The 71,493-nt window shown below is 27.0% G+C and overlaps 6 protein-coding genes and 1 pseudogene across 10 annotated transcripts; 4 read left to right on the top strand and 3 right to left on the bottom strand.

The window, feature by feature from the left end:
- Positions 1-764: 764 nt before the first annotated feature.
- LOC145745466 (uncharacterized) lies at positions 765-5,476 on the bottom strand. Its single transcript, XM_082563553.1, has 10 exons — positions 5,223-5,476; positions 4,620-4,892; positions 3,403-3,579; positions 3,240-3,330; positions 2,859-3,077; positions 2,465-2,586; positions 2,018-2,109; positions 1,758-1,918; positions 1,296-1,435; positions 765-1,059 (listed from the first exon to the last, which is right to left on the bottom strand). The coding sequence occupies exons 1-10, from the start codon at positions 5,397-5,399 to the stop codon at positions 973-975; spliced, it is 1,539 nt and encodes a 512-aa protein (XP_082419679.1). The 5' UTR covers positions 5,400-5,476; the 3' UTR covers positions 765-972.
- A 1,899-nt stretch (positions 5,477-7,375) lies between these two features.
- On the top strand, positions 7,376-19,563 carry LOC145745803 (cohesin subunit SA-2-like). Its single transcript, XM_082563964.1, has 28 exons — positions 7,376-7,508; positions 7,819-7,941; positions 8,316-8,462; positions 8,725-8,802; positions 8,891-9,017; positions 9,172-9,323; positions 9,451-9,501; positions 9,822-9,968; positions 10,319-10,497; positions 11,035-11,167; positions 11,328-11,420; positions 11,805-12,026; positions 12,393-12,565; positions 12,722-12,791; positions 13,163-13,306; positions 13,604-13,711; positions 14,179-14,232; positions 14,533-14,730; positions 15,384-15,564; positions 15,896-16,025; positions 16,303-16,405; positions 16,606-16,754; positions 16,830-16,961; positions 17,178-17,307; positions 17,647-17,742; positions 17,894-17,997; positions 18,966-19,155; positions 19,373-19,563. Exons 1-28 carry the CDS (start codon positions 7,428-7,430, stop codon positions 19,385-19,387), a joined length of 3,510 nt encoding a protein of 1,169 aa, XP_082420090.1. The 5' UTR covers positions 7,376-7,427; the 3' UTR covers positions 19,388-19,563.
- Positions 19,564-19,756: 193 nt separating this feature from the next.
- On the bottom strand, positions 19,757-22,291 carry LOC145746462 (ras-related protein M-Ras-like). Its single transcript, XM_082564751.1, has 6 exons — positions 21,897-22,291; positions 21,557-21,616; positions 21,381-21,474; positions 21,139-21,238; positions 20,909-20,988; positions 19,757-20,689 (listed from the first exon to the last, which is right to left on the bottom strand). The coding sequence occupies exons 1-6, from the start codon at positions 22,087-22,089 to the stop codon at positions 20,617-20,619; spliced, it is 600 nt and encodes a 199-aa protein (XP_082420877.1). The 5' UTR covers positions 22,090-22,291; the 3' UTR covers positions 19,757-20,616.
- A 1,931-nt stretch (positions 22,292-24,222) lies between these two features.
- On the top strand, positions 24,223-30,393 carry LOC145745561 (carbohydrate sulfotransferase 1-like). The gene is made up of 9 exons (XM_082563674.1): positions 24,223-24,544; positions 25,097-25,247; positions 25,715-25,888; positions 26,137-26,275; positions 26,687-26,843; positions 27,139-27,303; positions 28,032-28,171; positions 28,306-28,394; positions 28,888-30,393. The coding sequence occupies exons 1-9, from the start codon at positions 24,284-24,286 to the stop codon at positions 29,073-29,075; spliced, it is 1,464 nt and encodes a 487-aa protein (XP_082419800.1). The 5' UTR covers positions 24,223-24,283; the 3' UTR covers positions 29,076-30,393.
- Positions 30,394-30,734: 341 nt separating this feature from the next.
- LOC145745608 (sperm microtubule associated protein 2-like) lies at positions 30,735-33,878 on the bottom strand. Of its 2 annotated transcripts, none has more exons than XM_082563730.1 (9): positions 33,744-33,878; positions 33,226-33,268; positions 33,008-33,100; positions 32,756-32,885; positions 32,492-32,637; positions 31,763-31,904; positions 31,532-31,663; positions 31,267-31,442; positions 30,735-31,045 (listed from the first exon to the last, which is right to left on the bottom strand). In XM_082563730.1, the coding sequence occupies exons 1-9, from the start codon at positions 33,757-33,759 to the stop codon at positions 30,931-30,933; spliced, it is 993 nt and encodes a 330-aa protein (XP_082419856.1). In that variant the 5' UTR covers positions 33,760-33,878; the 3' UTR covers positions 30,735-30,930. The 2 variants fall into 2 exon arrangements, with proteins under 2 accessions (XP_082419856.1, XP_082419855.1); XM_082563729.1 differs by having other exon boundaries at positions 32,492-32,631; positions 32,750-32,885.
- A 934-nt stretch (positions 33,879-34,812) lies between these two features.
- LOC145745724 (uncharacterized) lies at positions 34,813-36,401 on the top strand (annotated as a pseudogene). Its single transcript, XR_014281270.1, has 4 exons — positions 34,813-35,120; positions 35,312-35,456; positions 35,654-35,763; positions 35,964-36,401. The product of XR_014281270.1 is annotated as an uncharacterized LOC145745724 (transcript).
- A 508-nt stretch (positions 36,402-36,909) lies between these two features.
- On the top strand, positions 36,910-51,995 carry LOC145744654 (uncharacterized). 3 transcript variants are annotated; one of them, XM_082562559.1, is made up of 21 exons: positions 36,910-37,053; positions 41,527-41,754; positions 42,107-42,331; positions 42,656-42,760; positions 42,878-43,013; positions 43,125-43,302; positions 43,600-43,667; positions 43,848-43,940; positions 44,052-45,358; positions 45,452-46,507; positions 46,865-47,072; positions 47,375-47,465; positions 47,835-47,927; positions 48,146-48,244; positions 48,777-49,037; positions 49,304-49,399; positions 49,661-49,765; positions 50,015-50,099; positions 50,280-50,413; positions 50,841-50,983; positions 51,176-51,995. In XM_082562559.1, the coding sequence occupies exons 2-21, from the start codon at positions 41,560-41,562 to the stop codon at positions 51,271-51,273; spliced, it is 4,776 nt and encodes a 1,591-aa protein (XP_082418685.1). In that variant the 5' UTR covers positions 36,910-37,053; positions 41,527-41,559; the 3' UTR covers positions 51,274-51,995. The 3 variants fall into 3 exon arrangements, with proteins under 3 accessions (XP_082418685.1, XP_082418683.1, XP_082418684.1); XM_082562557.1 differs by lacking the exon at positions 36,910-37,053 and adding an exon at positions 40,865-40,971; XM_082562558.1 differs by lacking the exon at positions 36,910-37,053 and adding an exon at positions 40,865-40,971 and having other exon boundaries at positions 49,664-49,765.
- The last annotated feature ends 19,498 nt before the right edge of the window (positions 51,996-71,493 follow it).

Genomic DNA, 71,493 nt, shown 5'->3' on the forward strand with positions numbered 1-71,493 from the left:
TGCAGCCTATAAGACTAATTTACGGCCAACAGTATCATTTACAATAAGTCAGGATTACGGTTTGTTTTTAAGTAATGTTAAGAAACACTCAGTATAGTCCTGATATATTGTGGTTTGTGTCCTATCTACTAATTAGTTTGTTTAGAGTTGAATGCCAAAATACAGATCCGAAAAAGTAATGTAAAAAAAATAAATGTAAAAAAGTCTTGACTTCGCTTTAACCCAATTGTTTTAAGGCTTCATTGTCCTATATTGATAATTTAGGAAATGTGCTTTATCAATAAGGTAGTATGCGCAAAAACTTTAATTACATTTTTTAGTTTCTTAATAAATGTTAACTTAAACCATACATTGTTTTTTCCCTCTAAGAATTATATTTTTGTAGATGACTATTTTAATAATTGGCAATTAAAAGTTAGTTTTTTAAATATAAAATATGGTTTTTGGCAATAACAATAAAAAACAAAATGTATTCATTTTTGTTTAGGTATTAATATTAAATATTTGTTTGTTTGTTTTAAATTATATTTAAAATTTTTATAGTTTTAATCAATTTATTCTAAAACTATAAATTTGTTATTATTTGTACATAAAAAATAAATTAAAGAATAATTATAAATATATTATTTAAAATTTTTATATGTTTTTTTTTTAATTTAATTAATAAATATTTTAAATTTTAATTTATTGTCATTTGAATAATTCTATTTTTCTTTATAAAATATTATTGTCTATGTCTAAAAAGGACACATAAAAAATATTTTACTATAGTTGCGCATTTATTTAAAAGAGCAATTAACTAACAGATAAATAACAAAACTTTTAAACCTTTTTCGCTAATTTAAAAATTGTAACTAAGATGTCAAAACTAGATATAAAAAATTGACTAGTAATATAATTTGACAAGTTGACTTGCTAGCCTACTAAATTAGCGAGCTGTAATCTTATAAGATAATAAACAATTGTAAAAATTTAAGGACAGATGTCGCCTTTGATGACTCTGTCTTTGCAACAAACAGATATTTTCGGATCGTATACAATTCTATTATCACAACATGCCTACAAAATTCAAAAAATTATATTAATTCATTATTGAGTAAGCAATTTGTTTTTTTTTAATTGTTATAATTTAATTACACTTTCATTTTTTAATTCAAAAATGCATTTAAAAATATATTTTCGTATTGGTGTCATCTTATTTTAAAAATCAAAAAAGAACAAAAACAATTTAGTTGTTTTTAAATAAAGTTTTAATTCATTAAATTTTGAAGTTTTGTTTTAAAGAAATGTCTTACTTTTATAGAAGTTGGGTAAGGTTTTCCCTGACATGGGCCACAACATGCATCGGGTTGAATCAAACCATTTCCTTTTCTACATTGTGAAATGTCGAATCGATTTCTACATAAGCAACTCTGCAGGCAGGGATCCGAATTATCTGTGCGTTTAAAAAAATAAAATTTTAGAAAGTTATTTTGGTCGTATATTATTGTGTAATATCGACTTAGTTAAATAAAGCTTTGTACCAATACAAAATTTTAACAGCAAAGTCATTGTTTTTTTCTTGCAGTCAGGCGACAAGTTTTGGTATTATAAAAAAGATATAGCGCCTCCAATGGTAAAGTAAGACGATCAAACAACATACCCAAGGGCAGAGCGCATTAAAATATTTAATCTCAGTCTAACTTAAATTACTGCCAGTCGAAGTAAACAGTCGTTTTAAGTTGAAATAAACTGTTTTATTGTTTTCTACCACTTACCTCTGACATTAACCGTAGTTTCGTCGTAAACTACTGGCTCACCATCAGTCTTATTGGCAAGATTTTGAGAAATAACATCTTTTAATACTTGGTCTGTTAGTTTTCGGTTCGTCGATGGCGGAATATAGGAAATTATGCCGATATCAACTCGGGTTGTGTTACTAAATTGAAAAAAATTAATAAATGGTAATATATATAAAGATACCAGCTAATAAAAGTGCAGTCGTGTTTATTTGATTTTTAAAAAAATATAATTTTACTTTTCATTTCCATCGGGGTCTGTTCCGTTTATAATGTCGACTATTTCATTGAACACTCCCGTTACATCAATGTTGACGAACAATTTATTGACCTACAAAAAATAGTTTTTAAGATTTTTTTTAATTGATTACATTTTACAATTCTAAAGTTTTATCTTAGTGAATTTCTGTAACATCACAAAAATCCATTTTAACGAATGTGCATGTGACCAAAAACGATATGTCTAAAAACGCCATTTACCCAAGAATAGGTCATTTTTCAATAACCCCATTTTACCCTAACTTGTTCATGTAAAATGTCTTTAATTTAAAAAAAAAATATTAATCTAAAGTTACGATGAATGTTGTTTTTAAAATTTTGGTTTCGAGAAAATAATAACTCAATTGGGTTTCTATAATATTGGCAAATATCATCTTGCTACTATTTTATAGGTAGTTTATCCTCACCGATTCTTTAATTGTTTCTAGAAATTCTTCTGTAGGTTTACCATCATTAAACCAGACAACCATTGGATCATTAAGTCGTAAAACACCGACAGTTGTTACAAACTGACGCGTGGCGTTGAAATCTAAGTAAATTAGACATTCGTTTTAATTTCTCTACTATTAAATTGTTAAACTTATAGAGTAGTTTTTGGTACTTTGATGCAGTCTTAAATTAGCACTTTTGTGAATTTTGACCCTTTTAATATTAACTGGACGTTTTTTGTTGGGCATGTCAGCAGTAAGCATCGTTAGCGCCTCTACTCAAGAACCTTGTAAAGGCAATGTAAATACACACCCAGTGCTTTTAACCCAGGACCAAACGTGTTTTTATTTTTTTAATGCAATAAAAACCTACCCATGCAGGAAAACGTTGATTGATCCCAGTTATATTCGTAATAATCAGAATCATATAGACATTGAATTGTCTGATTTGTTACTCCAGGAGAGATGGAAAATGTAGCCTGACATGTGAACACTGCATAAAAATTCCATCCCAGACTATTGTTTCTTGTGTTTTCGAAGAAAAACTGGTACATTCCTCGTTCATTTTCAGGAAAATCAGGACAAGGTCCCGCTATAAAAACAATATAAATAATATTTGAATGAACCTAAAATATAAGCCAACTTTATAGAAAAGCTATATAAACTTATATGTTCTAAACACTTTGTTTTTTTTAAAGGTATTTTAAATGAACTATAAAGGAAAATACAATTATTGTCTGAAAATTGCACTTACTGAATGTTGTACATTTTAAGGGATCTGTTATATCGATCACATGTCTTCCAGGTCGAACTGAATATTTCGATCTATCCAAGAGTCTGGAAACCTATTCAAATAAAAACCAAAATAAAATAACTGAGTTTTTAAATATCCTAACATGTATACAAATATTTCTTACGTTTTGGTTGGCATCTCCTAGTATATAAAGATCACACGACTCTGTGACGTCACCAGCTACAAATATTCCAGCTTCGGTGGTTTCTGATTTAAAGAATTCCCAGCTAGAGAAGTCGTAATTGTAGATTGCATAACTCCGAACGCCGTCCGAGGTAACCACAATTTGAAATATATTTTGCTATATAACAAAAAGAATTAAATTATTTGAATAATTGTCTATACTGCGGTTTTGCACATATATTTTTACATATAAAAATGGTAGAAAAAAAATTAAAAATGTGTATATTAAATGAATAGGGCTGTTTGATATAGAAATAAAGAGTTATTTACAAATTCGCCACTCCGTTTTTTAAGAAGTTGTATTTTGTTTGTTATAAGCCTTGCATTATATTCAGCTTTTAGGCTTTAAATATGGTTTAATGACGGTTTGTATAAGCTTATTAGGCCCAACCCAGATTGTTTAAAATAGTTGTTAGTCAACTTAGTTTCTATAGAATTTTTTTTAAACACTAAAAGGGTGTTTTTGTATTGTTTATAATTTTGAACTAATCCTCTCGAGTTTTACATTAATAATTTAAAAGTTTTTTGTATTAAAAATGTGTTAAACATATTTTTTCTGGTAGCTATACACCAGTTTTGCGAATATTGAAATATTTTAACGCCTAAGGCAACTTAAGAATACGTCAATGTTGTTTTATAATAGGGAGAATCTAAAAACCTTTCTCAAACCTTTTCCAGGTTTTATCATTTATGGAAGAAATAACAATAACTAAAGGTAGCATCAAACTGATAAATTATTACTCAAAATTATTGTACTAAACTAAACAATATCCAAACATAATTTACTAATTTATAATTCAAAACACATCAAATTGAAAAATATGCTCAGATATCATTAAATAATACCGTGCTTAAAATTTAAAATGTTTAATTTAAAATAGTTTAGTAATTTAAATTTAATGACAATTGGGAGCTCCGCCTTTATAGTTAAGTCAACATATTAGATTTTTATTTCGTTATTAAATACAACGGTTTTTAACAATAGATTATATGTTGTACAAAATTAAAAATAACTTATCTTCAACTAGTAAACTGAAAACATCAAATAAGTAATTTGTAAATACCATGTAAATACCAACACAACATAATTATCCTTCTTTTACTAGTTTTTAGAATTGTCAACTAATTAGATGGTAAATTAAAAAAGTATAAACTTACTGTTGATGTATTTTGCATTGAAACCATTCTTTCCCAAGTTACAACCAAGGCATATGTTGGAACAAAATTAACATTTCGAAACACTCTTGACATTCCTACATCACGTGATATCTTCGTGAAGAGAGTGTCGTCAGATAGTAACTGTCTATAATATATTGAACTGTTTTTTCCAAGTTCTTCGTTAAATAAAGATGCTAACACGATATTTTGGGTTAACAATTGTCGTCGTGGATCCGTTATTTCGTTGTAAGATAAAGCTCCAACGCTGTTGATCTACATATATAAAAAAATTAAAATTGTTTTGTATTTTTAGTATATTACCAGGCCTTACATTTAAGGACTGTGAAATCCTTTGAATGTGTTTTAGAGTATAGCTTAAGGTTAATATATTATGTTTTAAATGTACTTTGGGACGTTTTCAAACCTAGTAGCTCATCTTATTGTGATAATATTTTAAAATCTTCAGATAAAAAAAAATCAGTTTTGATATTGATAAGAGTTTAGCATAATAAGACTTTCTTATTTTTTGTTTAATAATTTTATCTTAAGAAATTTAGTTTGTGGCACCTTCGTATTTATTGCTTATATTAAAAGTTAAGTTACCCAAATTCTTGAAAGATCACCCGACCCAAGAAACGGAATGCTTAATAAAAGGTTAAGTTGGGTTGATGTTCCATTAACTAAAGTATCTCCATTGGATGGTCCATAAGGATAAGTAGAACATTCAGTTGACCAAACAACAAAAGTTAAAACATAAAAAAAGGAGACTCCGAACCGCATATTTTAATTTTTTTTAAATACTTTTATTTCAAGTTTTAGTTTTTTTACATACTTTGTTACAAAAGTTAGGTTATAAACTGCCTAAAAACATTTAATTTATAGACATTTAATTAAAGAAAACAACAGAAAGAAATAGTTCTAATACGTTTATAATCTAACTTAACAATTCTGATAAACAAAATATTTACTTATATATTTAAAAATCAAAATATCTTTACTTTTTAACACAGTCAACTTTAGTTACATTACATTTCAAAGCTATATTTTCCTAAATTGTGACTATGCTTATTGTCACAAGCTTTTTAGAAACCCATTTACTAATGTGCTAATTAAATTAATTGTCCTAAATGAAGTCTATCTCGAATATATAAAATTTGACATAATACGCAATAAAAACTAAGCTAAGGTATTTTATGTTCGGATATTTAGTGCTTGCGCATGTCGACGTCGTATAATAAAAACAGCCTACAGCTATCGATAACTGTAACACAGCACATTGGCTAGTTGCTTAGATTAAAAACCAGTTTGACCAGACAAAAAATACACCTAGCGTTCGAAATAAGAAAAAGATTTCTTAAAATTAGGGCTCTATGCACTTAGGGCTCTTTGTTGAAATTAGGGCTCTTTGTTACTCTCAAATATTATCAAGTTTAAAATCATGTCTTTAAAACTAAAAACCGAGGCCAATAATTAAAAAAAAATTCCGTCTGGACAGCTATGTTTCGTTATTTTATTACCAACCATTCTTTTTGCTAACATTTCTGTTTCACATTTTAATTTGTGAACAGAAAATAACTCATCATAGGCAAAAAAAATCATAGGCAATTTTACATAATTTAAAATATCCCAAGGCAATAAGGATAATTTAACTTTAATGAATAAGTCTATTTTTAGTATATTTCGTGATATTTTTTATTTAAAATATGAAGAAATAAACACATTTTAACCTTTTTACTTGACTGAAAAAAATATTAACTTGTAAAACTATTTTTAATGCGGTTAAGACCCACCTAACTTTCATACACTTAACCAGTCCATTCACCATCTTACACAAATAGCCTAGTTCCTTGTGATACATTCCAAAAACATATTTGATCTAATAAATAATAAAACACAATATATAAATTTAACATTTAACTTAATGTAAAAAATGTAATGACATGCTTCATAAAAGCTTTTTTAAAAACGTGGACTAGGCGTTTATTTTCGACGTGTATAAAATACCTGTGACGTGTGTAAGGCATTAAGTTAACTTCCTTCAAGTAATGTATTAAGTTAATGGGATCTATTGCTTTCCGGCTGGAAACCAATGCAGTTAATTAAATAAAAAATAAATTCAAGTGTTAAGGACCTAAGATATCCATTTTATGTTTTTTAATTAATGTTATGTCTTTAACATCTGTTTTTTTATTTTGTGAGAAACCTTTAAACTTTTAAACTTATTCTAACAAAAAGTTTGTAAATATTAAGATTAACGCTGCTTCCTGAAAGCCAGCGCTAGCAGTTGTCACTTTGATTACTTTTTTAAAATTAAAGCATCATTCAAAATATACTATGTGTAATTCAAAATTACGCATTTTGGTACCATTTATTTAATTCAAAATAGCAATAACCTCCCACAACTATTAGGCTCTTAAGTTGGCCCTGCCGCTCATCAAAATGTTATTTTATTTGTAAAAATTGATAACTATTTAAACATTAGACCTTTAGAATATTTTATTAGTTTATGTTTAGTTTTTAATATTTTTTTTATTGCCAATAATAAATTGAAAAATATTTGTGTAAAAATTGAGGATAAACCTATTTAATATTCGAAAGTATTTTTAAAACGCGCGTAAAAAACTAGTTGGTGGTAAAAAAAGATGGAGTTTATATTTTAGAATTTAAAATGTTAGATCTAGTCATACTTTTACACTATCATACAGCCAAAAATGTTTACGTTTACCTAATTTTTAAATTATATTTTTGTAGACAGTTTTGTTGTTGTATAATGAAATACTCGATGCCTATTTTTTTGTAAAATTGAAAATGTATTCCCATCATGAGGAAGATAGTGATGGGGAGGAACAATTTCGGACCCCTAAAAAACGAAAAAGCGCTCAAAATTCTGTATGTAATGTTAAGTGTAAATCAAAATATTAATATTTTTAAGTTTTTTTTATATAAATTAATAAAACAAAAAATTTTACATAAACCAACAGACCAACAATAACTGATGTGATTACTATGTGTATATGACAAAAATAATTTATGTATTGTTGGTAGTTTCTATATTAAGAATATTTTGCAATTTTATTTAATTTGTTTTAAATAAATGTAAATTATTATGATCAGATGAGTATGAAATATGCTTTAAAATATTTAAATATTAAGGCAAAAACCATATTACTGACGATAAATTACAAAATTATTAATTCAGGCGTCAAAAAGAGCTCGACAGGGTGTCATAAGTGATATGAACGATATTTCATTATATGAGATAGTTCGACATGGAAAAACCGCTATGACTGTCGTTGTGGATGACTGGGTTGAAGCTTATGAGGTATAACTTACTAATTTATTAATATTTTGTTTTTATTTTATTCTCGATATCAGAAGACCAGACTCAACAGTATATCGCAAAGAAACATATTTTAATGGACTTAAGTAGGTTTGGATATTAAATATTAATCATAGTGTTTGGTGATTTTTCGGTCAAATGGTTTTTAGCTCAGCAAAATTTCGGACTGTTTATAGCATTATCCAAGAACTTTAAACCATGCAAGCACTGGGAATTGAACCTTTGACCCTTAAAAAACTACAGAGGTTACACACAAATAAAATTCAAGTCAGAGGGTCAAACATAAAAAGTTTAAGTATCTTTGTTGTTTTAAAAAAATATTTTCTATAAAAACTATAAACAAAGCTTATTATTAGACGGATCGAAATGGAGCTCTTTTAGACCTTATTCAATTCTTTATAAATGCGGCTGGTTGTCGGGGAGTTGTTACGGCCCAAATGGTGCAGGAAGCAACTGAAGGGTTTCAAGATATCATTAAACGAATGACAGAAGAATTTCATGAGGTAGTTTCTTGATATTGTTTAAAGTTTTTTTTTAGATAAAATTTATTCAAATTTTATTAAATAGGCCTACTACTTCAAGCTAGTTAATTAAACAGAAATATCATATTGTTTTTATTCTTTAACCTTTTTTATTTAAAATAAAAATATATACTTTAATTATATATATGTTATGTTTGGTATTGTTTTATTTTCGCCTTTGTGTGTTACTCTTTTTTTTTAATTTTATGATGCAAATGTTTTTCTACTTTGTTATTTTTTAAAGGACAGTGGAGATTATCCTCTAATAGCTTCTGGAGCTCAGTTTAAAAAATTTAAATCCAATTTCTGTGATTTTGTTCAGGTAAAATAAATTTCTAAAAAAATTTTATGAATAAAATCAAAATTATGACATTTTTTTTAATAAAATCTTAAACTTTTTTTTTATCTAGGCCCTAGTTCGACAGTGTCAATACCAAATTATTTACGATCAAGTGATGATGGACAACGTTTTAACTTTACTCACAGAGTTGAGCAACTCCCAAGTTAGAGCTTTCAGACATACATCGACCCTGGCTGGTAAAAACATCAAATTAACAGACTTTTTGACAATTATTTTAAAAAAAAATTGATAAATTGATAAAAAAAATTGATTTTTATTATTAAAATTTGGTTATTATTTCAAAAACGCTACTGATTAAATTAAAGATTAATTTTTTTTTGTTTTTTTCAGCGATGAAACTCATGACTGGTCTGGTGAATGTTGCCTTGCAATTAAATGTAAGCCTAGATAACACACAAAGACAATATGATGCCGAACAAAACAAAAGCATCAGCAAAAGAGCTTCAGAAAAACTCGATATATTATTGCAAAAAAGAAAAGAGGTAACAAGAATGCAATACGGTTAACTATTTAATACATTTAGTATTTGAAATTGTAGGCTATAAGTGCCACACAGAGGCTTACAGACTTTATTAACTTTATTTTTGAATTTTTTAAATATTTTTGTAGCTAGAAGAACAGCAAACTGAAATCGAAGGAATGTTAAATGGAATTTTTAAGGTAATTAAATCCTACCCAATGTTAATTTTTTCTCTTTGTTTGGCAACAAGATCTTTGGAATATAATTTTAAGATTTTTTGTTTACTTTTAAATGTTTTATATAGTATACACTAGTAATTTGCCCGCTCACAGTCTGCTTTTTTTATTGTCCCAATATGATTGCAACTATCAACTAATATTTGCCCAGGAACATTTACATATATACCTGCATACCAAAACATTTTTTTTTTTGCTTTTAAGGGCAGTTTCTATTTCATATTTTTTATGTATATAGATAGCATGGTAAAGATTTTAATAAATTTTACATTTCATTTTGATAGGGAATATTTGTGCATCGATATCGGGATTACATAGCTGAGTTACGAGCTCTGTGCATGGAAGAAATCGGAGTTTGGATGAAATTGTTTCCTAAAGTATTTCTCACCGACAGCTATTTAAAATATGTTGGCTGGACTCTTCACGACAAGGTAATTTGTAATTTAAAAAAAATCGTTACATTTGATTTAGCAAAAATGTTTGTTAATTTAACTTTAACTAAAATGCTAAACCACCTAAAGCAATAACATAAGCTCTTTGGTTTGTTTCCAAATGCTTTCATTTTGTTTCCTTAAGTAAGACATAAACTGTACAGTTCTTATTTCTGCTAACCCCAATCAGAAGGTTAATGACTAGGTAAGTATAATCAAACTGGCAAAAATACAATAAATGATTCTGCAGGGCAAAAAATTAAACAGCTGTAGCCAGCATTTTTAAATCAATAACATTTGGTACTTTTTTTTTTTTTTTTTTTACCATACTGAAAAATCCTTTTTTGTAGCAAAAAGAAGTTCGATCAAAATGCTTGCAAACTTTAGCTGCACTGTACAGTAATAACGAAATGACGCAAGACTTAAAGTTGTTCACGAGTAGATTTAAAAACCGAATTGTGTCGATGTCATTGGACAGAGAATTTGATGTTGCTGTTTTGGCCATCAAACTCCTGACACTTATTCTTTCGTAAGTTTTTATAAAACATTTGTTATATTAAATATGAAATATGTAATTTTGGTTGATCTTTGGATAATTTGAAAGAAGTTAGATATGACCAGGAGTTGTGATCAAAAAGTGTAAACTCTTAGGGTTATTTCAAAACTGGTGAATCTAATTTTGGTCTTAATTTAGTGAATCACATTTTGGTCTTAATTCTTGTTTATGTACAAATCAATTTATCAATTTCTCTTTTTTTTGTTCACTACATTACAATATTTTTTTATGTTTACTGATTAATGTTGTAAAAACTGTAAATTTTAAACATGATGAAGTGTTTAGAGCACTTTAATTTACCATGTGAGGTTCTTGGTGCAATTCCCATTGCTTTTATGCTGTAGCACTCTTGAGTAAGGTGCTAGTTTATTATTATTTAATTATAAATAATAATATTCCAAACCATCATAATTGACTTAAGTCTGGGCTCTGTTTCTAATTGTTTAGGCTGTAAAGTCAGCCTTTTTATATTAAGGATATAAATTAACAGAAAAAAATTAATGTTTGTAGAAATTGTGGATATGACACTCCAGTCCTCTCAGATACAGACAGTGAAAGTATTTATCAACTGGTTTACTCCTGTCATCGTCCTGTTGCAGTGGCTGCTGCAGAATTTCTAAACAAGCAAATCTTCATGAACAAGGTTTTAATTGGTTTATAAATAAAGTTAATATAATAAAATTAAATTTAAAATTTTTTTGTAAAAAATAAACTTGTGACTAAACAAAAATTTTTTGTTTCATATTTTTGTGAATTTTGTGTTTAAATTTAAAATGTCTTATAAAGTTTTTTTATTTTTATAGGACCTAAATGCGGGGTACACTAAACGTGGAAGAAAAAGAAGTCCTAACACTCCAATGATAACCAACCTCGTGTTGTTTTTCATAGAAAGTGAGGTAAAAAGAATTTAAGTAAAACTTGACTTGGAGTGAAAAAGTATATGAACTTTTTATAATTGCAAAAATATTATTTTGTGATATTTTAAAAATTTTTTTATAATACTTTAAGGGGATAAGTTTTTATATTTTTTTTTGTAAGGGTGTTTAGTTGTGACGTGTTTTAGCTATAAGTAAATGTCGGGCTCAGGGCAAATAGTGTGGCATCAGTAAACTCAAACCAGAAACCTCTAGGCTTTTTATCCAAACTACCAGACATATTTTGTGATTTCTAAAAAAGATTTTAAAACATGGTTCCTTTAATGTAAAAGTTACCTGTCACATAAAATAAAAATTGTTACTTTCACATTAAATTAAAATTGATGCAATGCAAATATTTTACAGCTGCACGAACATGCGACCTATTTGGTTGATTCTTTGTGGGATGTAGCATCCGGAATGTTAAAGGATTGGGAGTGTATGTCAGATTTGCTTCTGGAGGAACCTGCAAATGACCAGGATGCGCTAAATGAGAAACAAGAAAGTGCTTTGGTTGATATTATGGTGTGTTCTATTAAACAAGCAGCAGAAGGAATTCCACCAACTGGCAGACAGGGTTATAGCAAAGTAAGTTGTTTTAAATACAGTTGTGTTTTTTGTATATCTTTATGGTCGATGTGAGAAGGCTAACTTTGCAGCATATCATTTATTACCCTGACCAAATCTTGAGTTATCTTTGGCAGTTTTTGATACTATTTAGCATACACCAAATATTTTGACCTGCCAATTGGTTATTAGCTTTGCAGAAGTTCTATTTATTGCACCTTACTTAAGTCACTCTTACATGGAAGCAGTGGGAATCAAACCAATGACCTTACATTGTAAAGCCAAGTGGTCCACTATATCTTTTTTATACAACATAAATTATTTTTTTTTCATCGATTTTTTTTAATTGTTGTATAAACTTTATCTAAACATCACAATTTTATTTAGAAAATTGCTTCAAGGGATCGTAAGATGGCAATTGAAGACACAATTGCTTTGACTGAGCATTTTATTGTAGCACTTCCAAATCTGTTAAGGAAATTTCAAATGGACAAAGAAAAGGTTGCAGGACTTTTACAAATTCCAAGATTTTTTAACTTGGAGTGCTACACATCCAGTAGGTAAGAAAACTGCAATACAGACATTTTTTTCCTTGTCATAAAAAGATGATTGCCTTTCGAGCAAGAATGGTAAATTTAAACAAATTACAAAAAAATGTAGTTAAATCAGCATAAAAAAATAAACTAAATCAATGAATATAAAATGTATTACCTTAGGTTGGAAAAACACTTAGATGATCTTTTGGAGCAAATGGCAATTATTGTTGACAAGCATACAGACACCGAGGTAAATTAGGGTTGACTTCGACATACGACCAGCAGCGCATTGTAGTGGTCAGAACACTTGCTTTCATTGCATCTGTTCCTGTGTTCAACCCCCACTGCTCTAATGCTGTAGCGCACTTAAGTAAGGCGCTATAAATGTATACAATCCTGTTGAGCTGATACTTATTAAGCAGCTTGCCGAAGGCAACACGATACTGGGTCGAAGTAACTGATGATGTTACTCTATGTTTAGGTGATAAAGTTGACCTTTCCACAAGGATAAATAAATATGAAACAAAACAAAAAATACTATAAAACTATTTAAAAATATTTTTATTAGATTAAATTTTTTTTTCTTTTAAATAAATTCTATTTTAAAATTTTATTTATAAGGTACTAGAGCAAGTTTCACATACATACAATCATCTTTCTAATGACGAATATGCGATATACAGTTCTGTGTCTGTTTCAAAAAGAAACATGATTTCGTCGAAATCGGAAAACTTTCAACTTGCACTTGCTATATTTAAAGATGCCGTAAGTTTTTTCTTTTTGATCCATAATATGTGTTGGTATTATTCTTTCGTGTTGGTATTATTCTTTTTGACGTTTTTAATGAACTCTTACCTTAAACCTCTTTTAGAAATCCCTTTTGTTTCTAAAAAAAAAGAATCCCAAATTTAATAAGAAATGTTATTTTTGTTGCTTTAAATGCCAGTTACTAATTTTGTAGTGTAAATCTGCTTGCAATTAAATATTTAAAAAATTAAATACGAAATTATATTTTGTGTATGTTAGTATTTATTGACACCATATTTTATTTTTAAAAAACAGGGCAGTGAAGTTGAAGCCGAAGAAATTTATAATGTGAATCTGAGTTTGAAAAAGTTGACCTACTTGTACAAGTTCAACGATTTATTATTTCTCAACCTCTACACTCAGGTACTAAAATATTTTTTAAAAGTAAAAATACGTTTAAAAGGTTTTTTGTTAAAGTGTTATGTTACAGAGTTTTGCAATTTTGTAAAGGATGTAATAGCACGTTAGTATGGTTGACAATGAATCACAAAATGGCTTTAGAACCTTTAAAAAGATGTCTGTGGCACTCACAATTTAATTTTCAAAAATACTGTAAAATGATTAACATAAAAAAACAGGTTACCATATTTTTTGTGTAACGTAGAAAGTACCAAGTAGCATAGTGAATGTATACAAGCTAGTACTTTCTAGGTCATCACAAACAGGGTTTCCATTTTCTTTTTTTTTAATTAATTTTATTTTCATTTATTCAAAGTTAAAATCATTTTTGTGTTCAGTGACACCATTCTATGAATTTTTGAATATAAAAATAATATATGACTTTAAAATAAAATATTTCTAATTTATATTTGTTGTTTTTTTATTTAAAGGTTTCATCAATTATTGATGCCTATCAAGAAAACCATAATGCTATTCATCAACAGGTAAGCTTTAAAGTTGTTTAAGTTTTTACCAGCAGTTGTTAGAACACTTTACTACTTTATTCCCTCTGTTTGATTTCCACTGCTGCTATAAGTTTCTATAAACAATACTAACTCCTGCTGAACATTTAAATCTAAAATTACTGAAATTTTTTTAAAAGTAACTAAGCAAGTGTTACCCTATGTTTAGGCTGTAAAGTTGGCCTTTTTACATTGGGGATAAAATAAAAATATAAATACGTCCTAAACAATAAAATCTGGTGTAGATTTTAAATCCAAAAACTTTGTTATTTTCTTTTTAAGATGCTAGCCCATGCCGTGAATTACATTTACTACGAGCTCGTTTTTGCGTTTGCAAAAGTTAAAGAACTGAGCGATGCCTCTAACATTACCGAAGGAAACTCAGAAGAAACCAAACAAGCTATTTCAAGCCTTCGTCAACAAATTTCCGAATATATTCAACACTGTCAATATCTGCTCACGAACTGCCCTTACAAATTTGTAAGTAATATTGTATTGCTGAATTTTGTTTGTTATTTTTAATCCTGGATTCTGGATTATATCACTATATGACCAAGCCATTCTATAAAAAAACGAAAAATTTGTAATTCTGTTTTTTTTTTCCGTAAGGAAAGGGTTTAATTCGAAATTACACAAAAGGCAGGTAATAGATATTGAAAGTATACAAAATTTAATCAGAACACTGTTTTGATATAAAAAGATGTAAATGTAAATTGTGCAAACACAAAAGGTAGTAATTTAAAAAAATGCAAATGATATATATAATTCTGTTGGTCTTTGTAAGATTTTATAAGCAAAATTTTGTTAAAGGTTGAATGATGTTATCTTAATAGAAAGAAGGTTATATATATGACCGCTTAATTATTAAGCCTTTAAAATAAAAAAACTACTGTTTGTGGTGCATGCACCCCATAAATTGGTAATCGACCAAGTAAAAGCTAATAGATATATTTTTTGTAAATTCAAAAATATTAAAAAAACTTAAATTTAATTTTGCAATGTAAAAAAATATTTTTATATTCTGTAAAAATTAATTAAAATTATTTTGTATGTTTTTTTAAGGTTTATAAGTGCCTATCATATTAATATTAAATAAATTACTCCTATAAATTATAGCTATTGGTTTTAAACAGGTCCAAGAAGAAAGTTATATGTCCGTCTGTGATTTACTTGTGATATATGCTCCCCAGTTGGTGCACAGTTCACCGATGTTAAAAACTCTCGTTCGCAGGGCACCAGAAAGTTTACAACATTCTCTGATTGATTTTGTTAACGAGAATGTGTTTATTAGTATAGATGATGATAGTGATGAAAGTAAGTATTACATGGAATTATAAGGATAATATTTTATTTTTTAATGGACTTATTATTTTAAAAAACAATTTTTAAATACTTTTTATTGTTTTAAAAATATTTTTTTACATTTAAGTGATGTCATATTTTAAAAATGTTAAAACATTAATTATTTTTTTAAATGTGATTTGTGTATTAAATCAAAATGTTTTCTTTATTAATAAAATTCGCATTTAAATCCTTATCTTTACCAATTTTACACTTGTAGAGCTTATTAAAAAAAACTTAATCCAACTAAATTTAACCTTTTCTAATCATACATTGTAAAAAATCTTATATTTTTGTCATTTAGATGAGGATGACAATCCAAAAATTGATGCTCTTCATCGCCGAAGATCTTTTCTTGCTGCTTCATGCAAACTTATTGTATTTGACATGATTGACATGACGCTTGCTGCAACCATATTTCAACAATATATAAGGTATATTTGGTAATTTTAATTAAAAAAAGAATAAAAAGTCTAACTTTTTTTATTTTATTATTCCCTCATTATAATTTGTCTTGTAAAAAATGGTGTAATTTACATAACACTATTATTCTTCAAGTTGACTTTAAAAGTTAACAATATTAAAGCTTTGCCAGATTATTTTTAACTACATAAATATTTTTTACTAATTGTCTACATAATTATTTTATTTAAACAACTTGGTCATGGTTTTCACTTTATACTTACTACGAAAATTTTTGTATTTCTCCAGATTTTATTCCGACTATGGTGATATCATTAAAGAGACAATAAGTCGATCCCGACATATCAACAAACTTGTTTGTGCACGAACACTTGCTATTAGCTTAATGAAGGTATTAATTGCGACTGTTTTTTTATAGGTTTATGCATAACAGAATATCACTTGTTGATCTGTTCAGACCAAAGTTGCTTTTAACACTGGGATATTAAGACAATTGTTTTTTGGTTTGGCAGGAGTATGAACCATTAATAGCAATTTACCTAAGGGTACTACAACATATAAGCAAGTATAATAAAACATATTTGTTGTTAGTTGTTTGTAGCTACAGTTGCCGAACAAGGTGGTGTTTTAGACCAGAGTTCACAAGAGTATGGACACATGAAAGAACTCGCCCGACGGTTTGCCTTAACTTTTGGTTTGGATCTTGTTAAAACAAGGGAAGCAGTCGGTGAATTGCACAAGTAATATAATAAACCAAAATGCAAAACAAATTCAAAAAAATTTGGGTCCATTTTTTAAAAATATTTTTATTTTAGAAATGGAATCTTGTTTTCTCTGAAGCGGGATGAAGGAGAATATAACGAGTCATCTGCGCCGGTTAATTTGGGTTTTCTCGGAATATTGGTAGAGTTTTCTGCAAAACTGATGAAACAAGATAAAAAAACAATGTAAGTAACACATTTTTTTGTAAGAATACAAATTCATTTTTTTGTAGCAGTTTTTAAATTAAAATTCTAAAAATTGTAAACTTAAATTCTAGATAGTCTAAAGCCTTACTCTTATTTCTACCTTTTTTTTCACTAAAAAGAAGCCAAAAGTTAAATCATTAAAGTCTCAAAAAAGGTTAACTAAATCAATTGTGATGCTTTTTTTCTAAAATGCAGGGTTCAATATTTGGACAAACGAATAAAACCTTTCATGCTCTCAAACCAAGATCCTGCTTGGATTCCCTTGGTTTCATATCGCAGCTCACTAATACAAGGAGTAGATGATGATATCAGGGTACCTTTTAAGGTTAGCCATGTCAGCATGAGTTTTGAAATAAAAATACATAATAAAGCTTAGTGGACAGTATGTGTATGTATGTCCAATTTGAAATAAATTGAAATACTAATTGTTTTTGGTGTAAATTATCATTGGTATAGTCTAGTTGCAAGTGTCCATACTATTACAATTTAAATGCAGTCCATAGGGCGGGCAATTGTTAAGTGTTAATAATTCAAAAATGTAAAAATCATGCTTTACTATAAAATTTTATTAATTAATTTTAACTATAAATTTGGTATCACTAGTTGATTTCTATTTCTATTGGCTGTTTAAACATAAAACAAAATGAAAATATTAATTATACAGGGAAAACGAGGAAGAAAAAAGAAAACTGTTGAAGAAGAATTTGAACCTCCTGCAACTCCAGCATCTCCCGCGCTTTCTTCATCAATGTCTTCACAAGTAATTTAACTGTTATTTTTTATTGATAAATTCGTTATTTTTATTAAAAAAAAAATCATGGCCTAAACAGAACCTTTAAAGTTATTTTAGTTTTTTTTATATATTAAAAAAAAACAAATAATAATAAATTTGCGATGGTATTATATTATAGGCACCCTTAGGTCCTCCTATATTACAATCCACTATGATTAGAAGCGCAGAAGCAAACAATACAATTTCAGGCTCAGTTTCTGGGACTTCTCCAATACATTACCAGTATGTTGATTTTTTTATTTTTCAAATCATATTTATTATGTCAGGGATATTAAAAAAAAATTGTAAATCTTTTCAATTTTTGAATTTTTGATTCGTTGGCGAAAACGTTATTATTTTTAGAAACAGTAAAGTTAAGGGAAAATATTTTTCTAGTAGAAATACAGTTGCAAAGGATAACAGAAAAAAACAACCAAAGAAAAAAACAGGAGACAGTGTAGCTAAAGAATTGTTCAAGATTCCAAAGAAGACATTTATACCAAAAAATGTTGAAAAGTCTTATCAAGTTCTTACAGAATCAAATCAACGACATTTGACAGAATTACCAACAAGTAAAGATAGAGCAAAAAATAGATCAAGTCAGGCTTCAATTGACAAAGAAAATAATGCTGTAAACATACATGACCAAATTGGTATTGAAGTAAACAACAGCGAGAAAAAGAAGGATTCGGATGACCAATCTATTGAAGATTTAAATGAGAAGACTAAAACCAATAAAAAAGCAGCGGAAATTTCAGATACGGGTTTCGGATTTCAGCTAGATGACCCTTTTAAAAATATCGATACAAGCTATTTATCGTGGATTAATAATTCCTCTAGCGAAGGCGAAGATAGTGAAAGTGAGAAAAGTGATTTTGAAAGTCATCTTAACAAATTTGAAACGTTGCGAAGGGTGCAAAATGACAAGTCTATCAGAAAGAAGATAGCTGGTCTTAGAGAAAAGAATATCATGCAGAGTGATACAGATGACATGTGTCTTGATAAGTTAAATGCTAGTATGCACAGGTTAAGAAGTATTTCAGTTGACGAAGAGAGTTCAGATGATCCAGGTCACTTCTATTTTAAGAGGCCCAAAGCAAATTTTCGAACTAAAAAAAGAAAAAGGTACAATGAAGTTTTTGTGTGTTGTAAAGTATTTTCTCATTAATCTGTATTTAAAAAAAAATTTAAAAATTCTTTTTTTTGATGAGGTCACAACATATGCCTGGCTCTTCCCAGGTTGGCAACCAACATGATATGAGTTATCTTCAGTCTCCACAAATGCAGCCTCAACAGCATATGTATATGCAACAAAACATGGGCCAACAACAGCAAGGAGACCAGTATCAAGGAATGTTATCGCCGCAGATGCAGCCCCATAGCATGCCACAGCAATCTCCGGTAATTTAAATTTTATAAAACTTTTAAGTTTGTAATTTTGAAAATTCTACTCTATATTATATATATTCAAAATTAAAATTTTGGCAGTCTACATGTTTATAGAGTTGAATTTTAAAATTCACAAAACTTAAAAATACATATATTTTATATATTTAAAATTATATATTTTTTATTTTAAATAATTTTACTATTTAATGCCCAACTTCATTATTTATAGTACTATGGAACCTAAAGATCCTGTCTAAAGAAAAGAACGAGATTGTTTTACTTAAAAAATTAGGTTAAAACATGTAAATATGTTAGTTTGGTTGTTTGTGTCCTTCAAAAACTTTGTTGTAACAGTTGATAAAGTTTTGGAGTATTTTTGTTTTTTTTTCAGCTGTTTTTATGTTATTGTTAATAAATCATATTAAATAACAATTCTTTGTTAAAGTATGATAATGATATTTCGTGTTAGGATTGCCCCTTACATAAAAAAGGAATTGGTATGTAGTACTATCTAATTGGGTAGATTTTACTGGGTTTAAATTTATAGAATTTGATAACATATCTATGTTCTAAATTTGAAACACTTAATTTTATTTTTAGTAGTATAAAAAAATTCTATGTTATTTATTTTTAGTAGCAACAAAAGACAAAATTAACAAATTGAAATTGAACAGCATTTTTTTATAAGTAGAATTCATTTTTAGAAATGATAAAAGCAGCAATTTCGTCTAATACACTATTTGAGCATTAAACAAGCAAATTTTATTACTAGAACATTTAATTATTGGTGAAAAAAGTAATTTGTAATGCAAACATAAAAAAAGGCCGGTTTCGAACTTTTAAGTTTCAGTAACCAAAATATTTTTCCTGGACATAAATGAATAATGTAATAAATACATAATTAGAACATAAATATAAATACTAATATTTATACATCATTTGGGGGCGAAAAATCCTAATCTCATTACACTACTAGAAATTTGTATGCACCGTCATCAACAAAATATAAAGTTAATTCCAGTTTAATGCTTCTATTGAATTGGCACTGCAAGATTTAATCACATACTAAGAGTACACACCATTTGTTGTATTATTTTATGCTAACATCTTAAGTTAGATAATGTAACATATTTAGCATTTTGCTTTGGATTGATATTAATTTTGAAATGGTCAAGGCATCTTAAATACCCCTGTTTAAATAAAACATTTTAACACCAAATTTTATCCTGCTAATTTACCCAAGAAACATTATTATTAGTACATAAATGATTAAAATTTTTATGGCCATACTACTTTAATACTTGTGATATTAACAATACCAAAATTGAACAATTATTATTTTAATATGTATCTTAGCAAGATTGTTTTAAAGGCCAATTCCTTAAATGTTCGACAAAATTGTGCTTTTTTAGGGATAGCAAAGACCATGAAAAAAACCTTTGAAGATAATCGCAAAGGTCAACTAAAATGGAGTTACAAGATATTACAACATCTCTTTTTTTCATCAGTGTTTCCGTTAGTTGAGGCAGGTTGATTGCCTTGCAGTCTAAATTGGAAACAAATTAAAGTCAAACAAAATTTTTGTATTTCTTATACGGGTTAAACAGTTATTTTTCCAAAATACAATATACTCAAAAATTGAAAACATTTTAAAATATTACCTTTTAATAATAACAAGTTACAAAAAAAATATCAAAATAATTGCTAAACAATTTTTTATTAATCTTTCATTGAATAAATATGAGAATTTTGGGAAGATATTTACCTGATAATTCTAACTACATCTTGGAATGCCTTGTCAACATTTCGTGGAGGATCTTTTGCACTTGTTTCAATATAAGGAATCTGCAAAATAATCAAGAAAAAAAAATAAGAACTGTTCAGTAAAGAAGGTTAAATAAAATTGATATTTTGACTTGGGAGCAGTGGGAATCAAGCCTGGGACATTGTCCTGTGCTTTTACAACTGCGTCCCACAGTCTATTTTTATACTTACACCAAATTGTTTGGCCATTTCTTTTCCTTCCTCTTCTTGCACTACCCTTTGATGAACTAAATCTACTTTGTTGGCAACTAATAATGCAGGAAATCTAGTTCTGAAAACAGTATTAGTTTTAGTTGTTGTTTCTTAATAAAAAAAATGTTTTGTAAAAACTTTTTTAATAATTTGCTTTTTAATAAGGCAAAAAAATGTTTGTATTCTGAAGGCATAAACAACCTTATATTTTAACTACTTACTCGTCTTTTACTCTTAAAATAAGATCATGAAATTCTGGAACATGATCATAACTAGCTCGATCTGTAACACTGTACACAATAAGAAATCCATCACCTGCAAATAATAAAAAAATAAAATATTAAGGGTTACTTATGTAACAAATTGCATTAAAAAATGTAATTCTTTTGGTGTTAACCTGTTCGCATATATTGTTCTCTCATTGTACTAAACTCTTCTTGGCCAGCAGTGTCTAATACTAAATAAAAATATTAAAAAAGCATTATTAATTTGCACAAGGTTTTAAATATTATAACAAGGGGGTGTTATTGTTTCAGTGTATTTTTCTAATGACAAAACACGAAAATTAGGTAAAACTTTAGTTATCCATTTAATAATTGAACTTACTAATATTCGTATTGGTACTTATATGAATATTGTTGTTAAAATATTTAGCAGTTAATGTACTACAAATTTTCACAGTTTAACAACACAAATTACTCTACACTGTTTATTGCAAAAAAAATGTCAAATTATACCATCTAATATACACCACTGCCCATCAATATCGGTGTGTTGAATATAGGAATCTTCAATAGTTGGGTCATATTCTTCAACAAACATCTTTTGAAAAAATTGAATGGTAAGTGCACTTTTACCCACACCACCATCACCAACCACGACCAACTTGTAGGTCATAAGATTCTCGGTTTGGTTTGGAACGGCAGCCATTGTGTTTTATTAAGCAGTGGTGGCACAAAGTTTCTAAGTGTTTTTATTGCCTTAAAAGTTTTGCGTTTAAGAAAACTAGTCCAACTTCAGAAGCCTTTTCCAAACTTAACTCCAGGAAATTGCCAAGTAAAAACACGTTTAACATTTACTTAAATCATTTTATAAAATGATGTTTAACAATATTTAATTGACCACAAAGCAACATTCTAAAACATAAACAAGTAATAAAAAACGTATAATTCGTTCAGTTTGGTAAATTAATATTTTTTCATATGTAACTGGTATGATATTTTCGATACTATTAGAAATTGAATTTTTTAACATTGTTTAACCATACCACGTATTTTTTTATTTTTTTCAAGTCATAATAATTAGTTTACATTTCTACAAGCCTAGTGTTTTACAATAAAGCACATTTAAACTAATTTTAACAACTGCTTGAAATAAACATACACACTCAGTTTCGTACTCAGGTAATGAATTTAATTCGAGTAACTCACGCAAATTCACAAGCCCAAAAAGATTATTTTAAAGGTAATCACACCGCGCAATCGTACACTCAAAATACCCACACCCAACAACTACGTTGAACATTGATTTTGTATAAAAACAGCCCCGCTAGTGGCGCAAAATGACTTATATAGCCGAAATAGCTCATACACAAAAATACTATAATATATTTTTAAAACCCATTTCAATTTAATGGAACTTTTTTAACAACTCATGTATTCCACACGTTTGTGTAACTTAAAAAAATTACTTTCATGTTTTACAACATGACATTATTAATGCATAAAAATAAATAAAAAAGAAATCATTTTGAAAATACGAAGGCTCAGATAAGTCGGTAGGTTATGGGTTTAAAAATAGTAAAATTGCCCAAGTGATTTGTTAGAGCCACACAGCACCTCAATAAGAGAATTTTTTGTTTATTTTAAACTATTGCTTAAAAACGTGAGAGAATGTAAAATAAGAGTTACCTGAAAACACAAATTTTAATTTTTTTATGTTTGTTCATGGGACAACGTTAAGTTATTGTTTATCAGAAAATTATATCCAATCAGCTGATAAGTAAATATTCAATCAGCTGATAAACGAACAATGTTTTTATTGTTACGATTTTTTGTAATAAGGTAATCATTGTATCCATGAAAGTTATATAGTTACGTAACAATGAGTTAAGTTTTGTATAAAATTGTCTACATTTTTGGAATTTGTTACCGATCGTTTTTTAGTGGTATGTGATAGACATTTCATTTTACAAGGATTTTAGAAATTTAAAAAGGGTTTGTAAGCAGAAGGGAAATGTTTAATGTTGGGTCTGGCATATGGGCAAAAGATTATCGGTCTGGGTATTGATTAAGTTTAAATAAGTCTATTAATAAAACTAATATTTAAAACTGAAACTGCCAGCTATTGTTAAATTAAGAATTTAAAGATAAAGTCGACATTTTAACAACAGAAGCAAATAAAAAATTGTTTTTATTTGAAAACGAAAATAAAGAAAATCGACAAGAAAAAGTAAGCAAATTGTAAATACTTTTTGTAAAAAAAAACTTATTGTAAACATGCATGCTTATTGTTACATTTTAAAAATGGCTCTTTTATTTAAAACGTTGTATTTTTGTACTATTTATGCCTTCTTTGCGGCGGGGAGCCTCTGCCCCGCTCTAACAATAAATCCCCGTAGCGTGATAGGCTAGAAAAGTAGCTGAAAGTAGCAGAACAGATTAAGTTTTCACTTTAGAAAAAAGCTTTTTTTTTAAGATAACTAATATTAAATAAATTTATATCAGATAAGTGGTATTTGTAACGAATACACCATTTATTAAGCTAAATTGTTCGTTACAATTTATCGCTAAATCTCATCTGTAGCGTAAAAGTCAAAGTTTTTTTTATATCAGAAATGTAATCAGATCCTAACGTAAACACTCTTATGTTAAATAATCGTAAGTAAACAAAGTTTAAATAAGCGCACTTATGCGTGATTAATTAGGTTCAATATTTGGTTAACAGCTTAAGAAAATATGGCCGGTTGTATTTATTTTATTGTGTAGTACGATTTAATTAATTTGACATCACATTATTTTTAACAACAACAAAAAATTAGTTCTAAATATGTAAATGAAACCAAAACGCAAGAGAAAATAGATAAACGAAAAGGCAAGTCTGTATTTTTATTGTAGTAAAGGTAATGATGCCCCGAAAACTTTTTTTTGTAATAGTAACTTTGTCGTTTGTTACAATCCTTTTGTTGTACCTTTCTCTCACTGATAAAACCTCAATGCGAGTCTTGTTTGCTCAAAAAGAAAGCAAAATAAATAAAGATAAATTAACGAACAAAAAACAAACAGTGGAAAAAGAAATCGTTAAGAAGTTTAAGCCTAAACCAAATTTAAATAAAGAAAAGACCAGTAATTCAATTCTGCAAACTGTGAATAAACCAATTCAGAAGGTAATGTATTTCGTTTTTATTTGATTTATAAACCCTTTCATCCTACACTAGGTAAGGTCCACGATTCGATCCCCAGTGATCTTATGCTGTAGCACCCTTAAATAAGGCGCTATAAACGGTATGAACTTCTGTTGAGCCAACAGCATAATTATTAAGCAATAATATTCCAAACTGCCAAAAGGCATCCCAAGACTGGGTCGGAGTAACAGTTTTTACTGTATGTTTGGGTCATGCCTTTGACCTTTCCACATCAAGGATTAAAATATATACAAAAAAATGTCTTATTAGCTCATGACCTTTATAGGTTCCACTGAATATTCTATTACTTTTACGGGGTACCTATAAAATATACTGAATCAAATTACATGGAATGTATATCAAATAGTTATCTAAAGAATCAAGTGTATATTAATTTAATAATAAATGCATAAATTAAATCCTAACCCTAATTTCTTACCTATTCAGAATACACATATTAAATACAATCTATTCAACTCATTTGATTCTGTAAGGGTACTGCTTTTATGGCTCTAAAAAAATTTATTTTTACAGGGGGATTTACATATAAAGCCAAACATTGTTCCTCCAATCTATAGAAATGATCAGCAAGCATTTCAAAAGTATCTTGAATATTTACAATTAACTGAGAAGGAATTACCATTACTAAATAAAGCTGTTATTCTTTTAACAAATTATAGATCTGGTAAGCTTGTTGGATTTATTGATAAACACATTTATCCTATATGTTAATACACTTTAATTATTTTTATAGATTGTTTAGGATAATCTTTATATGTTTTAAGTATCTATTTTATATACTAGTAGGTAAATGCTTCAAAACTACATAGGGGCGTTTGTTTAATGTCTACTTCATCCAAAAAGTCTTTAGTAAAGCAGTAATTGTAGTTTCCCCAGTTGATCCCAAAAAGCTTTTAAGCGTATTCAAGCCAAATTAAATCCCCAAAATACTAAAAAAGGGAGCTATAGAATTGGCTTGGGTTATCTAAAGTAACTTTACGATTAGGCTGTTTAGTAAGCTTTCTTGTATCAAAAAGAAATAAAATTGACAAAAAATTATATCAATTTTTTTTTGAAATCTTTTATAAAGCCATATACATAAAGTTGTTTATATAGAAACTTTATGCAAAAATCAATTGCCCATTTATTTAGGTTCATCTTTTGTTGGAGAATTTTTTAATCAACATCCAGATATATTTTATTCCTTCGAACCTTTAATAGCAATATCGTATCATGATTCGTGTACACATAACATTCCTATGAAGCAAAAGCTTTTGGCTGACTTTTCACAATGCATTATTCCAAACTATAAGAAGTATTGGCTAAGTAAGTCGGTTCTTTTTTTTTAATTGATATTCACAACTAAATTAGAAAGTATTAAGGACTAGTCAAACGTGTTTACTGTTAAATTGAGCTATTATTTTCACCTTTTTGCCTTTGGGCTAGTTATTGTTAAATTATTGAGGTTCTAAAATTACGTTGATTAACTTACTTAAATAAAGGTTTGTTAAACTATTTGTAACAAATTAAATATTTTATTTGGTATTGCTGGCTTAATATAAAAAAAAATTCAGGTATGCCCAAAAATTTGCGAGCTCCGGAAAGTATTCGGAATATTTATACTTGCACACAGAAAAAATTTTGTTTTATTCCATTCACGAAAGGACTTTGCGACGAAATGCATTGTCCAAGGAGCGAACTTCGAAATAACTCGTAAGTCTTTTAAAAAAACACTTTTGCTGGATTTATACCCGTTTTTTCTATATTAATTTGCCTGCTTGTCACAAGTAGTTTTTTTATTTTAAAAAACTTAGGCAAGTTAGGCATGCCTTACTCATGTAGCTTTATTAAATATAAACAATAAATATATTGGTATACCAATCATGACATTGAGTTACGAACCTAAATGTTTTGAAGTAAAGCCACACCAATGCCGCATTATATGCCCTTTGGGCCGGCATTTACAAATAGCAAAAACACCCTGCAAAAGCACACCGTTTTCTGTTAAATATATAGCCTATCACTTTATAGTGATTTAAAAAATAATAATTGAAATTTAAGCAACTAATTAAATTTTGTGTATTTCAAAAAAATATTAAAACATCATTTAACTTCAATTCACAGAAAAGTTTTTGATTGCTGGAGGGAATGTGGAGATATAAACCCCAACATTGTAGGAAATATGTGCAGGCGAAAATCTTTGGTTGCTTTAAAACTGATCAGATTGTGCAATATTATGGACCTTGAAACTTTAATCACAGACTACAACATTGATTTAAAGGTATTGGCTTTAAATTTTGCAAATAAAATTAATTTTCTTTTTTATCTTTGATGTATTATAGCCTACATTAGTAATACCCAGATTTGCAAAAAGAAATCTAGGCTAGAGTTTTCTGTTAGTTATGTTTAGTAATAACGATATATTTCGATTTTAAAGTCTCTTGTATAAATGCATCTTTCTTTTCATATTTTAACATCATTACATTTATTATTAACAACTTTCTAAGAAATAGACCATGCAAAAAAAGAATTTTCTAAAAAAATATATTTGAAGTAAATATAAAAAAATATTTTAGGTTGTCCACTTAATTCGGGATCCACGTGGCATTGCAGCATCTCGGTTGCAACTTCATTCTGGCCTCAACCTTACAACCTCACTTCAGGAAACTTGCAAAAGGCAAATTCACAATGCCGAGATTGGGTTAAACAGTCCACCAGAATGGCTTAAAGGAAGATATAAGGCGAGTACTGATTGTTGTTATTTTCAGCTAATATTTAATTGTATAAAAACAATGTCTTGATAATATTTTTAACATTCATGTAGCCCAATATATTTAAACTAGAAAAACTTATATGAATATTTTGTATAGTGAGTAAAATCATTATAATATATAGCAAAATATAGAAAAAATACAGTACAAAAACAGTTTTTGCTGTAATTAATGACAATTATCATAAAATTAATCAAAAAATTTAGTATATACTTTAAATGTTCTTTCACTTTTAAAAATTGTATTATTACTTTATATATGCATAATTTAGTCTGTAGTTTTTCTACCATCTTTAAGTATTTTTACACCTTTATACTTGAAGTAAAAGGGCCAGCTTTACAGCTTGAACATAAAATAGCATATATAACCCAGACCCAATCTCAAGTCTATTTTGTTGATTTTTTATATTATTAAGCATATTGTCATATATTTCAATTGCCAATTGGTTTTGGGCTTAGCAGGGGTTGTACTGCTTAAAATGGCTTTCTAAAGGGCTTTGAGGCTTTAAGTAGTGGGAATTAAACCAATGACCCCTTGTTGTTAAACCAATTGTTCTAACCAGTACACTTTGTTGCCAGTCTTTATTTTCATTAAGAAGATATAAATTATTTATTCCACTTTAATGAAAAATGTTGTGTATATAATAATATATTAACCATGTCAGAATTTAATTTTGTAATTATTTAATTTTATATTAGATGATTAGATATGAAGATGCTGCTTTGTATCCTTTCAAGATTGCTTCTGAGCTTTATCAATTTCTTGGGGTCAAGTTTCGCAAGGAGGTCATTGATTGGTTGGAAGAAAATACTGGTCAGGAGGCCCCGCCCCTTTTATTGTAAGTATAAAAGGTACAACTAGATTTATGGGTTTTCTTGAAAATTTATGCAGTGTTATTTTATGCAATTTTGATTTTTTATGTATATATATAACTATTTGTAATTTTTTTGTAATGAACAAAAATAAAAATAGAAAACGAGCAATGTATGAAAATTCACAACAAGCAGAAGAAAATATTATGAAAGAAAAAGAAGCGTTAATGGAATTGAAAAACCCATGGGGTAAGAAACTTTTTAACTTTTTACTTTAAAAGTAAACCTGCAGGTGGCATTTTAATTCCCATAATTTAGTCGCAACTAATAAGCGATGATTCAACTGTTTTTTATTTTGAAGGCATGTAAATTTAACATACTTACATTATTATATATACTATATACATTGTCCACTAAACTTTATTATATAGCTACTTTAAATGAAATTGAAAATTAGAAAAATGTTTTTTTATGAAAGCTTTTTTGTCAAACTTTTATTATTGGTTTAAATTCAATTTCATTTAAAACTAGTTAACAACTGAAAACTTTTAAGAATTTTTAAAAAGGATTATTTTACGATGTTTTTTAGTTTTAGTTAACATAATACATGCATATTATTATAGGAAGGCAATTTGTGTTTAATTTTTTATACAAATTTTTAAATTTAAACATTTATTATATTTTTGTGTAATGTTATGATATAACAAAATATATTTATTATATATTTATTTTATCACTAAAGGGCATAAGAGAGATTCCAAAGCTGTTGTACAAAAATGGAAATTTAAATTACCATTTTATCGGGTCAAAAAAATTGAAAATGTGTGCACTGATCTTATGAAACTTGCCGGTTATAGAAAAGTAAAATCAGGATTTGAATACAGAAATAAAAATAATAGATACCTATTAAATATCACGCGCAGTAGTTAGTGTTTTTAGTTTATATTATTTTTATTACAATTTCGCTCAAGAATCATGTGTAGTCTACAGTCCTCAAATAGACTTTTTACCTATGACTTTTGCCAAATTTCTCACCACTTCTATATTTGGTACAAAAATATTTAATTTTTTCACATTTAATAAAAAAATTTTTATTATAGGAGAAAAAATTGAATATTTTAAAATATTTAATTTTTTTCTCCTATATTTACCCTTTACTTAATTATCGCTATATAAAAAGACGGGTTTATATTTATACATAATTGCAACAGTTATCACATATTGTTCTTATTACTTTATAGTTCTTAAATTTTATTCCAATATTTCATAAGAGCGTAAACTAAAGTGATTCCATTTTTAAAGCTAACTACATAAAATTTAAATTTGTTTTCAGTGAGCTTGCCAAGTTTTTGTTGATGTTGTAGTCAATGTTGAAAAAAAAGTTGTAGTCAATGTTAAAAATATTTTTTATGTTTTTGTAAATATTTGAAGTTACCTTGTATGTTTTAAAGTTAAATCTTGTTATTAATATCAAACTAACTAAATTTGTAATCTAATTTATTATTAATTGTGTTACTAGTTAAATTATCAGGGTCATGCGTACTGGTACTTAATTTGATATCAATTTACTGTGAAATTTATCCACTGGAATTTAACTTTGTAAAATTGTTATCATAAATAGGTTTATAGATTATAATTTGTCATTTTAAGTAATCATAATTTTCTATCAATTTTTTATAACTGCCCAATTTTGCACTTCGAAATTTTTTTTTCTTTTTTTAATATCATGCAGTTCAAGATTTAATGTTTAGATTCACATTTAACTTTAAAGGTTAATTTAAAGAGGTGTGTACTATAGTGTTATTATTTGCGTGGCTTGTTGATGTTATAGTGCAGTATTATAAAATAATCATTGGTTTTATAAAATATAAATGAAATTTTTATGTTTAAAATGCAATTATTTTTGTTCTAATTTGTTCATATAAATTCATTTTCCTCATCTCATTTTTAACAGAATTTTACCACATTCCAAATTTTTTTTTGATATTTGCATTATTTTTTTACAAGTGAATATTCCAAAACATTTATCACAACGTTTTAGTTAAGTTTAGTGCCATGTGTTGTTCGTCTGTAAAATCACTGTGTTTATTGTTGTTGTTGGTGACGATGCTTACATTTTATTGGTTCGTATTAAATGTAGAAGTTAAGCTAAATTAAAGGGCAATAATAGGTATATGGTTATTTAAGATAAAAAAGCTGACATTTTATATGATTTTGATACCAAAAACAAACTAGATTTATTTGAAAAATAAAATATGGTTATAACTAAACAAAATTTCGATCTTAATTTTTTATTAAATAAACAAAAAACTAAAACTAAATATTAAAATTATTTTTAAAGTTTTTATGTAAAAAATAAATATATATTTTATGAAGGTTTGATTTAAAAAAAATTATGTCTAAATTTTAAACTTCTAACAAAGCGTCTATCACATTTTTTGTCGAATTTTTGTATGTCCGATTTATTTTTAATGGAAAACCTAACCCTGGTTTCCTAATAAAGCTGAAGCGCAAGTTTTAAAAAAGATAATAAGATCCTGTATATAAAGATTTCCTACATTACTTCAGAACAGCATTACAGAGAACGTTAAACATAAACTTTTTATTGCTAATTTGTAGAATCAGTACAATTTTCACTTGAAAATATTATTGCTGCAAGCTTTAATTAGATCTTTGAAAATAGTTTAAAATGTTATGAACTAAAATTAAAGCGTAGCAAGAAGGAATCTTTCTCAATCACAAGGTAGTTATTTGGCCAATTTATTTAAATAATATTTAGTATTAGTTATCGTTGGAGAGGCTGGGCTAGTTCTTCCACTCGAGGTGTACACCTGGCTTTTAACGCAAGTGGACTAACTAGGAATGCGTCTGGATTGAACTGAACATGGTCCATCGATGCCCTGCAAGAAAAACATTTAATCTAAGCATAAACAAGAACGTTATGTTTTCTTAGGCTAAAATCGTTGCAAAAAGATCATTGTTCCACCCTACTTTGGCTTAAAAAGTAAAACGTGGAATTGCCGGAACATTCTATTTAAACCCTTATGCTCTGGACATGAATATAATAAAAATAACTCCATATACTGTTCTTTACTAAATCTCTATTAAAAAATCAACTAGCCTTATGATTGGTGCAGACAAGGTTTCTGTTCTCGGCGTCACAATAGCTCTTCGTGCAGCCCTAGAAATAGACCATTGAACTGGTCGGTTTGGAACGTAACCATCTGCGAATCCTTTTACCTTGGAAAGTTCGAGAATTCTTGCTGAAGCAGTGGCAGCACGCGCTGGCTTTTTAACCTTCAGTAAGCGATTTTTTTTTATAAATTTGTTGAATCAAAAAACAACTATATATTAGTCTTTATATTGGCCTTGTGTGTTACCCTTACCCTCCATATTGAGTCTTCGGGTGACCTTGAATCAATAAAGGGACCCGAAGCAATAGTTTTAGGGCGAGCTAATTCGTGAACTCGATCGCTGCAACTCGCATTCATTGCGGTGGGTGATATCCTAGTTTCAACCTAAAAAATAAAAATATTGAACTTAAATACTGCTATACAGAAAACATGTGGTAGCAGGACTTATTTATAAAGGTAAAAGTAACAGGATAAAGTGCTAACCTCTGTATTTGGAAGATAGTCGGGATGTGAATCTTTGGGTAAAGCTAACTTTGCAGTTCGGGGTCGATCAGGACATCGTTGAGCTGCCGGGGCCACTTTCCAAATCGGCGACACTCTACCGCAACTATATTGGTGGTTGCTCCTATAAAATTAGATTTCGAATTTTTATATAGGAGGAGTTTATATATATATATATCAAAGTGATAGCACTACAGTTCGCACATACACTTGATTTATTAAGGAAAGAGTTTATTTTTTAAAATTAATTTAACTTTTTACAACACATCAAACTACATAATAATGAAATAAAATATAAGTTAGGCTACGCTTTTTAAATATTGTTTCAAAAAGACTTGCTACAAAAAATATTATAAAGAACCTAAGGTTGTATTTGCCTAACCAACAACAAATATGTCTCGTAAGAAATTTGTGTCTGTACTATCAAAAGAGTTAAGTAGAAGACAATTCAGTATCAAATTTCATGTTCTTTAAACTACCACACGCTTTTGTTTACAATAAAACGAGGTAAGTGCCATTGCTTATAAATAGGTGTCAAGGGACCTTTATAAATCTGTTTTTTTAAAGACAACTTTTGAATTGTCCAGTTGAATTATCTGATTTTACAAAGGATATTTAAAAATGTGACATTGTGGCATACGATTTTGTTAGCCTAGGTTAAGATTGGCACTTAACCTACAACTTTTCAATAAAACATTACTTGATATTAACCTGTGTTCTAAGTATTTTGATGGAGGTCGTTTTGGTTCTGCAAGTTGTCCTAATCTTTCGCTAGCTTCAGCCGACATCGCACCTTTCCCTACTTCCCATATTTGTGAGTTTCTACCGCAGCTGTAAACAAATTCTGGCCGGTTTACCTAAAGAAAATAAAACTTATTTGCATAATATTGTCGTTATAGATATAGCAATAAAATGTAGTTTATTACAAACGTTGTATAAAACATTATAACAAAAGGCTAGAAAAACAAGGTTTACCCGATTTGTACCATGTTGAAAGTTTCTTTTAGCTTGAGCAAGCTTGACAAGTCTATCAGTTGGTCTTGCACGTTTTGTGGGTTCAGTAATCGGCCACATCATATCTTGATCGCCCCAATAAACTTTCGGCCTGTCAGGTAACGTGAAATAATAATCAAGTATTATGACAGTTTGATGTAAATACTATAAGATTATAAACAACATGTACAAAAATGGGTTAGTTTATTGTATTTTAAACAATAAAAAACTAACCCAAAACTGGTGATCCATATTTGCTTGCTTTCTTTTGGTTTTGATAAAGTTAAAATACGTTGTCTAGAATATCCTCGTGATAATGGCCTGTTACTAAACGTTTATTTAATTCAAATAACCAAAGGGATTTAGGTTTAATAAGCGGTAAAAAATAATGTATTTCATAACAACTAATACCATTTAAATCAATTTATTTAATATTTATGTTTAATTCTTACCCGGTACTTGTTGGCAATATGTTGGTTTCATATGAAACCGTACCTGGTAAAAATAAAAACGTGAATTTAACTTTTTTTTACTCATAGCTGACAAAGTTTGTTTATAATCTAACCAAATGCAAATCTTTTTTAAATGTTTGTTATGACATTTTCTGTAACTTCGGTTTCGCTACCCTAAATTTTAACTTATTTAAAATAAGAACAATTCCAGTAACATAGATTTAATTAGGTTAAATATTGCTTAAACATTTAACAATAACAAAGTACCCATTTATATTATTATGTTCTAATTCAGATAACACATGTTTTGACTTACCGCGACATACATCAGATGAAGCCATTGCGAGGCCAAGCGAACAAATTTATTATGTTATTTGTTACACTATTCTTATTTTTTAATTCCGAAAAAAAAAACTTTTTCTAAACAGAGTAATATCACTTCGTGTGATATCACAACAACATTCTGTTACGACACACTGACCTAATTGTTTTAAAAATGTGTAGTAAAAAAGCATTACCTTGTATGTTCAGCATACTGAATAACTTCTTCCGTGTTGGTCCAATTTACATTAGGTCTGGGTTGTTTATTCCGTACTACTAGCAGTACCTTTTAGTGCTTACAGAGCATGGTCCTAACAATAATTTAGTTTGTTTATAAAACGCTGACTAACTCGGCTTGGATTGCCGAAGTCTCGCCCGAGAAAATTAAAACCTATGTTCGAGGGTACGATTTGTAATTTTATTCCCTCTTAGTAACGCGGGCCTTGGCAACCGAATACTCAAGCCTAACTGTTTAACTTTTTTTGGCATTGATATGCGCCTAGACATTCTCATGTTTTTTTACTGTAAAGATTTGGTGCACAGGGTTATACGGACGTTTATGTATTATTGTTCATGTATCATATAAATATATTAATCTTCATTAAAATCATCAAACAAGTCTAGTTGTGGTTGATTACCTAAGCTTTTAACAAAACCCAATAAAAACGCCTTTGTAGGTTAGTGTAGTTAATATATGATACACTTATGTCTTGCAACCAGTATCACGCAAAAATAAAAAAAGTTTATATTTAAACATATATTCAAAAAAAGATATCAAAATCATGAAAACTTGATTAAAGATATTATAATAATATTGGATTTTACTTAACATACGTTATAGAGTTTTACCTTTTTAGGGGGATATTTAATGTGAGAAATATTATCTTAGAATGTAGTCTTATGATTGCTTTGACGTGCTGGCTTATGATTGCTTTGACGTGCTTTATGAATAACTTTTTGTATCTGCATTTGAAGTGTTTTAATAAACAAACGCTTTTATTAATAAACAAACGCTTTTAACGCTCTGCAGTTTTATATATGCTTCGTTTATTTTTTGGTTTTTCTCTGCAGTTTTTTATACAGGCAAGTATGTTTGCGGTGTTTTAACCGCAGCGGATGGCAGCGACGTGCGCGGTATTTTGTTGTTCAGTAATGGTTCACCTAATAAACTTAAGCATAGATCAGGCAAGTATAATAAACTTTCAAATTTCAAAGTTTTTGTTTTTAGCAGATGTAGCTTCAAAAGTTTAGACCTTTAAAGTAACTTTTATTCTTACTATAATCGTTTGTACGTTGGACCTAGTAAAAAAAACAGCCCAGCAATGAAAGTTATATGTGCTAGTTTGTCTAAAACTGGCACAAAATCGATGTGTGCTGCATTAAGAATGCTGGATTACAGCGTGTATGATTATTTGAAAAACTGTGAGTTGTTAAATGAGGAGTGGACAAAAATATTTAAAGAGGAGGGAACTGTAGAAGATTTTAGAATGATGTATGAAAATGTAGATGCAGTAACTGATGTGCCAAGTTGTATTTTCTGGGAAGAAATAAGCCAGGCATTCCCTGATGCAAAAGTACAAATTTTTACATTATGTTTTAATATTTGACATGACTGCATCAGACCTAAAATTTCATGTTACTATAGTATATTAAATGATCTATCTAAATTTGATGAAACATAGCAACACTAGAATTTCTAGCCATCCCAAAAAATAAATTTGTAAGGCTTAAACAAGCACACACTCTAATAAACTTATATTTGTAGATCATATTTTCGATGAGAGAAAGTGAGGATGAATGGTTGGAAAGTATGGTAAAACAGAGTGCTTCATACGATGCACCTTACATTAAAATGCTACATACACTTTCTCCCACCTATCGAAAAATAAGAAGATACACTAATGCAATTTGTGAGTTAAAAATTAAAGCAAATTATTATACCTAAAAACCGTGAAGTTTAATAGGTCGATTTTTCTTAGAGAATATTAATTTTGTATAAAAGGCACTATATCCTTTGGTAGGGACTTTTAAAAATAGCATCAATGGTGGTTCAAAAAATAAACTTAAAAATTGTTAAAATTATATATAGTTTATTATCTTAAAATAGGTATAATGGCATTTGGATTTATACGAAGACAATCGCTTTTTGGTATCTCGCCAGTAAACCGACTTCTAATGAGACAGGCGTATAGAGAGCACAATGCATATGTTTTGGAGGTAAAAAGTAGATTTTAAAATTGGTGAATTTTAACTTAATTATTGGTAGTAATTTATAAATATAATTATTTTATAAAGTTTAAACTCTATATAGCTTTCTTATTGCAATAATTACTGCTTTGCAAATGAATCAAAGTTTTAAATAACAAGTTTTAAATTTTTTACTCCGTTTTGATAAAATTAATCTTTTTAATCGCCAGAAAGCTCCGAAAGATCGATTTCTGCACTTTAACCCTAAAGATGGCTGGGGCCCACTTTGTAAATTTTTGGGTGCAGATGTTCCTGAAATGCCTTTTTCCTCATGAAAACCAAAATACGTCAATTGTTAATGAGATGTTAAAAGTTAACCCAATGATGTTAAGGGCAAAGTGGGAGTTAAAAATCACTCTCGGATCAATTGGGGTCTTTGGTCTTTTTATGGGTTATGGGGGTTACAGGATGATGTTAGGGAAATCCTTTGTTTTTTGAGTTTCTTTGTTAGAGACTTATTTATACTTCTTGCTTAAATAAATCCTAAATTTGTCTGGCCTTTTTTATCATTTAGTAAGTGGATTTGGGTATTGTTTTTTTTAACGTGCAACTAAATTTTTAATTTTTGTGTAAAAATAATTAATTTTGGCAAATAAATTTGGCCAAATAAAAAAGTAACTTGTAGCTAATTACAAAAAAATCACTTTTAATATAACAGTTGGGACTTACTAATCAAAATCAATTTTTTTTTTTGCAAAAAAAAAACAAGGTTCCAAAAAATGCAATTATCTAACTGGGGTTATGGGTAATCTTTTGTTATAGGGGTTGTGTAGTTGCCTTTCCAACATTAAGTATAAAAAACTAAAAAAATGATAAAAAATTTTTAATTATACCAACAAGATAAAAGTGGACGTAAAGTTATTTAGAAATTTCCGCTAAATGGTACTAGAGATTTTAAAACACATGTGGAGGAGTGCCACTATTTCATTGCTATTGCAGGAACAGACAAGCGCTAAGTTTTTGTTGATTGCAAGTTCAATGGAAGTTAACTTACGTCTAAATACATAAATAAACATAAAAACTACTGCAAATACAGAATAGTGGTATTGCTTGACCCTTCTTGTCGTTTTGTTTAGTTATAGTGTTTCTGTTTAGGACAATCATTGTTATTACTCAAATTGGACTAGTTCGTTCTTCAGTTCTTTTTTGCCTTAAAGACGTACTAGTTATAGTAAGGACTTTTATGTTATATAAATTTAACATATTTAAAACAGGATTTTATCTACTTTCCTGAAGTCTAGGCTGCTTGGAAACTAAAATGTAGGTACCTAACATTTTTATTTTGTGTATCATATAATCATTTTTCTTATATATAAAATTAATGATTTAAAATTGTTTTATCATAACAGTGTTTACAGCATTTCTGAATTGATTTAATTTTTCCTGCTATTGTATTAAAATTAAATACATATTATGCTGCATGTTTTTTTATTGAAAATGTAATATGCTACCACTAAAAATAGTTTGTCGGTTTGTTGGTTTATTTATTGCAGTATACAAAAAAATATAATTGGTGCTAATAAACATAATATTTGCTCTAGTCCAAAAATAAAATTGCAACAACAAGTAGTTTATATTGCACAGTCACTTGCATTTGTTGTTTCAAAATAATGTCATTAGGTCTGTGAATTTTTTATGTAACATTTTTTGGTAATATAAAAAAAGCAAGCATTGAAAAGGCTATCATAGAAAATAATATAATTTTAAGCTTCTTGTTATAAAACTTAATAAAGTTCATTGATATTTTTTATATAATTATTGTATTGTATTTAAAAAATATATATATTTTTGTATTTTGTGACAGTGATTATTATTTTTTTAAATTGTGACAATCTGTATATATTATGTAAATTTTTCTCATTGACAGAATGTTTGCTAAAGTGAAATTATTATTTTCAGAGTTTATAACATATTGTTTATTTTAGTTAATTAAAATATAATAGTTTACTATACTGCTTATCCAAGTTATATATACACAATAGTTGTGAATAGTTTGTGACACATTTTACTTTAACAATACAGGGAACGGTTTTTAAATTAATTTTACCACAATGGCACAGTTAGCTTTAGTGTGTTTAATGGATTTGCACGTTTGGTAGCACCCCATAAAAGCATTAATACAGTTTATGCTTTTCAGTTATTTAATAATTGGTTTGTTTTTATTGTTTTGCTATATGGGTTAAATTTCGTAAAATATTTTGATAACCATATGGATTAAATTTCGTAAAATATTTTACTAATATCTTTTGAATGACTTTAGAGCTTGGATTAATATATATATATAGTTTTACGTTATTTTTTTTGTTACCAGTTTTATATTGTTTGGTTTATATGTCCTTGTTATTTATTAGCCAGTAAAGACTGTGTTTTTTAGTTATAAAATTGTTTTTTTATGACTTGAAATGTTTAATAAAAAAGAACTGTATGTTTCTGGTCTTAGCTAGCATAATCCTACCTAACTAAATAATCAATTACATTGTTTTGTCCACTTGACTAAGCTATCCTAATATATCAAATTACCCTTTTCTTTATACTTCCACAGGTTTTGTGTGTGTTGTGTGTTGGATTTATGTTATTTTCTTAGTGTAAAAAATATATCACTAAGCAACTAAGATAAAGCTGTTTTAGATGTAATTGTTAGTAGTTCTATTTTGCTAAAATATTTACAATCATTTTATTCATAATTAAAGTATAAATACATAGTAAGAAAGACATTTATTATAATTCAAAGTAAAATTTATATAATTTTGTAAATAAGATTTAACATCCACTAAAAAAAATAAAGTAAAATACCAGTAGCATCATCTAGATTGTGTTGTGTGTATTAGTAGACTGGTAGCTAAAATAAGTTACTTATTACAATTTTTTGCAAATTAGGTTAATTTATTTTAAGATAAAATCAACATTACTTTTTAACCTTTGGATAGTTTTATTTATATTGATTTACACCTCCTTTTTAGCAAAAAAACATTAAAGTAGTTTAAAATATTGTGATAATATTACAAATATTTTGTTTAATGTTATTCTATTTTGTAAAAGTGAATAGAGAAATAGGGGACTACAAATTCAAAATTTTAGTAAACAAACTTTTAAAAAAATAATATATGTTCACAAAAATACTAATTTTAAATACCAATATATATATACCTAAAAAAAATTTAAATTAAAAACAAGCAAGCATATACGCAAAATAAAAAAAAAAAATCTGCTTAAAAAAAGCAAAATTAGATTCAGCAAATCATGTTTTTTTAGGAAATAAATATTTCGTAATAAATAAATCGTGCAACATTGAAATACCAGTCATCAAGTTTCAGTATCTGCCCACAATATGCCCTTAATTTCGTAATAACCGTCGCTGTGTGATGTCACTGTGTGATGTCACTGTGACGTAACAATTGGTAAACAAGAGCGGTCGCGCGAAGTCGGAAACACAAGGTCGTTTAACATATTTAATAACAAAGTTGTACAAGGTTTGTGATAGGTATTTGATGAATAAGTTCCGAAATTTTAAAAGTGTGCAATTTTCTCTAGTATAAAGTTATTAAGAGTTTATTTTGTAAACAGGACAGTAAATTCACCAAATTTTTTATAATAAAAACGCAAATACAAGTTTAATATGGGCAGCCGTGATTGGTTAAAAACTAAGTGTCACAGGTGGTATTGACCAAGTTTCAAGTTTTTGTACGTATTTAATTTTACATAACAAATTACTTGTATTAGGAAGCTACAGAGTATTGGTGTATTGACTTTAAGAAGGCGGTGAGCGGGCGGCGTCTCGAATACTTTGACCGGCTTGTAATAGGATATTCGTATTCCTACGAACACCCGAATAAACCATTTGTTGCGCGCAGATGCAGTAAAAACATGTTTTAATCGTTCTTTTTAACATAGTACTACAATAAGAATGAATTTTTACATAATTGGTCGTAAAAAATAAATGTTTAGTTTTCTAATTCGGCAAATAACAGTTATGTCTTAACGACATTGAGTAATAAATAAAGTCTTTAAAGTGACGAAATTCTATCAACAAATTAAATTAAATATAAGCAGGAAACCTAATTGAACTAAGTAGTAGTAAGTAGAAAGGGTGTTAGCTATGCTTACCAAATAGCCGTTTGATAGTTTATCAGTTATAACTTTGTTACTGGTTTTGGTTGTTTTAGATAAAGATAGTCTTATAGAGTTTACCGTAGTATTTATGCTAATTTTGTTAACCAATCTATTTTGCGAATCATTCACCTTTAAAATAAGAAATAATTTGTGGTAAAAATGATGAATAAAGCAGTTGGGGGTTAGAAAAATCACAAGTTAGCATTACCTTGCATTTTTCAGTTCCAGTTTAACAAAAAATACGCTACATCGCTAGTTAATGATTATATAAGCATAGGACGCCACCTCTTTTCTCTTATTGTTTTTCTAACTTTCCTATTTTTTCTCTTTCTCTTTTAAGTGGATGACGCGTACTCTCAAACGAAAATACCCACGTGTTTGGTTGTCCACGTGGTCTACTCTTAAGTATTGATTACGCCCGACGTAAGCGTATGGTATGGTGCACAAGTTCCGTATTTAGTTTTAAGATAAACGTGTTTCTTTACCGCGTTTGTGAAAAAATTCCAGTACGCTAGCAAATTTACATTTGCTTCATTAAAGTTATTTAATTTTAATTGTTAATGTTATATCTTAGAAATAAATATGTAAGAAACAATACAATAAGCAAAGGAAGGAAATCGTTTTTATTGTATTTAGACATAGTAATAAAAATGTTGTCAATAATAAATCTGATATAGCTGTTTAACAGGTTTATTTAATATATATGTATATAGTGGTTTAGTTATAGGTTTACTAATACAAATTCTACTGTGTATGTAAACACTGCATTGGGCAGTGATTACATGCATAAAGATAGTTAGGTCGTATACGGTAATCGAGTTAGTTTGTTAAAATTCTTGTACAAATAATATATATTTTATTAGTTTATCAGATAGTATTTAACAATACATTTTTAAGCATGGTTTTTTTAATGGTTAAAAAAATATAAAATATTAATTAATGGTATTTATATCTCTTAGATTAAATGTTTAAAAATTATTTATAAAGATGACGCCCTAAAAAGTTGACTAAATGTCTGAGATATTTCAGTTAAACCAGTCACTTAATCAAGACTCCACACATGGTTGGGTAGGTTTAGTGTGCCTTAATTTCTTAAAATCGTTTTTGCTCTTTAAACAATTTAAAAAATTTTTGGTTTTTATGCGTTGTAAAATTTTAGTAGATTTTTATTTTATGGGTCAAAAATTAATGTGTTTTTTATGGTGTTAACCTGTTTTTGTTGTTGTCTAATGTTAGCATTTTGTTGTAGTTGGCTTATATATTTTTATTTATTGGTCATGCTGTTTAGCATTATTTTACTTGCACTTAAAGTACTTATTACAAATTTGGATTACTTACAGTTTCTAGTTCTAAACCAAACTCTAACTTTTCTGTGTTTGTCATTTTTTTATTACTTTTATGGTTTTTAAAATATTTATTATTATACTCTTACTCTAAATATATATTCCAAGTCTATAAACACTATGTAATAATTGGTTATTATTTTTTTAAATTAAGGTCGTAAATAAATATTGTTTTTTGTTACTCTTGAAATCCTAAATATTTTAAAGGACAGTACTCTATGATAAATTCCAACTTTTTTATGATAATAACAAAAATTTTAAAAATAATTTTTATTTTAAGAGTGGCTTGGAGTTCAATGATTATGAAGACATAATGGAAGGAATTCAGGATTACAATGATTTTGAAGAATTGTTAGACATCGGCGACTCGTCAGATATGATCAACACTGCCTCCCAGTGTTCATCTGTGAAAATCCCTGGTCAAGATTTTGAGTCGGGGTTGTTTGAGTGGTGTTCTGACTCTCCGGAAATAACGACTCGTCAGTTTGATTCACAAATTGAATTGGAAGTAGGTTAAGAACTCTATATTTTATATTAGCTTAACTTTATGACTAATCTTAAAAAACATTGATTTTTAATTTAAATGGTATGTAAAGTTAAATTGTTCTGGTTTTATAAATTTTGTCGATCAAGGTGCCTTTACAATGCGTAAATTAAACATTGAATTAGTCAAATTTTAATAAGGACTTTAAAATACAGTTATTTTAGTTGCTGTGCAAGTGTTTAAAATATGTCAGACCCTTAAATAATAAGGCCATTATAGCTTTAGTTTGTTTTTCCAAAAAATTTTTTTTTATTTGATCAAGAAATCTTATAAAAAAAGGCTAACCTAAAATTAATCAAATTATATTTTTTTTAAGAAAGTGAAACTCGCAAAAGAAAATGAAGCTGGTCTACTAGAAGCTCTCCAAAAATCAATGGACATGGAGTGTAACACTTTGTCCGATTTTGTATCTTTATCCTCTTCTTTAAACCACCCACCAACTTTAACACCAAGTTTAAACACTGGTGCACCATTGCAAAATGGGTTGGTTGCAAATGGTGGCAATAATATGGTTGTATGCTGTGATGACGACGAGTCTATGGTAAAATATTTTCTTAAAGTTAATTTTTTTTTTGATGTTGGTAAAGATTATATTTTTTTGTGTAAATTTATTCTTGATGTAAAATGGGTAAATTTATGGTTTAATTATGTGGCATTTGTTACTCTGACCCAATCTTGTGTTGCCTTTGCCAGTTTTAAATATTGATTAGGATATTGCTAGATAATCTGACTGTAGGAGTTTGTACTGTTTATTAAATGGAATCAGTGGGGATCAAACCGATGATCTCATGTTGTGAAGCCAAGTATTTTACCCACTATACCTTGCCTTCAATCAAATTGTTTATTAATGTTTCTATTTGTTTAGCTGAAGAAGTTATTGTTAAGTTCATCTAATGATAACTATGCAAAAGAAATTGATTCGAACAACAACATTTTATTAGATCAAGTTTCCGTTCAAACTCTACCGAAAGTAAGTTTTTTATTTGTATTCTTGTAGTTTTAATTTTTTTAAATGGGCCTACATGTTTTATGACAAATTTTAATATTTTGATTCAAGTATTTTTTCTGACAAATTATTTTGTGTTAGTTGTTTAATAATTCTGACGAATCATCTCATGATAAAAGACCGAAAAGGCGAACAAAAAGAGAGAAAAAATCTGTTAAAAAACCTTTTACCGAGCTTTTAAAACATTTAGATTCCAAAGATGCAAATAAATCTAAAGGTGAATTAAAATAACTAAACATGTTTAATTTTAACAATTGTTTTTTTTTTAAAAAGTTGATTTTAAATTTATTTAATGCAAATATTATTTAATAGTTTTAATAATTTGTAGGTAATCAAAGTAGTTCAACTAGAGTTCTGAATATGAGTAATTATATTCGTCGATATGGTTCTGCTCCAGTAAGCAGAGTGCCCTCTCCTTTAAATGAAAAAGGAAAAAACCAATTAAGTAAAAAATCAAATGTCCAGAAATGCAACAAAATTTCTACACAGAAAACACCACAACCAATGTAAGTGTTTATACTAGATTTTTTGCTAAAATTTTAACAGGGTTTTATTTTTTATGTAGTAGGAAGGCTGACTTTACATCCTAACCAAAACGTAATGTTAAATATCAATCATTTTGCTTAATAGTTAACTTATTTGTTTTGACTTAAAAAAGTTCGAATTGCGATAATGTTATGGCATGGAAGCTGTGGGGATTGAACTTAGGACTTTATTTTGTGAAGTCAAGTGTTTAAACCGTGATACCGTTTTGCCGGTTCAAATGAAATTGCAAATAACTATCTTTATGAATATATTTACAGAAAATTGAATCAAGTTTGGCAAAATGATGTAACAAAAGAAGCAAATACCAAAGCCATCACAGATAGCAGTAAATATTTTTACCTTAATATTGTTTATTCAGTTAATTTTAAATTTAACTGGTAAAACTGGTTTTGATGAAAACTTTGTAGTTTGTACATATTTGTTAACTTTCCATTTTAAAAAGTATAACAATTTATTTATTTTTTTGTATTAACTACATGTTTATACATATCTGCTAATTGTTTAGTGATTATGGCTCCAGACATGAACAGTTTACTTGAAATGGTGGAAAAAAATTCTTCTGCCAAGGAGTGGTCCTTTAAAGATCAACTTGAAAAAGGTAGATTTATATATTTTATAAATGGTAACAAGCATTTGATTTAGTTCTCATTGTATCAGTAAATTTTTGGTATTTTAGATTTTATTGTTAAAATTATTTTATTTGCAACAGACGCAGATCCGAAGAACGTCAAAAAATCTGCAGACAATCGCAGATCTGTGATGCTTATTGAGCCTTTACCTAACAAACGACAACGTCTAAGCATTGATTCAACAACTAATTCACAGAAACCTGGTACATCAAGAGAATCAATATTTCAAGTTCCATGTACCGTCAAACCTTCAGTAGATCACGATTACTGTCATTCTGGAAATGAAGAAAATCCCACTGATTTGTTAGCAATGGCGTTAAAAGCAAGTGGTGTTGACAAAAACAAAGCAAATAAACAACCAGAGAAACCTAATACTAGTAACAAGGTATTAAAATGGGAGGAGTATTTGCAAAGGGTTAGACTGGGTATTCGAAGTGCCCCAAACAGCCCCTCTTCTTCTCCAAAAATGGTTCGAGGGTCGGCTCGCGTTATCAACAACTTCATGGTGGGTCAAGGAATCAAGATAGATCCTCCACAGTTACCCCAAGTGGTAAAATCCCAGCTTGTTGAGCCAATTGTTGCTGCAAAACTTCCCAAACAAAAACAAACTGTTAAACTGCAAGAATTTCAGGAATATTTAGCAAAGCTGCAAAATCCAACCGAAGTTTCAAGCAAGCCACCGATTGTTTTAGCAAACACTAAAGTCGAAACAAAGTTAACCAAAGTGGTAAAATCTGGGCGTAAAACCAACTTAAAGGCAAAGACAACACCCAAACCCAAAGCACAATCTTACATTAAGATAAGCAGTGGTGGCATGATTCACACAGCAACGGTAACTTCTGCACCTCAGCAATCTCAACCTACCCAGCCGATGGTCATGATTCGAATACCGACATTGGCCGGTGGCAGTTCTGGAAATGTTATAATGCAAAATGTTCTGCATCCAAAATCAACCATTCTTCCAGTAAATAAAGCCTCTGTTGATCAAAAACCACAAAGTGCAATACTCAAAGAGTTACTAAAAGATCCAAGGGAAAAATCTAAGTTAAATTACAAGCCATTACCATCAGTTTTAAAACCCATTCCACGAGTAAATTGGACAAAAAATATAACTCATTCGACAAATACATCAAAAACAACTCCTGTAGTTACAACCACACAACAGCAACAACAACAACAACAACAAAAACTTGTTGAGCAACAAAAACTTGTTGAACAACAAAAACAACAGAAAGTAACACCAACTAGTGTTCCAACAACTTTAGCACCAACATTTAAACTTATAACCTCAAACAAAGGTGGAGTAGAAACAAAGTCACTTATCTTAAGTGGAGTTACCGGCCAGTTAAAGGAAATTTTAACTCTGTTAGCGCAACAACAACAACAGGTAAAAAGGTTATTTTAAATTATTTAATATTTAATGTAAAAAATTCAACATTTTTTTTGTTTAAATAAAAATTTCTTTTTAAATAAATTTTAGGGCAATGGAGGAATGCAAGATCCCTCTTCTGCTAACAACTCTCAACAACAAAAAACATTCCAGCAACTACTCGCAGCTATTTCAAACCTAAATTCCACGCAGTCAGATTCCAAAACTACACCTACACCTACATCAACTAATGTCACATTAACACCAACATCTACAGTTACTAATAAAGAAAAAAATGTTAAGCCTTCAGTTAAAAAAACAGCTGTTCCTTCCCCACTATCATTAATACATGAAATTAAACAAAATATAAACAAAAAATCTGAATCTCTCAAAAAGAAAGATGATTCTGCGCAACCTGTTTATATTTATACAGTTCCTTCGGCAATAGCAACAAAGAAAAAGCGAACCAAATCAATTATTACACCGGGGGGTGCTGTTATGACGACTTGTGCAAGCGATGTTAGACAAAACTATGTACTACCTACCAAAAACAACACATCGATTTCTGGAAATACCTCAATGTCTTCCACATTTAATGGCTCACATTCATCTAGTGCTGTCTCGAATGATTCTAATTTAAAAGCACTTGTGGCACAAAAAACAAAAGTTACAGTAGTTGTTGATAGTGCAAGCAATGCTTTGAAGAAGCTTGCAAACTCAAGTGCAAGTAATGCTAACAACAAATCTTTAAAACCACTCGGTATACAGCATTCAACTTTCACAACACCTGTAAAGACCACTACAATCATTGCTATTCCTCCGAACATAGTAAAGCCCTCTTATTCACTAAAAACGAATGTTTTAACACAGTCTGATCAACAAAATGCTCAAATTTTTACAAATATTAAACCAGAATCTCAAGCCGATAAAACTCTTGCTTCTGAGAAGACAAACCAACCATCTCAACAGAATAAAGCTGATGTGAGCACCACAGTAGATTGGGTTTGTGATAAGGTCGTTGAATTATCAAAATTCACAAACGGTGTAGTGGCTAAAAAAGTTCACTCCAAAGTTGATTTAGTGGAAGTCTCTAACACAAGCAAACCAGTTTTGTGTCAAAACAATGTAGATTTGAATAAGTTTGGTAATTTGGAACATCAACAAAAGGTATATATTTATTTATTTTTGTAAAAGTATATATTTTTTGTTATGTAGCAATTTAGTTTGTGTTTTTTCTTTTCGAAATGAAATATTTATGCATTAAATTTAATATTATTTAGTTTATACTTACTTACTTATTCTTATGGGAAAAATACAATTTTATTCGATTTTTAGTTGACTATGACAGTTTTTGTTGTTGTAAATTACAATTGTTTGGGACAAGTTTATACTGTTTCAAGTGGTTCACTTTAGATTTTTACAGCAGGGAGACAGTGGGGGTTGAACCCTGGACCTTAAGTTGTGAAGCCAAGTGTTCTAACCACTACACCATGCTTGCACTAATGACATTTTTTAATTTCTTAGACTTTAAATGTTAACCCTGATGATCTGAAAGTCTCAACAACAACAGAAACAGTTTGTGATATTGATGGCATTGACATTTACTCCGGTTTATTGGAGGAGGATTTAAATCTCCAAGAGCAAGAAGTGGAGATTGACATTATGGAAGATTATGATAATTATTACAACAAGTTGCCAGCTTATTTATACAGTGGAAAGTTAGTCTCAAAAGGTATTCTATTTTTATTTTATTTATTTAATTATATATGCCCATGTTACTGAAAACCATGTGACCAAAAAAGGACACTAAAATTAATTCAAAATTTGTTTTTGTTAAATAAAAGACATTTTCCAGAGAAGGGTCAGGGTAATTTGTGGTCAATAGAAATGGGTTAGCGTGCTTATGCTTTTTAGTTCAAATTTTCTTTAGTGATATAATAATCTAGCCTAAATTCAGTTTATTTTCTTAAATTAGAGTCAAAAATAATTTAAATCAAACTAATTATTAAAAATTAATAATTTCAATTTAAACAGGCAATGAAACATTAAGTGAGTCGTTGATGCAAAATGAAATAGTTTACGATAAAGTTCCTCATTATTTAAGCAGTGGAAAAATTGATGTCAGGTAATCAATATTTAATATCGTCTTTTTAAATTTAATAATAATTTATAATTTTTTTAAAAATACTTTCTGGCTTTGTTTAAACTTTCAAATTTTTTCTTTTTATTATTACTAAGAGATAACCTTCTCTAAGGTCATAATTTTAATTGTCATAAAATGGTTGCAACTTTTAACTAATATTTGCCAGCAATAGTTTACCTGCTCACTACAATTAACAGTTTTTTTTTAATTATGTAGGCCTATAAATTAGACATACAAATATAAATATTTATATATTGTCCACTAAGCTCCGTTATATATAGATTATTTTAAAAACTGTTTTTAGTGCATAGAATTTGATAACAGTACCAAAATATTTGTTAAATATTTTAGAAACAGTGTTGATTCCAAGCTAAAACAAACTCCTGGTGGAAATTTAATAAACGTTGACGACACTTTTTACTCCAGACTACCTTCTTACTATGGGTAAACTTGATTTTAAATATACCAAAAGTTTCAATTTAATTTCAGTTTTAGCAAAATATCTAAGAGATATTTTTTCTGATTATTTGTTTTGGATCAACAAAAAATGGTTTTGTCATTCAATTAAGTTTTAATTCAAAATTTTATTTTATTTCTAAAAAATCATGTTTTTGTTAAAAGAAAACTACTGTTATAAAATAAAATTTTATTTTTTAATTTAGTTATGGAAGACAACATATAGTAGATACGGTAACCGAACCACCTCAAAGTATTGGTGAAACTATAACCCCCAACTCAATTAAGAAAGGTGAAAACCAAAGGTAAGTTGTAAATTAGCATGCTTTTTAGCATATTACATGTTACTGATCATATTTAGTGAGTATAATGCTTAAGTAATGTGTTATAATTGATTCAAACTTCTGCCGAGCCTTAAACCCATTAGCATGCTATTTTATGGCAATATGCGCATTAGCATCCCAAACTGCCAAAGTCAACTGGGGATAGGGTTGGGTAACAAGTGTTACCTCCCATGTTAAGGCAGATAAATTTGCCTTTCCTCTACAAAAATAAATTAACAGATAAAATTAAAATGTTTTACTTTTTTTTACTTATTAAATACTAAACTTTTTACCTAAAATTTTTGTGATTATTTTTTTAAATAAATTTCTAGAAAAACATTTTAAAAATTATATTTATGTTTTTCATATAGATGAATATTTAGGTAATAGTTATACCACTGTTATATGATTTGCGAATGCAATATTCATTATGTAAATACTTTGTATTACTGAATATACCCATCAATCATACTGACGGGCCTAAACTAATACATTTATACCCTTTAAATTTTAGAAAACGAAAACGTAGTTTACACAAGAAAAAACAAAGAAAAAGAAAACGCAGAAAACGTAGCAGATCTCCAAGAACACGATCCCAGCATCACCATGACGATCACGAAAGAAGAGGATATGATTTTGATACCAAGATCTCGAGTTATTTATTATCTGGAAGGCAGCCTAATCCTGATCGTGGAGCATCTGAACATTCTTATTCTTCATCGGAGTCAAATTATTCTGATGATAAGAATGTTAAAACTACTTCAAGTTACCCAAGGTTTTTGAAATTAAATTCATATTTATTTTAAAAATTTTTTTTTAAATGTAGAAAATTTTTGTGATATTTTTTGGGATTAATATGTTTATGAATTTTTTCCATGTTAAATGTTGGTAATTGTTATTATAACTTGAACTCTGCTTAATTTTTTTTTAATATATATTTTTTAAATTTTTTTTCTAAAGCAACCAAAATTAGTTAACATACTGATTAAAAAAGTGTCTTGTATAAGAAAAACAAATTAACAAGTTAATAAATGTTATTAGAGCATATCGAAGGTCATATTCACCCCAAATACCTTCACCACGTAGAGAAAGATCACTTTCACTTACAAGTTTTAGTTCAAGATCTCCAAGTCCCAGGTAAGCTGGTTTTAATTTTAAAATGTTGTATATCGGTCATGTTATCAGACCATAAGTCAAAAGGTTGCAGGTTTAGATCACACAAATGCCAAACTGCTCTTTGCCGCAATAAAATTGCCTAAAAACATGTCACAACAGCACACCCCCCTCAATAAAAATAAATTTATTACGTTAAGGTGATGTGAAAAAAAAACAATTCTGTAACATATCTAACTTTTGTTTTTCCGAAATACTTGAAACTTATAAGGATTTTTTTTACAGAAGAAGTTGGAGAACTGATCGTGGGAGAAGCTACAGAAATGATTCAAAAGATTATCATGAGGAAAACTATTATTTTTCTTCCGACTCTGACTATTCACCTACTCGGTAAAATTTAAGCAATTTAAAAAAAATTGTTATCTAAACTTTTCTGTTATCTACACTTCCTGGCTACAAATTCCTTATTAGTATTTGCAAAATTGATAAACTTAATAATTATATAAAAAAACAATTTCACTAAAAATTTTCACTAGAAAAAAAAATTTTTCACTAGAAATTTTTTTTAATTAAAATAATATTTTTACAATGAATTTTTTTTTCAGGTTAAAAATAATTTCTTTTTCCTTTTGTGTTTAGATCACGAAGAGACAGAAGAAGTAGTTCCCGGGATTCTCATACTCGATCCAGATCAAAAAAAGATGATAAGGAAAATAAATTAAAAGTAAAAAAACTTTTTTAAGGTTTTAATCGCAAGAATTTTTATACCTAAGATACCTATATAATGCATTTGTAATATTAAAACTGTTAGTTTAAACTTTTTTTAACAAACTTGTTTATATTTAAATTATAAATATTTTGTGGTAAAATAAAATAAACTTTTTCATATCATTTTTTTTTTTAGAATCAGGCAATTCAAGAAAGAAGGGTAATGTACGTAGGAGGTATAAGCGACAATACAATGAAAACCGAACTTCAAAAAAGATTTCAAAGTTTTGGTCAAATTGACGATATAACTCTACATTTTCGTCGTGGAAAGTAAGTCTAGACTGTCAATTAAGTAGGGTACAGTTTTTTTTCACATGTGTTTATTTATGTAAAATGTCGACTCCACAGCCCAAAAATAGAGAAACATTCAATACTTTCACCTACTATCCTGTTGATTTTGGTAGTTTGATGTATTTTTAATTATCATTAAATTTTTAATTGCTTTTTGGCTCAGCACCAGTTTATGCCATTCATTGCGTCTTTTTCAAAGGCGCTTTAGCATGGATACATTAGATATAAACCTATGATCTTATGTAGTGAAGCCAAATGTACCACTACATCATTGTGCCTGTCATTATTTAATGATATTCTATCTAAATCATATATTTTAATAAAATATATTCTTTAATGGAAATCAAAATGTTGCTTGTTTAAAAAAATAATTTTTTTTAATGTATTTTAACTTTTATTTAACTAGGGATAGTTACGCATTCGTAACATTTCGATTTGCCTGTGACACGTTTTCGGCAATAGAAAATGGAAATAAAAATAGCGACACCAATTATGTTTTGTGTTTTGGCGGTCGTCGTCAGTTCTGCCAAGCTGAATATGCTGATCTTGGTAACTTGCAGTCTTTTGTTTTTTTAAATTTTTTTTATCCTAAACCGTAAACTGTGAAAAAAAAAGTTATGACAAAAATACTATTTCTACTTTTGTTTAAATAGCTTTTTTTGTAACTTTTCTGCAATTTAAGATTCAAAAAATATTTAGTAATTTAAATATAATTAAAAAAAAATTTTTTGAACATTGTAGACAGTCTAACTGACAATAATGTCACATCAGGGAGCAAAAATTCTGGAGATGCAGAATTGGACTTTGATGCTTTATTAAAACAAGCAATGCGAAGATAATTTCATTTTTAAACCGATACACCCAAATTTTTTTAAAAAGTTAAAACAAAAAAACATTAATAAGTTTTCAAGTTGCAAAATACAGGTTTTAAATTTAACTTTTTTGTTACCTGGCAACTTTATGATTTTTTTTTGCAGTAAGCACCTAAACTCCCTTTTTTAAAAAGAATTTTGTTCCATTTACAGTTTCATGTTTTTTACGGTTTTGGTTTTAGTTTTTTATGAATACCGATTTCGAAAGTCATTTTTATTTGGGGTCCGCTGTTTAGATTTTAAATCACTTTTTTTAATGTAGAATGCTGCTTTTTCTGTATGCTCGCTAACTGAAACTTTTTTTCATTAATTTTAAATTCTTTCAAAACGTATAAGTTTTAAAGGTGAAAGGCTGTAAACCATAATATTAAAATAATAGTACAGTCTTATATACCAATGGTGCAAAAAGTAAAAATTGCTTAGTTCAAAGGAACAAATGTAATGGTTTGTATTTAAAATATGAATCTTTTTTGCCCAAAATTGAGCTGTGGTTTCTGTTTTATGATGCTTTTTTCGTTGCGTTTTATAAGTTGTAACTTTGTAATGACAATGTGCACTTGTGCGTTTTTCCTCTTTATGCTAATTTGGTTGCGTATTTTTTTTGTGTGTTTAATAATTTTTTGTTAGGCATTTTTTCTTTGATTTTTGGTGTTTTAATTGGGGCCATATCGTAAAATAAACTGAGTTTGAAAAAAGTTGTTGAATTATATTCATTTTCCGGGACTGGAGCATTTTGAATTTTTTCGGTCAGAAAGTTACTGTGAAAAAATTCTCTTTTTTATTGCAAAAGAATGCATGTTGTTTTTTAACCAAGAATCAAATTATAACATTAGATATATACAATACTAAATATGTTAAGTAATGCAAAAAATTTAAAAAAAAATCAATTTATGTCGATTTATTTTTTAAAAAATATTTTTAATTTAGGGATTTAAGTTATTTTAATACTGTAATAATGGTTAAAGCAAAATTTAAAAAAGGATCGAATTTTAATCACCTAGACAGTTATAGATCCCACGTTTAAAAAAAGATTTTTAACTTGTGATGTGTAGTTTTTAATGCAATAAGTTCTTCTGCAGAAAGACTTTTGCTTATGGTAAGTCTTGGTGTATTTTATACTTTCTGTAACGAGTCCGCCATTTTCTTGCTTACTCTAATATGTTATCTACCTTTGGTCACGTGTTTACACCTGCAGTCACGTGTTTACACCTTTTCTATGTCTCGTGACTTGTTGGTTAACTGTGTTGAAGTTAACATATGTAATTAGTCGTTATGCTAGTTTGTGAACGGTTGAAAGTAACTCTTCTGCAAAAGTAACATACAAACCAATCGTTACATTTAAAAAAAAATTAATATACTAAATTTAATTAACCCAAAATTTATTCTTATGATTCTATAACGTCATTGACTATAATATTACATACAAATAAGCAAATAAAAATTTTAAAGATTTGAATTGAAATGTTACTTAACTATTATAACGAAAGTAGTCCAAAAGAACACATTTATAAAATATTTGGTAAAATATTAATATTCACTAAAAGTATGTCACTTTTAAATATGTGCGAATTTATATATCTACTTTTTTATTACATTTTTTGTCTTATGTTACTTTTAAAAAAGAAATTAACTTAAATAGTCATAGCCCAGGCTATGATAATACTGTAGCCTATATAAAAATCGGAAAAAAGATTTTAAATTTACTTAACCAATTAAGGCGTTTTAGTTTTATAGAAACATTTTTTATTACATAGTAAAGATATCACGAATAGGGTACTAAATTAAGGTATATATGCCATTTTTGCCTCAGTCTTAAATTAACAAGTTTAGGATATTATTGTTTTATAATGGTACAATTAGTCTATATATTTTAAAATTACAATATTGAAAATATCGCTCGAGTGCGGACTTATTTTTAGGGAATTTTAAGAATAAGTAGTCCGGTAGTTTGTCTTAAAGAGCATATAAAAAAGACCTTACAAATAATTTTTTTTTGCTATTTTTTTAAGAGCAATATGAAAATATACCTTAAAAATTTTTTTTTTGTAAACAATAAACTGTCTAGGCTTGTTAATTAAAATGTAGTTAATTTATATGATAAACTTGCAGTTTTATATTTAACATCCTACATCACCAGAAACTTCAATGCAATTCTACCTAGTTTTAGGTTGCCACGTCTTTCATTTATCAACTTATTTCACAGGAAAAAGTCAACCGGGATTCTAAAGCTTTATTTGTTTAAAGATAGTTAAAAAAAGGCAAGTGGTTTGTTAAATGTATTTTTGCTCTATGTATAAGTTAGATAACGCTTATTATGAGGTACGTAATTAGAAACATTTGATCACATTTTGTACCGAACTAATTTTTGGTTTTTAAGGTTTTGGGCAAAATTTTTACTAAAAAAAAAGTTTGAACTAATTAATATTTTGGGTTTAATTAGGTCGCGTGATATTTTTGGCCAATGATATTGCATTCAAATCTAAAAAATCGAAAAACAAATGTTCTGTTAGAACTGCACAGGTTCAACTACCTTGCTTACTAAATATTTTTGAAAATATTTATATTCATAAAAGTTATGACACTTTTATTAAAAATTTATAAAATCTTAAAACCTAAAATATTATATTTTATTAGACGTGCATAAACCAAACTAACTTTCAAGATAAAACATTTCGCAAAAAAATAATTTAGAGTTAATTTTTATTTTGGTTTTAATTAGGTCACGTGGTATTTTTGGCCAATGATTATTGCATTTAAATTTTTGGAAAAAAATAAAAAAATTTAAATCGAAAAATAACTGTTCTGTTAGAACTGCAAAGGTCCAATTACTGTGTTTACAAAATATTTTTTGAAAATATTAATATTCATAAAAGTTATGACACTTTAATTAAAAATTGATGAAATCTCAAAACCTAAAATTTTATATTTTATTAGACGCGCATTGCCCTAACTAACATTCAAGGTAAAACATTTCACAAAAATTTTGAGTAAAACAAGAGTTACATCAAATTTTTATTCTGGGTTTAATTAGGTCACGTGATATTTTTAGCCAATAGTATGGCATATAATTTGAAAAAAAATAAAAAAATTTTAAATCGACAAATAATTGTTCTGTTAGAACCGCACATTTCCAATTAACGAGTTTACAAAATATTTAAAAAAAATATTAATATTCATAAAAGTTATGACACTTTTATTAAAAATTGATGAAATCTCAAAACCTAAAATTTTATATTTTATTAGACGCGCATTGTCCTAACTAACATTCAAGATAAAACATTTCGCAAAAATTTTCAGTAAAACAAGAGTTACAGCAAATTTTTATTCTGGGTTTAATTAGGTCACGTGATATTTTTGGCCAATGATTATTGCATTTAAATTTTTGGAAAAAAATAAAAAAATTTAAATCGAAAAATAATTGTTCTGTTAGAACTGCAAAGGTCCAATTACTTTGATTACTAAATATTTTTTGAAAATATTAATATTCATAAAAGTTATGACACTTTTATTAAAAATTGATGAAATCTCAAAACCTAAAAATTTATATTTTATTAGACGCGCATTGCCCTAACTAAAATTCAAGATAAAACATTTTGCAAAAATTTTTAGTAAAACAAGTGTTACAGCAAATTTTTATTCTGGGTTTAATTAGGTCACGTGATATTTTTAGCGAATAGTATTGCATATAATTTTTTTAAAAAAAATAACAAATTTTAAATCGACAAACAATTGTTCTGTTAGAACCGCACATTTCCAATTAACGTGTTTACAAAATATTTTTAAAAAAAATTAATATTCATAAAAGTTATGACACTTTTATTAAAAATTGATGAAATCTCAAAACTTAAAATTTTATATTTTATTAGACGCGCATTGCCCTAACTAACATTCAAGATAAAACATTTCGCAAAAATGTTCAGTAAAACAAGAGTTACAGCAAATTTTTATTCTGGGTTTAATTAGGTCACGTGATATTTTTGGCCAATGATTATTGCATTTAAATTTTTGGAAAAAAATAAAATAATTTAAATCGAAAAATAATTGTTCTGTTAGAACTGCAAAGGTCCAATTACTGTGATTACAAAATATTTTTTGAAAATATTAATATTCATAAAAGTTATGATACTTTTATTAAAAATTGATGTAATCTCAAAACCTAAAATTTTATATTTTATTAGACGCGCATTAGCCTAACTAACATTCAAGATAAAACATTTTGCAAAAATTTTCTGTAAAACAAAAGTTACAGCAAATTTTTATTCTGGGTTTAATCAGGTCACGTGATATTTTTGGCCAATAGTATTGCATATAATTTTTTTTTAAAAAATAAAAAATTTTAAATCGACAAATAATTGTTCTGTTAGAACCGCACATTTCCAATTAACGTGTTTACAAAATATTTTTTTGAAAATATTAATATTCATAAAAGTTATGACACTTTTATTAAAAATTGATGAAATCTCAAAACCTAAAATTTTATATTTTATTAGACGCGCATTGCCCTAACTAACATTCAAGATAAAACATTTCGCAAAAATTTTCAGTAAAACAAGAGTTACAGCAAATTTTTATTCTGGGTTTAATTAGGTCACGTGATATTTTAAGCCAATAGTATTGCGTATAATTTTTTTTAAAAAAATAAAAAATTTTAAATTGACAAATAATTGTTCTGTTAGAACCGCGCATTTCCAATTAACGTGTTTACAAAATATTTTTTTTAAATATTAATATTCATAAAAGTTATGACGCTTTTATTAAAAATTGATGAAATCTCAAAACCTAAAATTTTATATTTTATTAGACGCGCATTGTCCTAACTAACATTCAAGATAAAACATTTTGCAAAAATTTTCAGTAAAACAAGAGTTACAGCAAATTTTTATTCTGGGTTTAATTAGGTCACGTGATATTTTTGGCCAATGATTATTGCATTTAAATTTTTGGAAAAAAATAAAAAAATTTAAATCGACAAATAATTGTTCTGTTAGAACCGCACATTTCCAATTAACGTGTTTACAAAATATTTTTAAAAAATATTAATATTTATAAAAGTTATGACACTTTTATTAAAAATTGATGAAATCTCAAAACCTAAAATTTTATATTTTATTAGACGCGCATTGCCCTAACTAACATTCAAGATAAAACATTTCGCAAAAATTTTCAGTAAAACAAGAGTTACAGCAAATTTTTATTCTGGGTTTAATTAGGTCACGTGATATTTTTGGCCAATGATTATTGCATTTAAATTTTTGGAAAAAAATAAAAAAATTTAAATCGACAAATAATTGTTCTGTTAGAACCGCACATTTCCAATTAACGTGTTTACAAAATATTTTTAAAAAATATTAATATTTATAAAAGTTATGACACTTTTATTAAAAATTGATGAAATCTCAAAACCTAAAATTTTATATTTTATTAGACGCGCATTGCCCTAACTAACATTCAAGATAAAACATTTCGCAAAAATTTTCAGTAAAACAAGAGTTACAGCAAATTTTTATTCTGGGTTTAATTAGGTCACGTGGTATTTTTAGCCAATAGTATTGCATATAATTTTAAAAAAAAATAAAAAATTTTAAATCGACAAATAATTGTTCTGTTAGAACCGCACATTTCCAATTAACGTGTTTACAAAATATTTTTTAAAAATATTAATATTCATAAAAGTTATGACACTTTTATTAAAAATTGATGAAATCTCAAAACCTAAAATTTTATATTTTATTAGACGCGGAATAGCCTAACTAACATTCAAGATAAAACATTTCGCAAAAATTTTCAGTAAAGCAAGAGTTACAGCAAATTTTTATTCTGGGTTTAATTAGGTCACGTGATATTTTTGGCCAATAGTATTGCATATAATTTTAAAAAAAAATAAAAAATTTTAAATCGACAAATAATTGTTCTGTTAGAACCGCACATTTCCAATTAACGTGTTTACAAAATATTTTTTAAAAATATTAATATTCATAAAAGTTATGACACTTTTATTAAAAATTGATGAAATCTCAAAACCTAAAATTTTATATTTTATTAGACGCGGAATAGCCTAACTAACATTCAAGATAAAACATTTCGCAAAAATTTTCAGTAAAGCAAGAGTTACAGCAAATTTTTATTCTGGGTTTAATTAGGTCACGTGATATTTTTAGCCAATAGTATTGCATATAATTTTTTTAAAAAATATAAAAAATTTTAAATCGACAAATAATTGTTCTGTTAGAACCGCACATTTCCAATTAACGTGTTTACAAAATATTTTTTGAAAATATTAATATTCATAAAAGTTGTGACACTTTTATTAAAAATTGATGAAATCTCAAAACCTAAAATTTTATATTTTATTAGACGCGCATTGCCCTAACTAACATTTAAGATAAAACATTTCGCAAAAATTTTCAGTAAAACAAGAGTTACAGCAAATTTTTATTCTGGGTTTAATTAGGTCACGTGATATTTTTAGCCAATAGTATTGCATATAATTTAAAAAAAAAATAAAAAATTTTAAATCGACAAATAATTGTTCTGTTAGAACCGCACATTTCCCATTAACGTGTTTACAAAATATTTTTTAAAAATATTAATATTCATAAAAGTTATGACACTTTTATTAAAAATTGATGAAATCTCAAAACCTAAAATTTTATATTTTAATAGACGCGGAATAGCCTAACTAACATTCAAGATAAAACATTTCGCAAAAATTTTCAGTAAAGCAAGAGTTACAGCAAATTTTTATTCTGGGTTTAATTAGGTCACGTGATATTTTTGGCCAATAGTATTGCATATAATTTTTTTAAAAAATATAAAAAACTTTAAATCGACAAATAATTGTTCTGTTAGAACCGCACATTTCCAATTAACGTGTTTACAAAATATTTTTTAAAAATATTAATTAATATTCATAAAAGTTATGACACTTTTATTAAAAATTGATGAAATCTCAAAACCTAAAATTTTATATTTTATTAGACGCGCATTGCCCTAACTAACATTCAAGATAAAACATTTCGCAAAAATTTTCTGTAAAACAAGAGTTACAGCAAATTTTTATTCTGGGTTTAATTAGGTCACGTGATATTTTAGCCAATAGTATTGCATATAATTTAAAAAAAAAAATAAAAAATTTTAAATCGACAAATAATTGTTCTGTTAGAACCGAGCATTTCCAATTAACGTGTTTACAAAATATTTTTTGAAAATATTAATATTCATAAAAGTTGTGACACTTTTATTAAAAATTGATGAAATCTCAAAACCTAAAATTTTATATTTTATTAGACGCGCATTGCCCTAACTAACATTTAAGATAAAACATTTCGCAAAAATTTTCAGTAAAACAAGAGTTACAGCAAATTTTTATTCTGGGTTTAATTAGGTCACGTGATATTTTTAGCCAATAGTATTGCATATAATTTTTTTTTTTTTAAATTTAAATCGACAAATAATTGTTATGTTAGAACCGCACATTTCCAATTAACGTGTTTACAAAATATTTTTTGAAAATATTAATATCCATAAAAGTTATGACACTTTTATTAAAAATTGATGAAATCTCAAAATCTAAAATTTTATATTTTATTAGACGCGCATTGCCCTAACTAACATTCAAGATAAAACATTTCGCAAAAATGTTTAGTAAAACAAGAGTTACAGCAAATTTTTATTCTGGGTTTAATTAGGTCACGTGATATTTTTAGCCAATAGTATTGCATATAATTTTTTTTTAAAATATAAAAAATTTTAAATCGACAAATAATTGTTCTTTTAGAACCGCACATTTTCAATTAACGTGTTTACAAAGTATGTTTTGAAAATATTAATATTCATAAAAGTTATGACACTTTTATTAAAAATTGATGAAATCTCAAAACCTAAAATTTTATATTTTATTGGACGCGCATTGCCCTAACTAACATTCAAGATAAAACATTTCGCAAAAATGTTTCGTAAAACAAGAGTTACAGCAAATTTTTATTCTGGGTTTAATTAGGTCACGTGATATTTTTAGCCAATAGTATTGCATATAATTTTTTTTAAAAAAGTAAAAAATTTTAAATTGACAAATAATTGTTCTGTTAGAACCGCACATTTCTAATTAACGTGTTTACAAAATATTTTTTGAAAATATTAATATTCATAAAAGTTATGACACTTTAATTAAAAATTGATGAAATCTCAAAACCTAAAATTTTATATTTTATTAGACGCGCATTGCCCTAACTAACATTCAAGGTAAAACATTTCACAAAAATTTTGAGTAAAACAAGAGTTACATCAAATTTTTATTCTGGGTTTAATTAGGTCACGTGATATTTTTAGCCAATAGTATGGCATATAATTTGAAAAAAAATAAAAAAATTTTAAATCGACAAATAATTGTTCTGTTAGAACCGCACATTTCCAATTAACGTGTTTACAAAATATTTTAAAAAAATATTAATATTCATAAAAGTTATGACACTTTTATTAAAAATTGATGAAATCTCAAAACCTAAAATTTTATATTTTATTAGACGCGCATTGTCCTAACTAACATTCAAGATAAAACATTTCGCAAAAATTTTCAGTAAAACAAGAGTTACAGCAAATTTTTATTCTGGGTTTAATTAGGTCACGTGATATTTTTGGCCAATGATTATTGCATTTAAATTTTTGGAAAAAAATAAAAAAATTTAAATCGAAAAATAATTGTTCTGTTAGAACTGCAAAGGTCCAATTACTTTGATTACTAAATATTTTTTGAAAATATTAATATTCATAAAAGTTATGACACTTTTATTAAAAATTGATGAAATCTCAAAACCTAAAATTTTATATTTTATTAGACGCGCATTGCCCTAACTAAAATTCAAGATAAAACATTTTGCAAAAATTTTTAGTAAAACAAGTGTTACAGCAAATTTTTATTCTGGGTTTAATTAGGTCACGTGATATTTTTAGCGAATAGTATTGCATATAATTTTTTTAAAAAAAATAACAAATTTTAAATCGACAAACAATTGTTCTGTTAGAACCGCACATTTCCAATTAACGTGTTTACAAAATATTTTTTAAAAAAATTAATATTCATAAAGTTATGACACTTTTATTAAAAATTGATGAAATCTCAAAACTTAAAATTTTATATTTTATTAGACGCGCATTGCCCTAACTAACATTCAAGATAAAACATTTCGCAAAAATGTTCAGTAAAACAAGAGTTACAGCAAATTTTTATTCTGGGTTTAATTAGGTCACGTGATATTTTTGGCCAATGATTATTGCATTTAAATTTTTGGAAAAAAATAAAATAATTTAAATCGAAAAATAATTGTTCTGTTAGAACTGCAAAGGTCCAATTACTGTGATTACAAAATATTTTTTGAAAATATTAATATTCATAAAAGTTATGATACTTTTATTAAAAATTGATGTAATCTCAAAACCTAAAATTTTATATTTTATTAGACGCGCATTAGCCTAACTAACATTCAAGATAAAACATTTTGCAAAAATTTTCTGTAAAACAAAAGTTACAGCAAATTTTTATTCTGGGTTTAATCAGGTCACGTGATATTTTTGGCCAATAGTATTGCATATAATTTTTTTTTAAAAAATAAAAAATTTTAAATCGACAAATAATTGTTCTGTTAGAACCGCACATTTCCAATTAACGTGTTTACAAAATATTTTTTTGAAAATATTAATATTCATAAAAGTTATGACACTTTTATTAAAAATTGATGAAATCTCAAAACCTAAAATTTTATATTTTATTAGACGCGCATTGCCCTAACCAACATTCAAGATAAAACATTTCGCAAAAATTTTCAGTAAAACAAGAGTTACAGCAAATTTTTATTCTGGGTTTAATTAGGTCACGTGATATTTTAAGCCAATAGTATTGCGAATAATTTTTTTTAAAAAAATAAAAAATTTTAAATTGACAAATAATTGTTCTGTTAGAACCGCGCATTTCCAATTAACGTGTTTACAAAATATTTTTTTTAAATATTAATATTCATAAAAGTTATGACGCTTTTATTAAAAATTGATGAAATCTCAAAACCTAAAATTTTATATTTTATTAGACGCGCATTGTCCTAACTAACATTCAAGATAAAACATTTTGCAAAAATTTTCAGTAAAACAAGAGTTACAGCAAATTTTTATTCTGGGTTTAATTAGGTCACGTGATATTTTTGGCCAATGATTATTGCATTTAAATTTTTGGAAAAAAATAAAAAAATTTAAATCGACAAATAATTGTTCTGTTAGAACCGCACATTTCCAATTAACGTGTTTACAAAATATTTTTAAAAAATATTAATATTTATAAAAGTTATGACACTTTTATTAAAAATTGATGAAATTTCAAAACCTAAAATTTTATATTTTATTAGACGCGCATTGCCCTAACTAACATTCAAGATAAAACATTTCGCAAAAATTTTCAGTAAAACAAGAGTTACAGCAAATTTTTATTCTGGGTTTAATTAGGTCACGTGATATTTTTTGCCAATGATTATTGCATTTAAATTTTTGGAAAAAAATAAAAAAATTTAAATCGACAAATAATTGTTCTGTTAGAACCGCACATTTCCAATTAACGTGTTTACAAAATATTTTTAAAAAATATTAATATTTATAAAAGTTATGACACTTTTATTAAAAATTGATGAAATCTCAAAACCTAAAATTTTATATTTTATTAGACGCGCATTGCCCTAACTAACATTCAAGATAAAACATTTCGCAAAAATTTTCAGTAAAACAAGAGTTACAGCAAATTTTTATTCTGGGTTTAATTAGGTCACGTGATATTTTTAGCCAATAGTATTGCATATAATTTTAAAAAAAAATAAAAAATTTTAAATCGACAAATAATTGTTCTGTTAGAACCGCACATTTCCAATTAACGTGTTTACAAAATATTTTTTAAAAATATTAATATTCATAAAAGTTATGACACTTTTATTAAAAATTGATGAAATCTCAAAACCTAAAATTTTATATTTTATTAGACGCGGAATAGCCTAACTAACATTCAAGATAAAACATTTCGCAAAAATTTTCAGTAAAGCAAGAGTTACAGCAAATTTTTATTCTGGGTTTAATTAGGTCACGTGATATTTTTGGCCAATAGTATTGCATATAATTTTAAAAAAAAATAAAAAATTTTAAATCGACAAATAATTGTTCTGTTAGAACCGCACATTTCCAATTAACGTGTTTACAAAATATTTTTTAAAAATATTAATATTCATAAAAGTTATGACACTTTTATTAAAAATTGATGAAATCTCAAAACCTAAAATTTTATATTTTATTACACGCGGAATAGCCTAACTAACATTCAAGATAAAACATTTCGCAAAAATTTTCAGTAAAGCAAGAGTTACAGCAAATTTTTATTCTGGGTTTAATTAGGTCACGTGATATTTTTGGCCAATAGTATTGCATATAATTTTAAAAAAAAATAAAAAATTTTAAATCGACAAATAATTGTTCTGTTAGAACCGCACATTTCCAATTAACGTGTTTACAAAATATTTTTTAAAAATATTAATATTCATAAAAGTTATGACACTTTTATTAAAAATTGATGAAATCTCAAAACCTAAAATTTTATATTTTATTAGACGCGGAATAGCCTAACTAACATTCAAGATAAAACATTTCGCAAAAATTTTCAGTAAAGCAAGAGTTACAGCAAATTTTTATTCTGGGTTTAATTAGGTCACGTGATATTTTTAGCCAATAGTATTGCATATAATTTTTTTAAAAAATATAAAAAATTTTAAATCGACAAATAATTGTTCTGTTAGAACCGCACATTTCCAATTAACGTGTTTACAAAATATTTTTTAAAAATATTAATTAATATTCATAAAAGTTATGACACTTTTATTAAAAATTGATGAAATCTCAAAACCTAAAATTTTATATTTTATTAGACGCGCATTGCCCTAACTAACATTCAAGATTAAATATTTCGCAAAAATGTTTAGTAAAACAAGAGTTACAGCAAATTTTTATTCTGGGTTTAATTAGGTCACGTGATATTTTAGCCAATAGTATTGCATATAATTTAAAAAAAAAAATAAAAAATTTTAAATCGACAAATAATTGTTCTGTTAGAACCGAGCATTTTCAATTAACGTGTTTACAAAATATTTTTTGAAAATATTAATATTCATAAAAGTTGTGACACTTTTATTAAAAATTGATGAAATCTCAAAACCTAAAATTTTATATTTTATTAGACGCGCATTGCCCTAACTAACATTTAAGATAAAACATTTCGCAAAAATTTTCAGTAAAACAAGAGTTACAGCAAATTTTTATTCTGGGTTTAATTAGGTCACGTGATATTTTTAGCCAATAGTATTGCATATAATTTAAAAAAAAAATAAAAAATTTTAAATCGACAAATAATTGTTCTGTTAGAACCGCACATTTCCAATTAACGTGTTTACAAAATATTTTTTAAAAATATTAATATTCATAAAAGTTATGACACTTTTATTAAAAATTGATGAAATCTCAAAACCTAAAATTTTATATTTTAATAGACGCGGAATAGCCTAACTAACATTCAAGATAAAACATTTCGCAAAAATTTTCAGTAAAGCAAGAGTTACAGCAAATTTTTATTCTGGGTTTAATTAGGTCACGTGATATTTTTGGCCAATAGTATTGCATATAATTTTTTTAAAAAATATAAAAAACTTTAAATCGACAAATAATTGTTCTGTTAGAACCGCACATTTCCAATTAACGTGTTTACAAAATATTTTTTAAAAATATTAATTAATATTCATAAAAGTTATGACACTTTTATTAAAAATTGATGAAATCTCAAAACCTAAAATTTTATATTTTATTAGACGCGCATTGCCCTAACTAACATTCAAGATAAAACATTTCGCAAAAATTTTCTGTAAAACAAGAGTTACAGCAAATTTTTATTCTGGGTTTAATTAGGTCACGTGATATTTTAGCCAATAGTATTGCATATAATTTAAAAAAAAAAATAAAAAATTTTAAATCGACAAATAATTGTTCTGTTAGAACCGAGCATTTCCAATTAACGTGTTTACAAAATATTTTTAAAAAATATTAATATTCATAAAAGTTATGACACTTTTATTAAAAATTGATGAAATCTCAAAACCTAAAATTTTATATTTTAATAGACGCGGAATAGCCTAACTAACATTCAAGATAAAACATTTCGCAAAAATTTTCAGTAAAGCAAGAGTTACAGCAAATTTTTATTCTGGGTTTAATTAGGTCACGTGATATTTTTGGCCAATAGTATTGCATATAATTTTTTTAAAAAATATAAAAAACTTTAAATCGACAAATAATTGTTCTGTTAGAACCGCACATTTCCAATTAACGTGTTTACAAAATATTTTTTAAAAATATTAATTAATATTCATAAAAGTTATGACACTTTTATTAAAAATTGATGAAATCTCAAAACCTAAAATTTTATATTTTATTAGACGCGCATTGCCCTAACTAACATTCAAGATAAAACATTTCGCAAAAATTTTCTGTAAAACAAGAGTTACAGCAAATTTTTATTCTGGGTTTAATTAGGTCACGTGATATTTTAGCCAATAGTATTGCATATAATTTAAAAAAAAAAATAAAAAATTTTAAATCGACAAATAATTGTTCTGTTAGAACCGAGCATTTCCAATTAACGTGTTTACAAAATATTTTTTGAAAATATTAATATTCATAAAAGTTGTGACACTTTTATTAAAAATTGATGAAATCTCAAAACCTAAAATTTTATATTTTATTAGACGCGCATTGCCCTAACTAACATTTAAGATAAAACATTTCGCAAAAATTTTCAGTAAAACAAGAGTTACAGCAAATTTTTATTCTGGGTTTAATTAGGTCACGTGATATTTTTAGCCAATAGTATTGCATATAATTTTTTTTTTTTTAAATTTAAATCGACAAATAATTGTTATGTTAGAACCGCACATTTCCAATTAACGTGTTTACAAAATATTTTTTGAAAATATTAATATCCATAAAAGTTATGACACTTTTATTAAAAATTGATGAAATCTCAAAATCTAAAATTTTATATTTTATTAGACGCGCATTGCCCTAACTAACATTCAAGATAAAACATTTCGCAAAAATGTTTAGTAAAACAAGAGTTACAGCAAATTTTTATTCTGGGTTTAATTAGGTCACGTGATATTTTTAGCCAATAGTATTGCATATAATTTTTTTTTAAAATATAAAAAATTTTAAATCGACAAATAATTGTTCTTTTAGAACCGCACATTTTCAATTAACGTGTTTACAAAGTATTTTTTGAAAATATTAATATTCATAAAAGTTATGACACTTTTATTAAAAATTGATGAAATCTCAAAACCTAAAATTTTATATTTTATTGGACGCGCATTGCCCTAACTAACATTCAAGATAAAACATTTCGCAAAAATGTTTCGTAAAACAAGAGTTACAGCAAATTTTTATTCTGGGTTTAATTAGGTCACGTGATATTTTTAGCCAATAGTATTGCATATAATTTAAAAAAAAAAATAAAAAATTTTAAATCGACAAATAAATGTTCTGTTAGAACCGCACATTTCTAATTAACGTGTTTACAAAATAGTTTTTGAAAATATTAATATTCATAAAAGTTATGATACTTTTATTAAAAATTGATAAAATCTCAAAACCTAAAATTTTATATTTTATTAGACGCGCATTGCCCTAACTAACATTCAAGATTAAATATTTCGCAAAAATGTTTAGTAAAACAAGAGTTACAGCAAATTTTTATTCTGGGTTTAATTAGGTCACGTGATATTTTAGCCAATAGTATTGCATATAATTTAAAAAAAAAAATAAAAAATTTTAAATCGACAAATAATTGTTCTGTTAGAACCGAGCATTTTCAATTAACGTGTTTACAAAATATTTTTTGAAAATATTAATATTCATAAAAGTTGTGACACTTTTATTAAAAATTGATGAAATCTCAAAACCTAAAATTTTATATTTTATTAGACGCGCATTGCCCTAACTAACATTTAAGATAAAACATTTCGCAAAAATTTTCAGTAAAACAAGAGTTACAGCAAATTTTTATTCTGGGTTTAATTAGGTCACGTGATATTTTTAGCCAATAGTATTGCATATAATTTAAAAAAAAAATAAAAAATTTTAAATCGACAAATAATTGTTCTGTTAGAACCGCACATTTCCAATTAACGTGTTTACAAAATATTTTTTAAAAATATTAATATTCATAAAAGTTATGACACTTTTATTAAAAATTGATGAAATCTCAAAACCTAAAATTTTATATTTTAATAGACGCGGAATAGCCTAACTAACATTCAAGATAAAACATTTCGCAAAAATTTTCAGTAAAGCAAGAGTTACAGCAAATTTTTATTCTGGGTTTAATTAGGTCACGTGATATTTTTGGCCAATAGTATTGCATATAATTTTTTTAAAAAATATAAAAAACTTTAAATCGACAAATAATTGTTCTGTTAGAACCGCACATTTCCAATTAACGTGTTTACAAAATATTTTTTAAAAATATTAATTAATATTCATAAAAGTTATGACACTTTTATTAAAAATTGATGAAATCTCAAAACCTAAAATTTTATATTTTATTAGACGCGCATTGCCCTAACTAACATTCAAGATAAAACATTTCGCAAAAATTTTCTGTAAAACAAGAGTTACAGCAAATTTTTATTCTGGGTTTAATTAGGTCACGTGATATTTTAGCCAATAGTATTGCATATAATTTAAAAAAAAAAATAAAAAATTTTAAATCGACAAATAATTGTTCTGTTAGAACCGAGCATTTCCAATTAACGTGTTTACAAAATATTTTTAAAAAATATTAATATTCATAAAAGTTATGACACTTTTATTAAAAATTGATGAAATCTCAAAACCTAAAATTTTATATTTTAATAGACGCGGAATAGCCTAACTAACATTCAAGATAAAACATTTCGCAAAAATTTTCAGTAAAGCAAGAGTTACAGCAAATTTTTATTCTGGGTTTAATTAGGTCACGTGATATTTTTGGCCAATAGTATTGCATATAATTTTTTTAAAAAATATAAAAAACTTTAAATCGACAAATAATTGTTCTGTTAGAACCGCACATTTCCAATTAACGTGTTTACAAAATATTTTTTAAAAATATTAATTAATATTCATAAAAGTTATGACACTTTTATTAAAAATTGATGAAATCTCAAAACCTAAAATTTTATATTTTATTAGACGCGCATTGCCCTAACTAACATTCAAGATAAAACATTTCGCAAAAATTTTCTGTAAAACAAGAGTTACAGCAAATTTTTATTCTGGGTTTAATTAGGTCACGTGATATTTTAGCCAATAGTATTGCATATAATTTAAAAAAAAAAATAAAAAATTTTAAATCGACAAATAATTGTTCTGTTAGAACCGAGCATTTCCAATTAACGTGTTTACAAAATATTTTTTGAAAATATTAATATTCATAAAAGTTGTGACACTTTTATTAAAAATTGATGAAATCTCAAAACCTAAAATTTTATATTTTATTAGACGCGCATTGCCCTAACTAACATTTAAGATAAAACATTTCGCAAAAATTTTCAGTAAAACAAGAGTTACAGCAAATTTTTATTCTGGGTTTAATTAGGTCACGTGATATTTTTAGCCAATAGTATTGCATATAATTTTTTTTTTTTTAAATTTAAATCGACAAATAATTGTTATGTTAGAACCGCACATTTCCAATTAACGTGTTTACAAAATATTTTTTGAAAATATTAATATCCATAAAAGTTATGACACTTTTATTAAAAATTGATGAAATCTCAAAATCTAAAATTTTATATTTTATTAGACGCGCATTGCCCTAACTAACATTCAAGATAAAACATTTCGCAAAAATGTTTAGTAAAACAAGAGTTACAGCAAATTTTTATTCTGGGTTTAATTAGGTCACGTGATATTTTTAGCCAATAGTATTGCATATAATTTTTTTTTAAAATATAAAAAATTTTAAATCGACAAATAATTGTTCTTTTAGAACCGCACATTTTCAATTAACGTGTTTACAAAGTATTTTTTGAAAATATTAATATTCATAAAAGTTATGACACTTTTATTAAAAATTGATGAAATCTCAAAACCTAAAATTTTATATTTTATTGGACGCGCATTGCCCTAACTAACATTCAAGATAAAACATTTCGCAAAAATGTTTCGTAAAACAAGAGTTACAGCAAATTTTTATTCTGGGTTTAATTAGGTCACGTGATATTTTTAGCCAATAGTATTGCATATAATTTTTTTTAAAAAAATAAAAAATTTTAAATCGACAAATAAATGTTCTGTTAGAACCGCACATTTCTAATTAACGTGTTTACAAAATAGTTTTTGAAAATATTAATATTCATAAAAGTTATGATACTTTTATTAAAAATTGATAAAATCTCAAAACCTAAAATTTTATATTTTATTAGACGCGCATTAGCCTTACTAACATTCAAGATAAAACATTTCGCAAAAATTTTCAGTAAAACAAAAGTTACAGCAAATTTTTATTCTGGGTTTAATTAGGTCACGTGATATTTTTTGCCAATGGTATTGCATATAATTTTTTTAAAAAAAATAAAAAATTTTAAATCGACAAAGAATTGTTCTGTTAGAACCACACATTTCCAATTAACGTGTTTACAAAATATTTTTTTGAAAATATTAATATTCATAAAAGTTGTGACACTTTTATTAAAAATTGATGAAATCTCAAAACCTAAAATTTTATATTTTATTAGACGCGCATTGTCCTAACTAACATTCCAGATAAAACATTTCGCAAAAATTTTCAGTAAAACAAGAGTTACAGCAAATCTTTATTCTGGGTTTAATTAGGTCACGTGATATTTTTAGCCAATAGTATTGTATATAATTTAAAAAAAAAAATAAAAAATTTTAAATCGACAAATAATTGTTCTGTTAGAACCGCGCATTTCCAATTAACGTGTTTACAAAATATTTTTTGAAAATATTAATATTCATAAAAGTTGTGACACTTTTATTAAAAATTGATGAAATCTCAAAACCTAAAATTTTATATTTCATTAGACGCGCATTAGCCTAACTAACATTTAAGATAAAACATTTCGCAAAAATTTTCAGTAAAACAAAAGTTACAGCAAATTTTTAATCTGGGTTTAATTCGGTTACGTGATATTTTTGGCCAATAGTATTGCATATAATTTTTTTTAAAAAAATAAAAAATTTTAAATCGACAAATAATTGTTCTGTTAGAACCGCACATTTCCAATTAACGTGTTTACAAAATAATTTTTGAAAATATTAATATTCATAAAAGTTGTGACAATTTTATTAAAAATTGATGAAATCTCAAAACCTAAAATTTTATATTTTATTAGACGCGCATTGCCCTAACTAACATTCAAGATAAAACATTTCGCAAAAATTTTCAGTAAAACAAGAGTTACAGCAAATTTTTATTCTGGGTTTAATTAGGTCACGTGATACTTTTGGCCAATGATTATTGCATTTAAATTATTGGAAAAAAATAAAAAAATTTAAATCGAAAAATAATTGTTCTGTTAGAACTGCAAAGGTCCAATTACTGTGATTACAAAATATTTTTTTTAAATATTAATATTCATAAAAGTTATGACACTTTTATTAAAAATTGATGAAATCTCAAAATCTAAAATTTTATATTTTATTAGACGCGCATTAGCCTAACTAACATTTAAGATAAAACATTTCGCAAAAATGTTCAGTAAAACAAAAGTTACAGCAAATTTTTATTCTGGGTTTAATTAGGTCACGTGATATTTTTGGCCAATTGTATTGCATATAATTTTTTAAAAAAAAATAAAAAATTTTAAATCGACAAATAATTGTTCTGTTAGAACCGCACATTTCCAATTAACGTGTTTACAAAATAATTTTTGAAAATATTAATATTCATAAAAGTTATGACACTTTTATTAAAAATTGATGAAATCTCAAAACCTAAAATTTTATATTTTATTAGACGCGCATTGCCCTAACTAACATTCCAGATAAAACATTTCGCAAAAATTTTCAGTAAAACAAGAGTTACAGCAAATTTTTATTCTGAGTTTAATTAGGTCACGTGATATTTTTAGCCAATAGTATTGCATATAAATTTTTTTTTTTAAATTTAAATCGACAAATAATTGTTATGTTAGAACCGCACATTTCCAATTAACGTGTTTACAAAATATTTTTTGAAAATATTAATATCCATAAAAGTTATGACACTTTTATTAAAAATTGATGAAATCTCAAAATCTAAAATTTTATATTTTATTAGACGCGCATTGCCCTAACTAACATTCAAGATAAAACATTTCGCAAAAATGTTTAGTAAAACAAGAGTTACAGCAAATTTTTATTCTGGGTTTAATTAGATCACGTGATATTTTTAGCCAATAGTATTGCATATAATTTTTTTTAAAAATATAAAAAATTTTAAATCGACAAATAGTTGTTCTTTTAGAACCGCACATTTTCAATTAACGTGTTTACAAAGTATTTTTTGAAAATATTAATATTCATAAAAGTTATGACACTTTTATTAAAAATTGATGAAATCTCAAAACCTAAAATTTTATATTTTATTGGACGCGCATTCCCCTAACTAACATTCAAGATAAAACATTTCGCAAAAATGTTCAGTAAAACAAGAGTTACAGCAAATTTTTATTCTGGGTTTAATTAGGTCACGTGATATTTTTAGCCAATAGTATTGCATATAATTTTTTTTAAAAAAAATAAAAAATTTTAAATCGACAATTAATTGTTCTGTTAGAACCGCACATTTCTAATTAACGTGTTTACAAAATAGTTTTTGAAAATATTAATAATCATAAAAGTTATGATACTTTTATTAAAAATTGATGAAATCTCAAAACCTAAAATTTTATATTTTATTAGACGCGCATTAGCCTAACTAACATTTAAGATAAAACATTTCGCAAAAATGTTCAGTAAAACAAAAGTTACAGCAAATTTTTATTCTGGGTTTAATTAGGTCACGTGATATTTTAAGCCAATAGTATTGCGAATAATTTTTTTTAAAAAAATAAAAAATTTTAAATTGACAAATAATTG

This window comes from Corella eumyota, chromosome 3 (genome assembly GCF_963082875.1).
Source record: "Corella eumyota chromosome 3, kaCorEumy4.1, whole genome shotgun sequence".
NCBI classification, from domain to species: domain Eukaryota; kingdom Metazoa; phylum Chordata; class Ascidiacea; order Phlebobranchia; family Corellidae; genus Corella; species Corella eumyota.

Bases quoted from the DNA above. Each gene is read 5' to 3' on its own strand.
- LOC145745561 (XM_082563674.1), top strand. From the start codon at position 24,284: ATGATGCCCCGAAAACTTTTTTTTGTAATAGTAACTTTGTCGTTTGTT. The intron at 27,304-28,031 runs GCGAGTACTGAT...ATTTTATATTAG, and splicing joins GGCTTAAAGGAAGATATAAG to ATGATTAGATATGAAGATGC. The intron at 28,395-28,887 runs GTAAGAAACTTT...TTATCACTAAAG, and splicing joins GGAATTGAAAAACCCATGGG to GGCATAAGAGAGATTCCAAA.
- LOC145745803 (XM_082563964.1), top strand. From the start codon at position 7,428: ATGTATTCCCATCATGAGGAAGATAGTGATGGGGAGGAACAATTTCGG. The intron at 8,803-8,890 runs GTAAAATAAATT...TTTTTTATCTAG, and splicing joins ATTTCTGTGATTTTGTTCAG to GCCCTAGTTCGACAGTGTCA. The intron at 16,026-16,302 runs GTATATTTGGTA...GTATTTCTCCAG, and splicing joins ATATTTCAACAATATATAAG to ATTTTATTCCGACTATGGTG.
- LOC145744654 (XM_082562557.1), top strand. From the start codon at position 40,915: ATGTCTGAGATATTTCAGTTAAACCAGTCACTTAATCAAGACTCCACA. The intron at 49,400-49,660 runs GTAAGCTGGTTT...TTTTTTTTACAG, and splicing joins TCAAGATCTCCAAGTCCCAG to AAGAAGTTGGAGAACTGATC. The intron at 49,766-50,014 runs GTAAAATTTAAG...TTTTGTGTTTAG, and splicing joins TCTGACTATTCACCTACTCG to ATCACGAAGAGACAGAAGAA.
- LOC145746462 (XM_082564751.1), bottom strand. From the start codon at position 22,089: ATGGCTGCCGTTCCAAACCAAACCGAGAATCTTATGACCTACAAGTTG. The intron at 21,617-21,896 runs GTATAATTTGAC...ATTTTTATTTAG, and splicing joins GCAGTGGTGTATATTAGATG to TATTAGACACTGCTGGCCAA. The intron at 20,690-20,908 runs GTAAATATCTTC...TTTCCAATTTAG, and splicing joins GATGTAGTTAGAATTATCAG to ACTGCAAGGCAATCAACCTG.
- LOC145745608 (XM_082563730.1), bottom strand. The intron at 31,905-32,491 runs GTTAATATCAAG...CTAATTTTATAG, and splicing joins TCAAAATACTTAGAACACAG to GAGCAACCACCAATATAGTT. The intron at 31,664-31,762 runs GTTAGCACTTTA...TTTATTTTTTAG, and splicing joins ACTATCTTCCAAATACAGAG to GTTGAAACTAGGATATCACC.
- LOC145745466 (XM_082563553.1), bottom strand. From the start codon at position 5,399: ATGCGGTTCGGAGTCTCCTTTTTTTATGTTTTAACTTTTGTTGTTTGG. The intron at 4,893-5,222 runs GTAACTTAACTT...TTATATATGTAG, and splicing joins GTGATCTTTCAAGAATTTGG to ATCAACAGCGTTGGAGCTTT. The intron at 2,587-2,858 runs GTAGGTTTTTAT...TAATTTACTTAG, and splicing joins ATCAACGTTTTCCTGCATGG to ATTTCAACGCCACGCGTCAG.